Genomic DNA, 62,435 nt, shown 5'->3' on the forward strand with positions numbered 1-62,435 from the left:
CACACACCGAGCTTCCAAGGGTAGCGAAACTGCCAAAAGGGCCCCTCTGCTGATCTCAACACCTGAGAGGGTCCGTAGGGAAGGAGATGGTCTTTCAGAGATCTGGGGCCTAAGTCATTTAGGGCTTTAAACACTAACATGAGCATCTTGAACTGGGCCCGGAAATGAACTGGCAACCAATTAAGCAGCCCACCTCGTCTGGAAGTTACTCACACAGAGACTTTTAAGCTTGAAAACAAGAAAGCTACTGAATTTAAGGAAAGGCATCCTTGGAAAGGAGATTCTACCTATCTATCTCTAACTAAGTTGGAGGTCCATGGCACTGATCTGAGTGCATGCCCTGATGCCGGAGGAGATGGCAGCAGAGAAGTCTCCTTTCTCCCAACAGAAGAGAAGAAAGGGGGGGGGGACAGAATGGATATCATGGTCAGGGTGTTGTTATGCACCACCCCAATCTCCAAGCAGTGTGAGACTTCCAGGGGTCCCTGCGCTTGCTCAGGGTTGGAGTGTGGTGGCTGTTGCTGGCGATCTTTGCACACTTACTACCTGGCTGCTGGGTTTGATGCTCTTGTCGGGTTGGATGTGCTGTGGCTGTTTCCATTGCCGAAGACTATCACGGGTCGTGACTCCTCAGGACATTAACATCCCTATTGTGAACTAGCTGGTGGTCTGATAAGAACTAGGCATTACTGAAGAGCAAACTGAAGAAGATTCTACAGCTGGCGGTTCTTATTGTAGATTGTGGTTATGAATGGATTTTATGTATGATTGAATGAGTGAATGCAACTGAATGAATGGATACGTAGATTCAGATGGATGAGATATAGTTATACTATTATCATTATCATTTTTGTTATTATTTAAGGCTAGGAATTAGCTTGGACTGGATATCTGTATTGGATATCTATTGTTCATGGAAATAGGTATGGGCATTTAACATTTCAATTCCCATCCTATATTTTAGTAGTTATTATAGTCTTTATAGTGATTAGATGAGTAGATAAATTGACATTAACTAATCCTGTGATACAGCAATAGAGTACGAACTTATAGGGAACAGGTTCTGGATCCAGATCTGGATTCAATCTCAGAACTGATCCAACTCTCCGGCGTCTGGGCATGTGTAGATCGAGGGGGGATGTGACAAAAAGGGATGGGGGCCAAAGTATACAAACATTGGGCGGCAGACGATGGAGTGGTGCTGGAGACAGACCATGTCAGAGTAGAGGAACAAGGGATAGATGCATAATATCCATCCCTTGTTCCAGGTCTGCCCATAACCCGAAGATAACTGGGGGATGCAAGATTCCAACCAACCTTCGTTTGCTGCTGTGTAATGCCAGGTCTGTGGTACAGAAAACATCTTGCATCCATGATATGATCTTGGATGAATCCGCAGACCTGGCATGTATAACGGAGACCTGGTTGGATGAAGCCTCGGCACCTATTCTCGAGGCGATGTGCCCGCCAGGTTTCCGTTATGCACATCAGCCGAGGGAAGGAAGGCGGGGAGGGGGAGTGGCTGTCATCTATCGGGAGTCCTTGGTTTTTGCCAGGTCTCCTCTCCATGGGACCAAGTTTGTTGACTGCATGTACTGGAGGTTGGGCCCGAAGGGCAGTTTAGGGATCCTGCTTGTGTACCGCCCGCCTCGCTGCACAGCAGAATCCCTGGCCGAGGTGCTAGAGGTGGTCTCGGGTGTGCGCATGGTGTCCCAGAATTGTTGGTGGTGGGTGACTTCAATGTGCACGCCGAGGCCATTCTCAATGGAGCCCCTCGGGATTTCCTAGAAACCATGACTTCCTGGGAACTGCACCTTAGTAATGCTGAGCCCACCCATGTAGCCGGTCATGCTCTCGACCTTGTATTTGTCCTGGGAGAGGAGAAGAGTGCTCTGACGTTAGGGGCTATTACTTTTACCCCTGTGTCATGGTCAGACCACTATCTGGTAAACGTAGACTTCTCAATGCCGCACACCCTCTGCAAAGGCACTGGACCTATTAGAATGGTCCGCCCCAGGCGCCTGATGGATCCAGAAGGATTCCTGACTGCGCTGGGGGATTTGGAACTTGCTGAAGGTCATTCAGTCGATGCCCTGGTGATGGAGTGGAATACGGGGATCACCGGAGCATTAGACCGAGTGGCCCCGAAACGTCCTCTCCCCCTGAAAAGATCCCAGACAGCACCATGGTACACACCACGGTTGCGTGTTCTGAGGCAGGAGGTGAGACGACTAGAACGCCGGTGGCGTAAGTCCCGCTCCGAAGATGCTCGGACACAAGTTAGAGCAGCAGTAGCTGCCTATCATGTGGCAATAAAGGCAACAAAGAAAGATTACTTTGCTGCCTCTATTGCATCAGCAGAGTGCTGTCCCAGGAGGTTATTCCAAGTGGTCCGAAGCCTGGTTGGTCCAGTTGCTCAGGAACCCTTGGAACACTCAAAGGCCTCCTGTGACAATTTAGCAAAACACTTTGCTGATAAAACTGAACATCTGAGAAGCTCGATTTCGCATACCGTGATTGCAGATAGTGGACCAGAATTGACCGGTCATAATGTGATCCAATGGGATCAGTTTCGGCCTCTTCCTTCTGAGGATGTGGACAAGGTGCTGTCAACTGTGAAGCCTACCACTTGTCTCCTTGATCCATGCCCATCATGGCTCGTGATGAGCTGTAAAGAGAGATTGGGCGAAGGGATCAAGGCGGTGGTAAATGCATCCTTGAATGAGGGTGTATTGCCATTAGCCCTCAAGGAGGCAGTTATAAAGCCCATCTTGAAAAAGCCCTCCTTGGATCCCCAAGATCTAAACAACTTTCGCCCAATTTCAAATTTACCATTCTTAGGCAAGGTCATTGAACGAGTGGTGGCCAATCAGCTGTCAGCGCACTTGGATGAAACGGATTATTTAGATCCATACCAATCGGGTTTCAGGACTGGACATGGAACTGAAACGGCCTTGGTCGCTCTGGTGGATGATATGAGGATGGCACTAGATAGGGGAGAACTCACCTTTCTGGTCCTCCTTGATCTCTCAGCGGCTTTCGATACCGTCGACCACGATATCTTACTGGATCGTCTGGAGGGATTGGGAATAGGAGGCACAGTATTAAACTGGTTCCGTTCCTTTCTCTCCGATAGACACCAGCAGGTGGCATTGGGAGATGAGGTTTCAGACCCTTGGCCCCTCAACTGTGGTGTGCCACAGGGTTCTATCCTCTCTCCCATGCTATTTAACATTTATGTAAAGCCGCTGGGAGCTATCATCAGGAGGTTTGGGCTGCAGTGCCACCAATATGCGGATGACAGCTCTACCTCTCATTTAAGTCCTCGCCAGAGTTGGCTGTGGAGACCATGTCCAAGTGCCTGGACTCCGTGAGTGGATGGATGGGAAGGAACAGGCTAAAGCTGAATCCTGATAAAACGGAGGTACTGCTCGTGGGAGACAAAGGAAGGTTGGGAAATATTGACCTGGTGTTTAATGGGGTAAAACTGCCCCTGAAGGACCAGGTCCGCAGCCTCGGGGTGATTCTTGATTCCGGGCTGACCATGGAGGCTCAGGTTTCATCAGTATGCCGGGCAGCTTGGGGTCAACTACGTCTCATCCGGAGGCTGCAACCCTACCTTCCTGTCCACCAGCTCCCACTCGTAGTACATACGCTGGTCACCTCTCGTTTAGACTATTGCAATGCGCTCTACGTGGGGTTACCCTTGAAAACAGTCCGGAAATTACAACTGGTACAAAATACGGCGGCCCGTTTACTTACGAATAGCCGCCGTTATGATCATATTACCCCAGTGTTATTCAATCTTCACTGGCTTCCAGTTGTATTCCGGGCTCAATTCAAGGTGTTGCTATTAACCTTTAAAGCCCTATACGGTTCCGGCCCAGTATACCTGAAGGAGCACCTCCAACGTCATAAAGTGTGCCGCCCTACAAGATCTGCCACTCAGGGCCTTCTCTCGGTTCCGCCGACTAAAGTGGCTAGGTTGGTGAGGACTCGAGAGAGGGCTTTTTCTGTGGCGGCCCCCACGATTTGGAACTCCCTCCCAGTAGATCTTCGACATGCCCCTTCCCTAGACATATTTCGCCAGGGCCTGAAAACGTGGCTTTTTCATCAGGCCTTTACGATCCTTGAGACTTCCAAGATGAATTAGTTCTGGAACTGTAATACGAACAATCTACTAAATACTGTAATTCTTACTGTACTGTACTGGCTATATTGTTATTGTATTTTATTACGTTTTATTGTACGCCGCCTAGAGTGGCCATTGGCTAGATAGGCGGCCTATAAATTAAAGTTTATTATTATTATTATTATTATTATTATTTCCTTGAAAAGAAGGTCAGAGGAGTCTATTGTGTCTTTATGAAATATGGTTTATTTACACACACATTCACAGCCTGAGCATATGATGGAGGAGTTCAAAGCATAGATCTTGCTTTTCCATCCTGAAGCCATTGTGCAGGGAGCAGGCCTCTCCGTGTGTCTCCAGTTCCCAGCCTTTCTGTCAGACTCAGCTAAAAACACAAGCCTCTCTTTTGCCTCAGGAGATGGGGGGCTCTCCTGAAGAGTTTCCATAACAATAGCACCTCCTCTGCCCATTCACCAGTTAATGGGCACTTAACAGACCCATTAACCCACCTGGTCACTTAAAATGATTCCAGGCACACAGGCCCTGTGACACACATTTCCATAACATTTACATATGCCAACTGACATCTTTAGATCCCCCTGGGAAATTAAGACTATGGGCAATATGCCACCCAGCTGCCCTTTAAGCAAAGATTTTGAAGGAGTGTGTGTGTGTGTTTTCCGAGTGGGGGAAGAGGCAGGCCATTTGGGCCATCCCCTGAGCCTTGGCACCCCCCTCTTGCCTCACCAATGATGGCATCACAAAGAGATGCCAAGCCTCCTCCTTTGGAAGGCTAGGGTCTTCCGTGTTCCAGGACTGCCGCAGTCCACATCCTGGCTGAGAGGAAGTTTCCACGCAGGAAGGGAAGAAGACATGAAGACCTCTTCGCACTCCCCCATGGATTACCTCACGGTGCCCACCTTGCCCTCTGTGCCTCAGATGGAGAAACCGATAGTCAAGGAGGAGCCGATGCTAACCCAGTCCTCAAGCGCTGGAACCCCTATGGCTTCTGTGGCCAGCCAGGTGCCCGGGAGCATCCTCTCCCAGGCCACCCAAGAGCCTTCCACAATCATAGGTGCCACCTCCTTCATGAACAAGGCCAAAGAGCTGAAAAGATATAGCAAGAATAAGATGAAGCAAGGCAACAAAACCTTGTATCCCACACAGAGGGCCAAAGGTGAGGGGGATGAGGTCAATCCCAGGGCTACAGTTAGGTAATTTCAGGTGCCGGACTTAAAATTCTTTTACGGGGGATCCCTCTTTTTTAGACGGCCATGTGCCCTGGAAGCTGGTGGCTCTGACATCAGAGGGGCAGTGAATTTGCACCGGTTTTTAGTCCAAACGTTCAAGGGGCTGTCCAAAAGGCTGAAGCGGATTCACCTCCTCACTGACAACGGAGCCACCGGCCTCCACTGGCCATGCGTATTACTTCATTTCCTTCAAAATAGAATAAGCACTTCCTGCTTATTCTACGAACACAGGAAGCTGCCTTAGACCAAATGAGATCATGGGTCTATCTAGCGCAGTGTTGTTGACAACGACTGGCTGTCCAGGATTTCCGGCAGAGAGTGTCTCTCAGCCCTGCCTGGAGATAATGCCAGGGACTGAACCTGAGACCTTCCGCACGCAAGGCAGGTGCTCTACCATCGAGCTACACCTCTTCACTGAGTGTTGCCCCAGAGTTCTGGTTTGATGGCACCACTGGCTGATTCCTTCTTAGTGGCTCTTGAAAGCCAGTGGAACCAATGACCTAGGGAGGTGGTGGGCTCTCCAACGTTGGAGGCCTTCAAGAGGCAGCTGGACAGCCACCAATTGAGTATGCTTTAATTTGGATTCCTGCACTGAGCAGGGTGTTTATTTATTTATTTATTGCATTTATATACCGCCCCATAGCTGAAGCTCTCTGGGAGGTTTACAACAATTAAAAACAAATACACAAATTTAAAAACACATTTTTAAAAAGCAGTTTAAAAATACATGCTAAAATGCCTGGGAGAAGAGGAAAGTCTTGACCTGGCACCGAAAAGATAACAGTGTTGGCACCAGGCGCACCTCGTCAGAAAGATATTTCCATAATTTGGGGGCCACCACTGAGAAGGCCCTCTCCCTGGTTGCCAGCCTCCCAGCTTCCCTGGGACGAGGCACCTGGAGGAGGGCCTTTGATGTTGAGTGTAGTGTACGGGTGGGTTCGTGTCAGGAGAGGTATTCCATCAGGTATTTTGGTCCCAAGCTGTGTAAAGCTTTATAGGTTAAAACCAGCACCTTGAATTGAGCTCGGAAACATACAGGCAGCCAATGCAAGCGGGCCAGAATTGGTTTTACATATTCAAACCATCTGGTCCCTGTTACCAATCTGGCCGCTGCATTTTGCACAAGCTGCAGTTTCTGAACCGTCTTCAAAGGCAGCCCTACGTAGAGTGCATTGCAGTAATCTAACTTGGAGGTTACCAGAGCATGGACAACTGAACCCAGGTTATCATTACATTATCACACACCTTTTCAATGCTAAGGAATTGCAATGCATATTGGGAGGGGGAAAGTAATAAATTACATATTTTTATGTATAGTTTGTGGACTGAAAACAACAACAGAGAATACCAGTCCTATTCACTGGACTGATTTCCATTCCAAACATGGGATGAATAACTGAACATCGGCCATTTCCATTTCTGTTTCCGTTTCTCCCACATCCAGGCCTGGTGCCAGAAGGTGGCCAGGTCAGGCCCTGGCTGAGGACCCCTGGGCAGAGAAGGGCCTCTGAAGGGACTCTCCTTAGGCTGGGATGGTGGACTTTCCACTCCATGATCTGCTCCAGTGTCGGGTCATGGGACCCAGTGACCTGACGCTGCCATAGATTGCAAAGCAGGAGCTTCCAGGCAACACCCCCTGATACAGGCCTGCCTGTACCACCCACCTCCCATGCCAATGTCAACACATTGTGCTTGCTTCACATGCAACATATCATCAGCATATAAACTGATTAAGTGTTCTTCTTGAGGCACTCTAATTCCAACTATCTTGTTATTCTCCCTAAGTCTACTAGCCAGAAATCCTATCACAAGGGTAAAAAATAAAGGAGACAGTGGGCAACCTTGTTTTGTACCTGCTTGTAAGTCTATAGTTTTGTATTTTATATTTGTGGTGGACAAAGTATAGACGGCTTGCACTGCTGAGATGAATTTAGGGCCTAATTGAATTTTTTCCAGTGCTTTTAATAAGAACTTCCAATTCGCACTATCAGATGCTTTATAAATATCCAGTGCCACTATGGCGAAAGGAGCCCCCTTGAGTCTGCACACTTTTATTATTCTAAGTAGACGGCATGCTGGGTCTGCTATGTACCTACGAGGTATAAATACGGATTGATCTGCATGAATCAATTCGGTAATCACCACTTTCAGTCTATTTGCAAGGACTATTGCAAACATTTTGTAATCAGTGTTTAACAGAGATATTGGACGGTATGAATCTGGAAGAGTTAGGTTTTTACCTGGTTTCAGTAGCAGTACAGTATGCGATGCAGACCATGTTGGGGGACATCCTTGCCCCTGTCATCATTGTGTTATATAATCTAGTCATGTGAGGAATACGAATGGTACCATAGAGTTTATAAAAGCCTTTATTGCTGCCCCTACCTCTTCTTCTGAAATTAAATCTTCAAGCATTACTCTGTCTACCTCTGTTAATGTTGGACGTCTGACCCTGTCCAAGTAATCTTGTATATTCTGCTCCTCTGTGTTTTTGGTTTTTTTTGCTATATAGCTCCTCATAGAATTTAGCTAGTTCCTCTCCTCTTTGTGTATTCTTATTTGTTAGGGCGTTAGATTCCCTTAGTTTTAAAGAGCAGATACGGTTTTCCCTCCTCCTTTCTTTAACTCTCTTAGCTAAATGTTTTGTTCCTTTGCCTTCGTGTTCATCGTATTTTTGTTTGCAATACAGCATGTTTACCATTGTTTTATCTATTTCCGCTAAATTAATTTCTGATAGTTTCTTTTCCATCTCCTGTCTGATATTTTGCGAGACTGTTGCCTTATAACGAGCCACTAAGTCTTGTAGTTCCCTCTCTAATTTCTTTTTTTGCTCTTTATGTGTACATTGAATAAACCCCCACTCGCTTATATACTGCCCCCTGATCACTGCTTTCATTGCTTCTCATCTGGTTCCTTCCCTGATTCCTTCATCCATATTATCTTTAAAATAGTTCTCCAGCCCTTCTTGAATTTTAGTTCTACTTTGAAGAGAGGAGAGAAGTGTTGGGTGCAACTTCCATCTTGAACAGACTTGTTTTTCAGATTTGTCACTCATGATCTCCGCAATTACTGGAGCGTGGTCAGTGACTTGAATTGTTCCTATCTCGATTTGTTGTACTAGTGGAAGTACTTCTGAGACTATAATAGCATCCAACCTAGAAAAAGCTCTATGTGGTCTAGAGTAAAAAGAATAGCTAAAATCTTCTGGACGAGTCTCTGACCATACTTCCCTTAAGCCTGCTTTATGTATCACAGTATAGAAATTTACAGCCTGTTTTAAATTGGGGGTCATTTTTCCCCTTATCATTGAGTTTTTAAAAATCCGTAAAGCACCCTGTCCTTTTGTCAGTTTATTAGGGTTAAACCCCTTAGTCCCACTTCCCAGTTTATCCTCTAGTATTGACATCCAGCTAGCCATCAAATCTTGTTTAAGGGACTGAAAGTGCTTTGAAATTTCCTCCTTAATTGTTCCTTCAGTTATTTCAGGGGTGCCCACCTCTGCCTCTGTTAGCGCACCAATAGAGGTTTTACTCATGCTCATCGCCATTTTGGAGTTAATCGCGTGTCTGTCTTGAGCCGGTCTCACAATCAGTATCCTTCCCGTCGGTTTAAAATATCCTGTAAGGTCCAGGTTTTTATTTCTCTGCTCTCCCTAGAGCATGCCTCACAAGGGGAATTTGTTTGATAAACGAACAAACCATTTATTCTGTGATTAAAGGCATTAATGATATATCGGGCTGGGGAGCTCTCACCCTAGGCCGCCATCTTTCTTGGTGACCAAGCCCCACCCCCCTGGGTGGGCCTATTTAAGTCCCACATCACCTGCATCAGGAGGGAGTATTGAGAAGCATGACGCCACGGGCCCGGGACAGGCTGGTGCCCAAGGGCCCAGCCATGGCTGGTGCCCAAGGGCCCAGCCATGGCTGGTGCCAACCCTGCCCACATCCTTAGCTGTAGGGAACAATCTAATGTGGTCTGAGACATGGGCAAGGGAGATTACTGCCTCCTCCCCCTCCCTAAAATGGCTCTTCCTCTTCGTTCAGGTACAGCAAAGTCCACCCGGCACCGTCACAAGCGAAAGTACCGACACATAACTCTGAAAGAGTTGATGGCTCGCTCCTGGCAAAAGATCCACCCGCATCTTATCAAGTTGAGGAAGATCATCTATGACTTGACCCAGTCATTCTACTTCGACTTCTTCGTCTGCTCAGTGGTTGCCATCAACACCATCTTGCTGGTGGCGCAGACGTTCGCTGTGGTCGAAATCCGGGGAGGCAAGGCCACTGAAGCACCATTATTTCTAGGAAATGATCACCTGGCTGTGTAGATCTTTTCTGAATGCTGGGTAGCTACAAGAGCATGCTCCAGTTTGAGAGGGTCAGGGTTCCTCCCTGTCCAGACTCAGAACCTGGGGCCTTCTCAGAGGAGGAGCAGGGGTTGCAGGACTCCCACCCTTTGTACATCTAGGAGGGCTGCCCTCCAACCAGTATGCTGCCCCAGAGGATGGGAGCAAGCCCTCCTAGGTGCACAGAAAGGTAGGGGCCGTGGCTGGAGGCGCAGGGTTGGCAGCAGTGGGCAAACGGCGTGGACACAAGTGCAGTATTGCCAACAACCTAGTACATCCCCTGCCCTCGCCACCACCCCGCCACACCCCATCCTGGTCTTGGTGAGCAGCAGCACCAATGGAGCTGGGAGGGTGGTCCTGTGGCAGCACCGCACTCCACATGCTATGGTTATGCCTGTGAACTCAAGCCCAAACGGACAAAGCGGCAGTTCTGCATTCAGGACAGAGTGCTGCCTGTTACCATTTTATAGGACTGGGCATGTCGAGGTGTGTACGTGAGGGATGGGGGGGTACTTTTTTTGTTGCTGCCCTGAACCGGGATTCCTTGGGGACAGAGCCCTCTGGCAACTGCAGCTAGAGATGTAAAATTTCTGGAAATTTTGAACCCATGGGGGAAAATCAAATTTTCTATATGCAGTACTTTTTTTTTTAGTGCTCTTTACAGATTGAAAGTCACTTTTTTTTCTTTAGGAACATAAAATGTATCAAGTCTAGCAAGGTTTGCGCCATTACATTGTCATGTTTGGTATATTGAAAGTACAGTTTATGCAGAAAATTACAAATTGAGTTGAATTTGTTAAATGTTTGTTACAAATAGAGCTACATTTGAGTGATCGCTGTCAGTTTCTGCTTCTTTGTATTTGTCATAATATTTTCTCACGGACTTCGAAAAATTGAAGATTTGCCCAGATTGAAATAAGCTCCTATACCCTTTTGTATGTCATAGCACAAACATTTCCAGCTTTTCCAGTTTTTTGGAAAAACAAAACAAAAAAAGGCTTTGGAAAAACAATGGATTTTTTCTCTCTGGCTTTCCCCTGTTTTCCCCCTGGGCCTTCACATCTCTAACTGCAGTACTGAGGAGGAGATGGGTCCACTGTCTGGCCTTTCCCATGTAGACCTGCGGGCATCAGAGACTGCTTCTCTTCTCCTGAGCCCCGAGGAGACCCCTCTGCTGTCATACTCTGATGGCTGATCCACAGACTTCTCAAGGGTTCAAGAGAGCCTTGGGGAGAGATCCATACACCTGGAAACCCCATTATCTTGAAGCAGGTGTTGGCCCTCTTGATGGTTGTTTATAATAATAATAATAATATTCTGCCCTTTCTCCCAGTAGGAGCCCATTACCTACTGGTAATGCCCATGCTTGCTGGGGCTGATGGGAGTTGTAGTTCAGTAACATCTGGTTCCCCACACCTGCCTTGAAGGAACCAACGACTACAGAAGAAGGCACTGGCCAGGAGGCAGCACTCAGGGAGTTCCAGTCCTGCTATAAAGTCCTGCTATAAAAATAAACCAGGTGCTCCAGGACCTTGGTGAGACAGCTTGGATGTTAGGACTCAGCTCAGGAGTAGTATCCATGGTCCTGGACCCACCCTGTGATCTCCTGCCCAGCTGCTGACAGGGACTACTGACCTCCCCTTGTTTAGGCCATCACCGGTCTTCAGTGGCAGGCAGTCCCAGGATCTTGACAGCATTTCCTGTGGAGGAACATGGTTTTCTCACCATCAGTGGTGTGTTCTCTGTCTCTCTCATATTAGAGTGGTTCTTTTCCGCCATGGATCCTGCCTTCCTTTCTGTCTATGTGGTAGAGGCCATCCTCAAGATAACTGCGTTAGGATGCGACTACTTCCGTGATCCTTGGAATGACATTGGTGGGTCTGTTTTTTTGTCTTTTGTTTTGCAGCATGGGCCAGGGGACATGAACAATTGCCGAAACCATGGCATTCCAGGACCAGAGCAGATTGCCTGGTGCAGAACGTTTTAATTTTTTGACACATAAACTGCAAACAAAGTCAGTAACCATTGTTAGGGAAGTGTCATGGCCTGGTATGTTGGAAAAGGTGATTCCTATACCCCCAGGGTGAGACGAGGGGTGTTGCCTGGTATGAAAGTTCTGTTTAGAGTGTGTGTGTAGTGTTGCTTGTTTGTATGTGTTTAGATCTGGCTGATTCTCATGGTGTGTGAGCATCTGAAATGGTTGTTCATTGAAGACGTGAGATTGAATTATGTGAGTGCTTATGTGAGGATCTGAGGTGTGGCAGAATAGCAAGTTTAAGTACACTGGTTTAGAGTGTTTTATTAATGGGAGTGCGTGCTGATCTTGCAAGGTTGGGCTTGGGTGAATTGAATGACAGGTATTTCCAGCTGCAGTTAGACGAAGTTCAACTTAGTACTATAAAGGAGGCTGACATTTTAATTACTTTGCTCTGTTTAATGACATGATTGATGTATAGTGGTTGGGAAGTGAGTTGATTTTCTTTTGTTGAATCATCTATTACGCAATTTTAAAAGGTTAAATTTTTTAAACTTGTTTTTATCAGTAATTTTATTTTCTGATCTCTAGAGGATATTTTGTTCAGTTGTTTACTGTGTATTTTTGTTGTTGATTTTTATGTGTATTGTTTATTTTGATCCTAAAGAAGATGTTCTGTTGTGCTGTTTTCTTTAATAGAATGTAGAGATTTTTTTGGGTTTTTTAAAATTTGCTGTTTACTTAAAGATGTTTTCACTGATGCTGTAAACCGCTCAGCATTTTGTTTAAATATAAGCGGTATAGAAATTGTCCAGAATAAATAATCATAAAAATAGAAATTGACTAAATAAATAATAACCAACAGAACATGCCTTCAGTTTCATATTGTATAAAGAGATTTTCCGCCAGTCCAGTAACATATAGCAAATTAAGTATTGTTATACTAGTGAGAAGCTGTTCAGCCCAAAATATTTTTCCAAAGGTCTGGAGAAAGCGGACTCTAGTCATGTTCTTTCCGTGCTGCATACGAAATGAAGCAGAATCAGTGTTCATGGAAGTTGTCTTTATGTTTTTCCCTCTCTAACTTGCTGGCTTTATCCTCCATTATGGCCACTGGCACTGACCATATCTGTTCACACCAATCCTCCATTGTCATGATGTATAAGGCCACATCCACACCATACATTTATTATACCGCTCTAACAATCATGGCGTCCCCCCAGAGAATTCTGGGAAGTATAGTTTGTTCAGGGTGCTGACAGTTGTAAGGAGAAGCCCTTTATTCCCCTCACAGGGCTACAATTCCCAGAGTTCCCTGAGAAGAAGGTTTGACTGTTAATCCGCTCTGGGAATTGCAGTTCTTGGGGGGGATTTCACATTGTACAGTACTGTTGTGTTGCCTTCTAGGGTTTGCTGTGTTATCTAGTGCAGACAAGCCCCGCCATTCCATAAATCCCAACCAGCCTAGGGAGGGAGTTTGGATTGCTCTCTTAATTGGAAAATATATTACATGAATGCAACTTGCTTGCCTGCCATCCTTTCCTGGGAGGGAGGGAGTCCTAGTGAACTAGGTGTGTCTGAGTAGACATGCACAGGATTTTGCTGTTAATGTCACCATCAACAAATTATTCCCATGTGCAGGAAAGGAGGCAGTCATTTCATAAGCTTGTTTGAAACTGAGTAACATATTTTTCCCAATAATCAGCCTACACTCTTCAGATGTGAGTCATGCTTTTGACTTATTATATTGTTGCATGCACCCCAATCTCCAAGCGGTGAGAGGGTTGGTTTCCTTGGAATGAAGGTCACTGGAGACAGTGGTGTCTTCAGGATATAGGGTTTTATTTATGCATATATATACAACCTGAGCATAAGATGGAAGGGCTTCCCCATTAGGTTTCTAGGGAGACTCCCCAAAGCCAGGGCTTGGGGTTCAGCACACAGAGCAGTCAAACCTGTCTCTTTTCAGCTCCCCAGCTTCAGATAAGACTAAAAACACACAGGCTACCTCTTGGCTCTAGGATGAGAGGGGAAGCTACCCTCATCTTGGAAGAGCACCTTCAGTCCTTTGTTCTTATGGCAACACATCTGCTCTTGACCAAGCATTCAGACATGTCGATCGGGTGCTCAACAGACCCATTAACTTCACAAAGAAACTGGCTTGACCAATTCTGCCGGTTCCTTCTGCTACAGATCCCAACCTTTACAGCTACAGAATCACAAGCTTGGAGGGTACCCAAAGACATCATCCATACCAACCAGCCAAACCTATAACAATATGTTACGTATTGTGTATTCTGCATGTTTTTGTATTAACTGATATTAAATAAACATTCTATTTAAAAGGGGGGTGTTTAAGAAGAATATGTTCTTCGGTACTCTGCACGTGCTTAAGGGATGCTCTGTAGCCCCACCAGTTCAGTGAACAGGCTGCAGCCCTGTATCTTCTGGGTCTGCCTTCATTGCTGTGTTTACTCTTCTTCCCCTTGCCAGATTTCTTCATTATGATCATGACGGTGCTGGATTTTGTGCTCCCCCTGTTTATCTCCTCCAGGCAGGGCAACCGGGGCAATACGGTTACGCTCTTCCGGGTCCTCAAAATCTGCAAGGCCATCCGCGCCATCCGCGCCATCCGTTTTCTGCTCACCCTCCGGTTAGTGCCCAAATTCCAAACTGTGGTGACTTGGGGGTGGGGTAAGAAGAGAGGTGGGAATGAAAAAGTCATAGAGGGCCTCCAGAGTGTCAGTATTTTCCAGGAGAGCTTCAGCGCATACTAGGAACTTCCACACCAGATATTTAAAGCACTGTTCTACCAGTTTAACAGTCATGGCTTTCCCCAAAGGATCCTGGGAACTGTAGTTTGCTAAGGGTGCTTGGAACTGTAGGTCTATGAGGGGTCTCCTAACTAGGACTGGCACCAGGCATGATAGGGCCCTTGGGCAGCAGCCTGCCCCGGGCCCCAGCATCTGCCTGCATGTCCCACCTACCTTTCCCTTGAAGTGAATGCTGACTGCGCTGTGCGTGCATGCCTGCCATCAACCAAGATGGCGGCAGGGGCATCAGCCACTCAGGGAAGCCTCAGCTGCCATCTTGGTTGATGGCAGGCATGGGCCTGCAGCGCAGCCAGCCTTTACTTCAAGGGAAAGGTCGCTGGGGCATGCAGGTGGGCGTCATGGGCCTGTGCGGTAGTAGGGGGGTGCCTGGGAGCTCCCTCTCTGTGAACCAGGCAGGGTCAGGAGCTGACACTGCCAGAGACAGAGCTTGGAAAAGTTACTTTTTTTGAACTACAACTACAGCATGTGCTGGCTGGGGCTGATGGGAGTTGTAGTTCAAAAAAGTAACTTTTCCAAGCTCTGGCCAGAGATCATGGAAGGGAGTGCTACCCACTCACCCAAAGGAGGGGCCCTTCGGGGGCCTTTGGCCAGGGCCTGACCTGGCTGCCCTCTGGTGCTAGCCCTGGTCCTAACAACTCTCAGCACCCTTGACCAACTATGGTTCCAAGGATTCTCTGGTGGAAGCCAGGGCTGTGAAAATGATATAAGAGTGCTTTAAATGTATGGTGTGGATGTGACCTATGTTTGGGCAATTAAAGTGGATGCAAGGGGTCTGTTGCCCTAGCATGCTGTTCTTCAACGTTGGGTCCCCAGATGTTGCGGGACTATGACTCTCATCATCTCTGACCATTGGCTAAGCTGGCAGTGGAGTTGTGTTCCAACAATATCTGGGGACCCAACGTTGAAGAACAATGCCCTAGCACAACAAATCTACTTAAAAAAAAAAGAATCTGACATTTTATGGTTTGGAAAGTGATAGTGTGGGATGAAGGAATTATTAATGGAAAGACACATAAAGACCCCGCAAGCAAAATCAGGATCAATTCCGGATGAATGCTCGTCATCATAGAACCTCCTCACAAACACCTTGAAACAAATGCTCAGTTAAGATGGGATGCAGGGCACTTCCAGCCTGCTGCTCTTTTTGCGTGGGATTTTAATGACGTATTCTGGCAAATTCAGGTTGCACAATTATTGTTGACTGGGAGGCCTTGCACATCAAACCCACCTCCCCAAAAGACTGGATTTTTTGCCATAAGGAAAGTGACAAGGAAATGTACTGGATGGTGTGGGCTAACACTTGCTTGATGCAATCTCACCTCCCCACAAACAAGCCAAGGTAGGTGTTCATTAAACAGCCAACATAGTCTAATCTCCCTGCAAAGAAATCGGGACGAATGCTCAATAAACAGGTCATCTGGGAGCGCCCACTGCCTACATTCTGTGTAAGCTTCGTGCAAGCAAATCAGGATGCATGCTCGATTAATGGGTCATCTGGAGGAACCCATAGGAACTGCCCAGCTTCTGGAACGATGGAGGTGGAGGTAGCTAGTGGCTCCATGTAAGTGGCGCAGTGGAATCCGCTCTAGGTTTTAATCTGAACTTTCGATGAGCTGTCCAAGGTGCTGAAAGCTGGACCAGATTCCAATGCCGCACTGACACAGAGCCACCAACTGCCAATGGATGGGAGGAGAGTTGAGAGTAAGGATGGGGAGAGAAATTTGATTCAATTCACATTTAAAGCTGCATCCATCAAATCCGCACTTTCTGAAACATTAGGACACAGCCAATGCGCAATGCAGTTCTCCAACCAGTGTTTAGAAAAGTGCATGCATCAGGGGAAAGGGTGCCTGAAAATGAATATATTTTCTGAAAATACATTGTAAGAGGAGAAATGAATTGCATTGCTAGACTTGTAGGGCTGGAAGGGAGCCTAGAGGTCAGCTAGTCCAACCCCCCTGCTCAAGGCAGGATCTTGCAACTGTAGCACCAGCTTCCATCGTAGCATCCGGTCACACTAAGTTCCACAGGTTAATGTACATTAATGACATGCATACTAAAATGTGTTTGTTAGGAGGAATTTGCCCTTAAATGTTGAAGAATTTTCATGAGGATTTATTTTTTAAAAATTGCAAATTGCTGCAGAAATGTGGAGAAACTGAATTTAAGGTTGGAAAAAATGAGATAATGGAAACCAACAGACCTTTACATCCTTAGTTGATAAGGACTGACCTGAGACCCCCAACTGAACTCTCTGCTTTTGTTTCTCTGTTTTTCCATGCAGCGTGATGGAGAACCTTCAAGAAGTCACAAGCACTTTTATGCTTTCCTGCCAGTCCATTGGTGCCATCATTCTCCTCATGTTCTCTTTCCTCTGTATCCTCCCAGGAAAGGGTGCGATGAGGAGGGAAGCAGGGCTGACCAAAGCCATGTATTTATTTGCTGCATTGCTAGACTCGTAGGGCTGGAAGGGAACCTAGAGGTCAGCTAGTCCAACCCCCCTGCTCAAGGCAGGATCTTGCAACTGTAGCACCAGCTTCCATCGTAGCATCCGGCCACAATAAGTTCCACAGGTTAATATGCACCCTCAAGAGAGCTAAAGGGATTGTGCGCTCTCTCCCTCAAGACAGCTAAAGGGATTGTGCTCTGTCTCTCTTTCTCTCTCTCTCTCTCCCTCTCCCCCATCCCATCTCACATTTCCAAGACTGCCATTTTGTTCCTTAGCTCCACCTTCCACCTCTCAGTCATGTCTTCTGTGGTGTTGCGTGACATGTTCCACGATGCCGACGAGAAGCACTTTGGAGATCTCTTCAACACCATCTTCACCCTTTTCCAGCTTTTCACTTTGGATGACTGGTCCCTCATCTACCTGACTTGTTACGATGCAGGTGCCAGGAGAGGATGGCGGTAGTGGAAATATCCTACCCCGACCCTTTCTCCACCGGGGGGGGGGGAGACTTCAGGCTTGCAGGATCTATTAAAGTAGGGAAGGGTCACAGCTCAGTGACAGAGCACTTGCTTTGCATGTCAACAGACCCAGGTTCAACTTACAAACTTAAAGACACTGAGATTTTCAGAAAATCCCACTCCTAGACCAGAGGTTCCTACACTTCCCCCCACCCCCGGACCACTCAAAAATGGCTGAGGGTTTTGGTGGACCATGGAATGATTTTTCTGCCTGTTGCAATGCAAAGCGGCTAGCTGCATGCATGGTTTTTCATCACGTTCTTGCTTTTTTATGTCTTGTATTGTCTTTCATTGTATCACAATTGGCATTTTATCGAGTGCAATCAAACAAAACGTGAGAAATAAGAGAAGCTATGCAAAATACCATTAAAAATCAGTATGAATATTTAATGCAGACATGCCGTGGACCACCTGAGCGAACCACCGTTTGGGAACCTGGCCCTAGGCAGCATTATAACTGCAATCCACCCACCCACCCCACGTTCCCTTTTGCAGGTGCCTGGTACATCATCATCTTTCTTATCATCTACATCCTTGTGGAATACTTCTTGCTTCTCAAGTAAGCATGGGCCATGTGATCCAGCACATACGAACATAAGGAGAGCTTTGCTGCTGGGTCAGGCCAGTGGCCCATCTAGTCCAGCATCCCGTTCTCACAGTGGCCAACCAGGTGCCCATGGGAAGCAGGACCCGAGGGCAACAGCAACTCTCCCCTCCTGAGGTTTCCAGCAATTCAGAAGCACATCGCCTCTTGACAGCAGAGGCTGAGCATAGCTACCATGGCTAGTAGCTATTGATAGCCTAATCCTCCATGAATATATCTAATGGTGTTGTGGTTAGAATGTCAGACTATGGCCTGGGAGGCCAGGGTTCAAATCCCCGCTCAGCCGTGAAGCTCACTGGGTGGCCTTGGGACAGTCACAGACTCTCAACCCTCACAGGGTTGTTGTGACAATAATATAAACAGAGGGAAAGCCTTGTTTGTATGCCCAAATATAGAAGAGCTTTTACAGCTGCCAGCTTTAATGTACTTCCGTCCGCCCTCCTGGAGGGAAGATATAGAAGGGTACCTTATCGCGAGCGGGTCTGTCCATGTGGAATGGAGGAAGAGGAGACTGTAGGTCACGTTTTATTCTACTGTACCTTTTATAGGGATCTCCGCCACTCTTTTATTACCCCAATTTTACAAAGCACCCCAGACTTACCTAGTGAGCTTTACTTAACACACTTATTGGCAGACAGGAGCCCACAGGTTACAGTAAGAGCGGCTAGCTTCCGTGCTGCCGCTGTCGCATGTCGGAAAACAATTATAAATGATCTTACATAGGAAATTTGATACTGATTTTAATTTTGTACTTTTTACTCATTTATGGTTTTATGTATTCTATATCATCTTGTTTAACCATGCTTTTTTATGTACTGATCTTTGATCGAAATAAATTCTAACTAGCCTTCTTTGTATGCCACCTTGCGTTTCATGGAGGAAAGGTGGGACATAAATATAATAAATGAATAAATAATCCTCTTTTAAAGCCATCCAAGTTGCTGCGCATCACTGCCACCAGTGATTCTTCCTCAGATTTATTAGAGATGACCTTGGCTTTAATGGCATGTCAAGAGATGGTTTATTTATTCGTTACATTTGCATCATGCCTTTCCTCCAAGGAGCTCAAAGCAGCACCACACACTGTTCACCCCCAACCTGCATTTTATCTGTGCACAGCAACCCTGTGAGGTAGTTTAGGCTCAGAGAGAGAGGGAGGGAGAAACTGGCCCAAGGTTTTAATTTGTTTTTATAGATGCAATTGTTTTAACTCCTGTTATGTATGCAATTGTTTCTTATACATTTTTACTGTATTGGGAACTCGCTTTGAGATGCTTCATAGGAAATGATCAATTCATAAACGAAATAACAATAAATGTTGTTGCTTGCACCCCAATCTCCAAGTGGCAAGAGACTCCAGGGGTTCCATTGCTTAACCAGGGTTCAGTTCCCTTGAAATGAAGGTCACTGGAGGTGGTGATGTCTTTAGGATATATGGTTTTATTTACAGAAATATACAACCTCAGCATAAGATAGAATGGCTCACAACATGAACACACCCACAGATCTTGCTTCCCCATTAGGTTTCCAGGGGAGTCCTCAGAGCCATAGCTTTGTAATCAGCCCAGAGCAAGCCAAGCTCTGTCTCTTTCCAGCTCCCATGTCCAGCTCACAGCAGCCGAAGCTAGTTCCTGGGCGATTGTTCTCCTACCTATAGGATGATGTGGCCACCAGCCAGGTGAGGGGGAAAGACCTTACCCTCCCCTTCTGGAAGCATCAGCAGCTACATGTTTCTATGGCGACATGACCAACCCTTTGGGCATGTAGATGGATGCCTAACAGACTTGGTCAGGCCCAGTTAGTTAAAAAAGAGACTGTTTTGACCACGTCAGCAGTTCTTTCCACTACATACTCCCATTTTACAGATACAAAAACACAGGCTTGAAGGGGACCCACAGGCATCATCCAAACCAACCCCCCAATCCAACATCACCATTACTACTACTACTACTAATAATAATAAACAATGCTGCTGCATCCTCTGTCTTTTTGTCTTGCAGCTTGGTGATTGCGGTCCTGGTCGATAATTTCCAGATGGCTCTGCTTAAGCGCCAAGAGCTCAAGAGGCAGAAGGTCAGCAGGGGTTCTTTCCATGGGGGGAGGGAGCAGGCACTGGGAGTGTTGAAAAGTGGAGGCAGCAAGGGAGAGATGCTGCTTATGTTGCCAGAACCACTCCCGGGTGTGACTCCTTTAAGTGCTGATGAGCAGGAGGACTCAACGTCCAACACTTGCCCATCGCTGAACAACATCTTTGTGTTCCTCCCCTTCTCCAATTGACAGAAGTGGATCGAACTGAAGGACAGCGGTGTAGAAGAGGATGCCACTGGCAAGCTAACAGGTGATAGTAGCATTTGGGGAGGATGGCAGCAGATTTTAATTTGAGGCGCGACTCTGGCCTAGATCCTTTAATGCAGGGGAGAGACTTCAGGCCTGAATGTGGCCCTTCAAGCCTGTCTATCTGGCCCTTGGGACTCTCCCCAGACCACACCCCCTCTCCTCCTCAGCCACTCCCCTCACTGCCCCGTTCACATGCTCCTCGAGTGTTTTTGCCTGGCTGAGAGGTGTCCCCGAGGTCTGATTAGGTCTCTTGGTTGCCCGGATGGATAGATAGCAGGGCCGGTCCCAAAGGGTGGCCAGGTTGGGCCCTGGCCAAGGGCCCCTGAAGCCACAGGGCCTCTCAATAGGGTGGGGAAGGAGTAGCGCTCCTTTTCCACGATCCGTGGCAGAGTAGCTGCCGTGGATTGCAGGGAGAGAACTTTTTCTGCCTGCCCGTTCACTGGCTCCACCTACCCATCGCACCTGCCTTTTGCAGCTGTGTGGGCTGCGTGCGCAGGACTGCCATTAACCAAGATGGTGACTGAGGGTTCCCTAAGGGGCTGAAGCCTCCGCCACCATCTTGGCTGATGGCAGCGATGCAAGCACGTAGCAACCCGTGCAGCCACAAAAGACAGGAGAGATGGAGACAGTGAATGGGCGGGCAGAAGAAGCTCCCTCCCTGCGAGAGTCAGGTAGGCGCACGTGTGTGTGTGTGTGTGTGTGTGCATGTGTGCACTGAGGAAAGCTGGTGCCCAAGGGCCCGGCCTGTCTGGCGCCGGCCCTGAGGGGCATGTAAGGTGAGCCTACAGTACAGAGGTCACATTTGCATTCGTTGCTCTACCTCCTTTTGCTTGTGGCACTGCCCACCACTGGCAAGTGGCCCTCACAGGGTTGACGGGAAGGGATTGCGGCCCTTGGGCTGAAAAACTCCCCCTGCCCTTTCTTGAATCTGCCAGGGCTTGCCACTCTTGCAACAATAAAGGAGAAACTGCCTCTGTGGCTCAGCCTTTCTCTCACCACCGAGTAAATGAGCCTGTCCCCACAATCCTGGACCTAGGAACACTGGGCTTGCAGGCTAGAAAGTGCGGTTTCCTGGCTTACTAACTGTTCTTCTGACCAGTTTTGGCAGGGCCGAACTTTATGGGACAACCAACGCATCTCTGCATTGCAAAATGCAGTAACAGCCACTGCAGGGGGAACCCTGAAAATGATTGCCATTGCAGCAGCCAGGGGTGGGAGGGAGTTTCACTCTTTCCTCCCTGGCTGTGGTCTAGGCAAAAATGGCACCTTTGAAGCTGCTATTTGCATTGGGAGGAAGTCGCCCCTCCCATCCGCACCATCCGTCTAGGGTGACGTTTGCAACTGCAGGAATGGTTTCTTAAAAGGAATAAATGGCAAGTGTGAAACCTTCCTCGGTTTGGATCGGGACCCTGGCTTGGATGGGAGGGGGGCTCAAATCCTTTGCCCCTCACTCCGTTGTGGCCCTGATCCACACTGGAGGCCTTGCTGCACCGGCTGGTTGCCTTGCTGCACCTGCTGTTTGCCTTGCAAGAAAAACTTCCATTGGCATGAATGGGAGCTTTTATTCCCAGGCAAACTGCAGGTGCAACAAGGACCCCCAATGCTGATCAGGACTGCAACAAGGGGAGGGAAGAGTTAAAGTCCTCCTACCAACCACATTAGTAAATGCAAAGTCAGGAGGAGGGAGAAAGACTGAACCTTAACCGTGGATCCAAACGCTTCATGCTGGCAAGTCTCCTTCTGTGCTTCTCCTTACAACAGAAAAGCCCAATGTGAAAGACGAACAGGATGAGGAATTCTTCCGGCGGATGGTCATGGAAAAATATGGCAGCCTCGAGTTGATTGACAGGTGAGGAGGCGCAGCAGCCATCTGATGAAAACGTTGTAGCATTGTGCTTGTAGCATTGTTTTACCCCACTCTTCAGCTGGAAGGGAAAAAATAATAAGATAGGCTTACAATCTAAACGTCATGGCACAAAAGGAAAAGGGTCAGGAGGAGGAAAAGGGCAAACTCGCGCACTCGTTCTTTGTTACAAAGGTCTCAGAACAACCAGCTGGAATGGAAAGCAGTTCAAGGAAAGCAGGAGCCAAAAGTTGCTGGAATCTCCGTGGAGCCGATGGAGCTGCTCTGCTTTCCTTCTGTCCCTCTGCACTACAGCCTGACGGAATGGCTGCAGCTGGGTGACTGGTGAGAGGGAGCCACGGGCAGCGGATCCCTCAGCGGAGCTGACAGAGGGGCCCTGCTTTCCTCCTCTCCCTCTGCTCTGTTGCCTGCAAGCCCGACAGCTCCCAGAATCCTTTGCATGAAGCCATGATAATTGAAAGAGGCGTCATAGCGCTTTAAAGGTACGGTGTGGATTATTGAGGTTTAGCATATATAGCAGCAGAGTGCAGAAATAAATAGTCTGATAAGATGAGTGACTGAAAGAATAAAGAAAACAAGGTTTATTACTGCTGGGAAATAAAGTCATTCTGTGTATACAGGTATACATGCGGCCCTTATAGAATCGCAAGGCTAGCACTCACACACGCTATCGATCTAACTAACAAAATGAAGGAGGAAGGAAGTAAACCCTGAGAAAAGCAAGTTACATATCAACAAGTGGCTTACTAAAGAAGGAATCTGTGAGGAAATCTGTGCCTTTCTGTCTATTCTGTCCTTCTCCCACGCCCAGTTCATGTTATTATTTGTCACATGCATTGGTGCTTTACTCCCAACGTATGGCCCCTTGAGTTCCAAGCCGTTTAGCCCCCCACCCAAGCATTTTTCTTCTCTGTTCCAGAGAGTGGCAGCTTTTCTATTCCTACTTTCGACTGATGACAGCAATTGAGACAAACCAGCAGCAATTCCTGTCTCAGACGTCTACCACCGACAAGATCTTGGACACTTTCTTTGAGGTAGGAGAGCCCTCGGAGAGGAATCCCCTGCAAGGCCTTTTCTTGGTCAGGCCTGCCTAGTCCAGTGAAGAGAGGCTCCCTCCTTTCCTGAAAGGAGACCTCATCAGAGCTCAGCGAGGTCAGGCTGGAGAGAAAGATATCCTTTCCCAAAGGCAGGCCCTCCAGATGTCGCTGGACTTGAACTCCTACCAACCACAGCCAGCAGGACCAATGCATTGAGGATGATGGGAGTTAGCTTGACAACATCTAAAGGGCAACCACTTCCCAACTCCTGCCCTAGGAGCATCGACCAAGGGCTGCCAACCTTTTTGGGCCAGTGGGCACATTTGGAATTTTGAGAAAGTGCTGTGGGTGCCAGTCATAAAATGACTGCCACAGGGGCGTGGCATAACACAAACTGGCTGCCACATTTAAAAGAGCAGGAAAACAGACAGGATCACAATATGGTGGTAGATGGCCCCCATCAATGGGCAGGGGGGGGCAAGAGAAGGCATCTGCATCAGCCGCCACCACACTCGCTCACAGAGAGAAGCTCTTTGCACCTCTCAGTTCAGAACAGAAAGGAGGGTTGGTGTCCAATTTTAGCATCCAGTGAAATGCCAGCATTTGTAAGGGTGTGTGTGTGTGTGTGTGTGTGTGTGTGTGTGTGTGTGTGTGTGTGTGTGTGTGTGTTCAGTGTAGGAGAGGTCGAGGCAGTGCAGACAGGAACTGAGCAGGAAAAGCAAACAATTGCTTATGCATTGTAGTAGAGAATAGGAATAAATGGACAGTTCTCCCAATGGAGGGCTGTAGAATGCCTCAAGGATCAGCACTGTGTTTTTTCACCTGTTCATAAATGATCTGGGATTAGGGGTGAGCAGTGAGGTGGCCATCTTTGTTGAAGATACAAAATTGTTCAGTGTTGTTAAAAGAAAAAGGGATTGTGAAGAGCTCCAAAAAGGACCGCTCCAAATGAAGTGAGTGGGCAGTAAAAAGGCAAATGCACCTCAGTGTAAACAAGTTCAAGGTTCTAGTTTTGGTGTACAAAGCCCTATCTTACCCCTTATACACCCAGTCGATCACTGCACTCTGCAGGTGAGGGGCTCCTGCAGATACCATCTCATCAGGAGGTCCGTTCCGCACAACATAGGAAATGGACCTTTAGTGTTGTGGCACCTCCCCTGTGGAATTCCCTCCCCTTAAATATTAGACAGGCGCCATCTCTGTTATCTTTTTGGCGTCTATTGAAGACTTTCCTCTTTCAACATGCCTTTTAAGTTGAGACCTATCCCAGTCTGTGTCTGAATTGGAATAGCTTTTTAATATGTTTTTTTTTTAAACAATATGTTTTTTAACCCCTTTTTTAAAGATGTTTTAAAAGCTTTTAAAAATGTTTTTAAAGTTGTGTTGTTTTGGTGTATTTTAGGGGTCTTTTTTATGATGTTTTGATGTGTTTTTAGCGTTTCTGTTTGCCGCCCTGGGCTTCTGCTGGGAGGAAGGGTGGGATATAAATCAAATAATAAATAAATAAATAAACAAATAAGTGGTTATGCATATTGGAGCAAAAAACTTCATTTCACATATACACTCATGGGGTCTGAACTGGTGGTGACTGACCAGGAGCAAGACCTTGGGGTCGTGGTGGATAGCTTGACGAAAATGTCGACCCAGTGTGTGGCTGCTGTGAAAAGGGCAAATTCCATGCTAGGGATTATTAGGAAATTTATTGAAAATAAAACTGTGCCAATATCATAATGCCGTTATCTATGGTGTGGTTGCATTTGGTTGGAAGACGCCTGGTGCGTGAATTTGTTTTATGTGGGGAGATCAGCGCATGACACAATCTTGACAGAAAAAGGCTTTGATCCGATGGCATGGGATACCGTGATGATTGGAAGTCTTTTATCTGCTGCAGCCTTCATCCGCTTTCACCCGCCTTCACAGCCGTTGTCACACACATTGTTATCCTCTGCCTGTTCTGCTGTTGAGGACATTCTTGGGTCGTTCTTTGTCTGGTTCCTCTCCCTTGACCTTACCGCCATGGGTGACCCTGCTGGGAGCACATGACTCCCGACGGCATCGCTCACAGTGTTCATTGGAACACGCAAGCCCACTCACCACTGCAAGGTGACGATCCTCTGGTCACCTCACCTCAAAAAGGTTATTGTAGAGTTTGGAAAAGGTTCAGAAAATGGTAACCAAAATGTTCAAGGGAATGGAGCGACTCCTCTATGAGGAAACATTGCAGCATTGGGGGTTTTTAAGTTTAGAGAAAAAGCTAGTAAAAGGTGGAATGATAGAAGTGTGTAGAATTATAAATTTTATAATTTGGTATGGAAATTGTGGATTTTCACAGTTGGTATGGTATGTAGATAGTGGATAGCAGACAGAAAAGAGTTTTTCTCCCTCTCTCATAATACTAGAACTTGTGGACATCCAGCGAAGCTGAATGTTGGAAGATTCAGGACAGACAAAAGGAAGTCCTTCTTTACTCAGCGCATAGTTAAACTAATAAATTTGCTCCCACAAGAGGCAGTGATGGCCACAAAGTTGGACAGCTTTCAAAGAGGATTAGACAAATTCATGGAGGAGAAGGCTATTGATGGCTGCTAGCTGCAATAGCAATGCTGTGCCCACTTGCGATTCCCAGCAAGTGGTACTCTTGTTTGTGGGCTTCCCATGGCCATCTAGTTGGCCACTGTGAGAACAAGATGCTGGACTAGATGGGCCACTGGCCTCATCCATCAGGCTATTCTTATGTTCTTATTGTGGATTTTTGAGGGGATATTTTCTGAAACCTTTTATGAGCGCCACAGGAAGTTCTGGCAGACACATTGGTGCCTGTGGTGTCTATTCCTGAGATAGACATTGTCCTGTGAGGTCACACCAGAATTTCAGCTACCCCAGCATTGTCTCCAGCGATGGCTAGTGAGCTAGTGGGAAGTTCACTAGCAGGGTTGAGAGAACCTTAGAAGAGCCTTACTGGACCAAAGGTGGGTCTGTCTTGTCTATCTTCCTGTTGCAGCAGTGGCTAGCCCAATGCTTCAGAGAAGCTTCCAAGCAGACCATTTGTGTGTGATGTTCCTCCTATAGTGTCGGTCTCCCAGTAATTGGTATTCTTTTAAAACCATCCAAGTTGGTGACGCTTACTACATCTAACAGTGAATGACTCATTAGATGTAGGTTGTAGACCCAGGAGCCCCAAGTTCAAGTCCCTGCCCTGCTCTGGAGCTCCCTGGATGACTTTGAACCAGTCAATTTGTATTGACTTAACTTCCCAGTCAGGGCTGCTGTGAGAATAAAATGGTGGGGGAAGATGGCCACGTATGACAATAATTTTTGTGTGCATAGGGGGAGGGAAAGTAAAACACTGAAATGGGGTGGAGACAGGCTAGTTTCTGAGAAAACAATTGAGAAATATTAATGCCTGTATATTTTGCTTTACATCTCAGGTTCCACAAATGCTAGAAACATAGGTTTGTTTTTTTAATGAAAGCTAGGAATCTGTGGATTATGGTTCATCGTGGAGGGGGAACCTCCCTTCTTGCTCCTCCCTGTTGATGTCCATGTACATATGCTTCCTTGAGGATTTTTTTTTTTAAATTACATTTATATCTCGTTTTTCTACCAAGGAGCTCAGGGAGTACATGGTTCTTCCTACCCCATGTTTACTTTCACATCAATCCTGTGAGGTAGGCTAGGCTGAGAGACAGTCACTGGACCACGGTCACCCAGTGGGCCTCATGGCTGAGCAGAGATTTAGACTCTGGTCACCCAGGCCCTTGTCCACATGTGGGGAACCTTTGGCCCTCCAGATGCTACTGAACTACAACTCCCATCATCCCTGGCCACTGGCATGCTTGCTAGGGCTGATGGGAGTAGTAATCCAGCAACATCTGGAAGGCCAAAGGTTCCCTTCTGTTGCCCTAGTCCAACACTCTAACCACTGTACCACACTGGAGTGGGATAAAACTGTAACAGATAATCATAGGAGCTGATTCTCTGTTTTTTAAATCCCATCTTACAGACAGCTGAAGATGATTACCCTATCAAATGAAGAACAGAAAGATGTTTCGTAGTGCTTGCAGGCTGGACTTCATCTGCTCCCAGCGGCTGGTAGTTAGGGTCATTGTGTCTTGACATTGTTATTAATTGCCCACTTGTCTGTAAATATTATGTTGTCTGTAAATATTATGTTGTGTTTATTAAATGACTTTTCATCTCTGTGCGGAACAGAATTATCCTTGCTGGGTTGACATGAGTAAGCTCCGAATATTTTGAATGCTTAGGTTTGTCCCTTATAGGATCACATAGGAACTCCTAGTCAAGTGGGGAGGCCTCTCCAGCCCCTTTCTGATGAACTTTCACCAGCGGACAACACATTTTTATTCAGATAGGCTTTAGCTTCAAAAGCTGACTGTTATATCCACTGTTGTAATTTGGTTACAACTTGTCTTTACTAATATTTTACATACTCGTTTTTGTTGTTTTGTATTTTACTTTATTTTACTGTCAGCTCCCTTGAGCACTGTTTGATGAAAAAGGTGGGATATAAATTTAACATGCAAGTAAATGAATGAGCAAATGTTATGTTAGTAAATGTGCAATATCCAAGAGGCACGGCTTTACAACATTTGTATTGAAAATGGCTCATCACACGCAGGGATGGGATCTGTTGGCTGGGTTCCAGCTCAAGATCGTTCTGTCGACCTAACAGGCTGGCATCAACTCCAGTTCATTCTTTGTCCACTAGCTGCTACTTTTACCATTCCTGGGGGAAAATATATTAATATTGATATTAATATTGATATTTTAAAGGAAATATCAATACTTTGAAGGAAATGTTGATATTTTAAAGGAAATATTGATGAATTGTCATTTTTACAATCAATGTTTAGAGGAGGATTCCCCCCCCCACAAATAGCTGTGGAAATTTGCTACATTAAAATCTGATCCTCAATGATTGAGAATAAGTGAGTTAATAGAAAATTTGATACCAAATCAGAATTGGGTGGAGTTCTAGCATATTTCTATCACATAGCTAAATTTAATTGTGATTTCTTGATGTTCAAAGGAGGAATTGCCTCATGTTAATGTTGTTTTTTTTACACATGGGTGTGAGGGTGAAGCATGCACTGAACTTCAAATGGAGAATTGTGTCATGTTCATTGGCGATCACTCGTGGCCAAGTAAGATTGTTTTCCAAAATAAGGTCTTTAATAGTGGATCTGTAAGCAACTGTGGAGGCCAGTTCTGGAACCACACAGCCTCCCACAGTGAGGACAGAGGTTTCCAGATGGAAGATGGTCACGATGAGGATTTGTTTGACGTGCCTTCCGCTTAGCTTGTTTGTCCCGTATGTCCTGTATTCGTGCTTCTTCGAAGTCCACAGCACCTTTGGACAGCCGACCTCCATTTGGGACGTTCATGGGCCAAGACTTCCCAGTTCTCTATGTTCACATTACATTTTTTTTAGATTCTCTTTAAGAACATCTTTAAACCTCTTTTGCTGTCCACCGATTTCCATTTTCCATCCTTAAGTTGGGAGTAAAGTAGCTGCTTTGGAAGACAGCAATCAGGGATTCGAACAACATGGCCGGTCCAGCGAAGTTGATATTGAAGGATCATTGTTTCAACACTGGTAGTCTTTGCTTCTTCCAAAACGCTAACATTAGTCCGTCTGTCTTCCCAAGGAATTTGCAGAATTTTCCGGAGGCAGCATTGGTGGAATCTTTCAAGAAGTAAATGGTCCATGTTTCACAGGAGTACAGTAAGTTTGGTAGTACAATGGCTTTGTAAATAAAAATTTTGAACGTGCATAACCCACTTTCATTCGGATACCTCCATGTGTTCAAGTCAAGACAGTGTGGTGTACTGGTTAGGATGTCAGACTAGGATTTGGGAAGACCCATGTTCACAACTAGGGTGGCGAGGTGCAAGAGTTCAGGGCTCCTGCACCTTTCACAGCTGTGCAGAAGGGGGCATTTTAGCAAGTGTAGTTTGTATCACAAGTGACATCTGCTGAAAAAATTCCTTTTTGTTGTGAAGATAAAATGGGTGGGGGAGGTATCTACACAGCCTTTAGATCTTTGGAAGAAAGGCAGAAATTTGATGCATAAACAGGGCAAGCGAGCAAACAGAGAATATTATTAAACGCTCAAATGAAATCAAAGGCTGTGCATTGGGAGGGCAAAGGAGGAAAGATCAGCTAAACTACACATCCCAGAACCCAATGCGCCTTAAACGAAATCTCGCGCCTGAAGAGAACGCGAGCAGCCTCGTTCTTTGATTGGCCGCTTTTCACTCGCGCAGGTCGCTACGGTTTCTAAAGGCTTCCTCATTGGGCGCGCGGCGTGCTGTCGTAGGCTGGCGCTGATTGGGCGAGAGGCGCCGACGCGCTTACGGTGGCTACGCGATCGGAGGGGGAGCTCGCGTGAGCGCGGCGGGGACAGGCAAGATGGTGTCCGAGGCGCATCCGGAGCCCCCCAAGGCAGGGGAGATGCCGTTGCCAGGATACGCGGCCTGGTCCCCCAACGAGCTGCAGGCCAAACTGGCCGAGATCGGGGCGCCCACGCAAGGTGAGAGGGCGGCAGAGGGTGGGCTTCCCAGAGGCGTCTGGTAGGGGAAACAGGATGGGGGCGAGCTAGGCAGGCCTTTGGTCTGATCCAGCAGAAAGCGGGAGGCGTGACATTAGGAGTTAACGGAATCTGGGAAGTTATACTGGTCCATCTACCTTAGTATTGCTTACACTGACTGGCAGCAGCCCTCCAGGGTCTCAGGCAGGGGTGTCTCCCAGCCCAACCTGGAGATCTCGGGGATTGACGCTGAGCTTCCTGCATGCAGAGTGTGCATGTTCCTTACCCTAAAAGCAAAGGTAAAATTCCAGTTTTCATTATTCTTAATCGAGGGTTAATTAAGAGCATACGACACCGCTTTATGCCGAGTGAGACCATCAGTTCATCTAGCTTATTGTTGCATACACTGGCTGGCAGCAGCCCTCCAGGGTCTCAGGCAGGGGTCTCTCCCAGCCCAACTTGGAGATGTCATCAGGGGTTGAACCCAGGAATTTTTGCATGCAAAGCATGTTGCCCCACTACTAAGCTACCGCCCTTATACTAAAAACATGGCTGTGAACATCGGCTGGAGTTTGCAGATCCACCTGGGTCTTCCTCATGGACTATTGAGGAGTTCCTCCTGCTCATCACAGAGGAACAGACATGGAACGGAGGGCGAAGAGAATGGGAAGTTGGAAGAGGGTGTGAAGAGGGGGCAGTGAGGGGTGCTGCATGGGAAGAGTCCTGAGAGCGAGATAGAGAGGTCTGGAGGGCCCTATTTGGCCCTTAGGGGTGTTCTCCACCCCTGCTTTAGAAGGGGGAGCAGAGAGACCCTTTGGAAGGAGGTTGAGGTTGTCGTTTCTCCACAAATGTGGTGTGTGTGTGTGAGATCATGGAGCTTCCCAGGGTCTGCAGGTGAGGAGGACAGGTTACTTCCGAGGACCAGGTGGTGGGACATGAAACAAGAGGGTATGACCATCTCCTGGTATGGTGTCAAGAGCTAAGAGGATGCGTTGTGGGTGAAGGATGTTTAGGCGTCGTCTCTGCCATAGCGGTTTATGGTCTATATTGTCCAGTATTGTCTACTGAGATGGGTCTCTCCCAGTCCTGAGATCCTTTTTTGGGGGGGATTGCACCTGGGAACCTTTTGCATGCAAAGCAAATGCTCTCAACGGAGCGATGCTCTCAAACTCAGTAGGTGCCTTTAAGCAAGCCGCAGACATTCGCAGCCAAGATACCTACTGTGTTGTCACTGGCTTAACTTGCAGACCTTTATATAAGAATTATTAATATGATGTATTTGGTTTTGAGCGATTAACATACTAAGTACTGTTGTTATTAATGCCAATCCCAGATTGTGAGTGCCTTGTTCTTGACCTGTGGAAAGAAGGTGGTGTGTGACAGTCTGGGGCTTTGCCCTATTGGAGATGAGTGGGAAATGATGGGGGAGTTCTTTTGATGGCAGAATTTTGTAAGGATGCTGGGGATGGGGCTCGACATCAGCTTGAGGAGAGTTTGAGCAGGTGGCCCTACACTCCCATCCCAAGTCATTTTATCCAATGTGACATAGAGTAACCTGGAAGATCATCTTACCCCTTATATACCCAGTCGATCACTGCACTCTGCAGTTGAGGGCCTCTTGCAGATACCATCTTATCAGGAGGTCTGTTCTGTACAACACAGGAACCAGATCTTGAGTTTTGTGGCATCTACCCTTTGGAATTTTCTCCTCTTAAAATATTAGACAGGTGCCATCTCTGTTATCTTTTCGGCACCTACTGAAGACCTTCCTCTTTCAACAAGCCTTTTAAGTAGAGACCTTATCCCAGTCTGCTTCTGTGTTGGAATTACTTTTTTAGATATTTTTAAAGCTTTTTTGAAAAGATGTTGTTAAAGATGCTTTGTTTTAATATGTTTTTAAGGATGTTTTGTTCTAAAGTCTTTTGTTTTTACGTTGTTTTAGAGTGTTTTTAGTGTTTTTGTTTGCTGTCCTGGGCTCCTTCTAGGAAGAAGGGCAGGATATAAATTTAATAAATAAATAAACAAATAAAATTACTTCAACTTCTCTGTGTGCTTCCAGGTAGCCGAGAGGAGTTGGTGGAACGGTTGCAGACATACACACTTCAGGTGAGCCCTTCCTTCAAAGCTGATGTACTGTGGTCAGATGGCAGCCTCTGTGATCTGAACTCTTATTTTGACCACACAAAACACTTGACGATGAGGAAGTGTCAAGCTACCTTGGAATTGGTCACGGGAAGATGGAAGACAGTAACTGTGTTAAGAAAGCAGGCGGGATCTCTGAAGGGTCCGGTGTTGCAAATCTGTGATGAACAGAAGTTCATCTCGATCTATGAAATGGGCACAAGTGAACAGGGCTGGGCAAGTCCTGCTTGCTCACATTAGTGCTTAAAGCCTTAAACAACTTAGACCCCAAATATGTGAAAAGCCGTCCACTTCCGTAGAAACTTTTGGGTGTTAAGGTTGGCAGAGGGGGACGTCTTGGTAGTTGCACCATCCTCAGAAGTTCAGAGGGCCCCTAAGCTATCAATTTCCCTCCCTGCAGAAGTGTGTCTGGTGCCTTCATTGGACGGCTTCCGTCACATGCTGAAGATGTACCTCCTTATCCTGGCCTTTGACCAGGGTAATATTTTTCATACTCGCCCTGTTCTTTTGATTGTATTTGTTTCAAACAGATTTTAATACTGCATTTTTTAAATTGCTGTAACCCACCCTGGGAGCTTGTGATGAAGGGCAGGTGTGAAATGAAATAAATAATAACTGTTGCAGATTCTTTTTTACAGACTGGGATCGTGCTCAACCGGCCAGTTCTGCGAGGAGATGATGGAGACAAGTCGGGCCCGCCCCCAATGCAGGGACAGGTGAGTGATTTGTCTAGGAAGGCCCTCTTTGGCTGTTGTAAGACTTGGGTGGCTTTGGGGGAGACCGTAATCTCAGTGGCAGACCCCCCCCCGCTTTGCATTCAAAAGGTCCTGGGTTCAATCCCAGTTCATCTCCCATTTGTTTTTGTTAAAAAACAACAACAACACCTCAGGGAACAGGACTGTGATGGACTCAGACTCCTCGCCATTCTGGTCGCCCCCTTCTGGATGCACTCCAGTTTGTCAGAATCCCTCTTAAAATGTCACACACAGAATTGTACACATTAATAAAACCCTCTAGATCAGAAGTGGGGAACCTTTGGTCCTCCAGATGTTGCTGAACTACAACTCCCATCAGCCCCAGCAAGCATGGCCAGTGGCCAGGAATGATTGGAGTTGTACTTTGGCAATGTCTGGAGGGCTAAAAGTTCCGCACCCCTGCTCTAGATGCAGCCTGACCAGTGCCGAATAGAGGAGAATTACCACCTACCTTTCAATTAGTGCAGCCTCAGATTGCACTCGCTTTTTCATGAGCAGCATCCCATCGCTGGCTCGCATTCAGCTTGCGATCCATGAAGATATCTAGACCTTTCCATGTGTACTGCTCCCAATCCAGGTCTCCCCCATCTTATGCTTTTGTATCTTTTACTCCTCTGCCGTTAGGGGGTGGGGGTTGTGTCACACAGCAACACGTTAAAAACAACAGCCCTGCGCCAAGTGTGTTTCAAACACCTCTCACAGTCGCCACCTTTTCTCTCTGTCTTGCAGCACCCTGGGATGCCTCTGCCGCCCCCTCCAATGGGGATGCCGCCGATGCAGCCGCCACCCCCTCCGCCTCCACCTGGCATGGGCCTCAACTTCCCCATGGGGGTGGGACCCCCTCCGCCGCCCCCTGGCATGGGCCCGCCTCTCCGCATGCAGGTGGATCCATCTGTGCTGCCTGAGGAAGAGCGGCTGAAGCTAGCTCAGCAGCAAGCCGCCATGTTGATCCAGCAGGAGGAGAGGGTCAAGCAGGTAACAACTCGCTATTTTCTCAAGTACATGTTTTTGTGCTGGTAGTGCACAGTTCTGACCACTGTGGACTTTGCTGTGCTGCAGCTAATTTTTCTAGCAGCGGGTGCTCCCCTTCTAGCCAATGGTTCCCTTAGGTCCTTTTTTTTTTTTTTTTAGACCAGGGTAGGGGGAGCCTGTGGCCCTCCAGATGTTGTTGGACTCCACCTCCCATCAGCCCCAGCTGTTGCAGCCAGTGGTCAAGGATGATGGGAGTTGTAGTTCAACAACATCTGGAGGTTTCTCGTTCCTGTTTCAGACTCTGTCCTTAACGGTCTTACGCCACCGCGCCCTCTACATCAGGGGTTCCCAAAATGTGGGCTGTGAGTATCATTCAGAGATGGTCCATGGAAGTGATCGGGTGGGGGAAGAGGCTGAAGGCACCTGAAAGAATTGGAGAGTAACGAAGGAAGCCACAAGAAAGGGGAAAGAGCGAAGAGAGCAGGCATGCACAGCACATCACAATGACTAAACAAGGCCCTCATCCGTTTTCAAGTGGTCCAGGGAGGAAAAAGTGTGGGAGCCGCAGCTTTAGATGGCAATCTGTATTGCTTCACTCACTTCAAATTGTACGCCAACCCTGCTGTGTTCTCTGACACACCCATTCTGCTCCGTGGAGCCAGGGGACAGCGCCGCCTCTATCCTTAAGCAACAGATGATTCTAGTTGTTCGTGCTCAGAGTCCTATAATTCCCCTCTTGTCCAAAATTTCTAAGCTCTCATATCAGCTATGGGCCATACCTGACCACCTCCCTGATTTGGCTGTTGCTTCTTCATTGCTCTCTCCTCCTTCCCCGCTGACTCCTCATTTGTTTGAAGCGCCCTCATTTTTTAAAAAAAAAAGATTATTCCATTTATATCCCACTGTTCCTCCGAGGAGCTCAAGGTGGCGTACAAACATGGTTCTCTCCCTCCCAAATTTTATCCTCCCAACAACCCTGCAAGTAAGGTTAGCCTGAGAGACAGCGACTGGCTTGAGGCCACCCAGTGAACTTTGTGACCCAGTGGGGATTTGAACCCTGGCCTCCCAGGTTCCAGTCCAGTACTCTTCTACACCACGCTGACTCTCACGTTCGCTTTTGCCACAATGCTCTCTGCCAGCCAGGTTTGTGCCATGGTGCTGTTCACAGTCACTGCCTCTCTCCTGCACATGCATGCACACGCTCCCCATTGGGTGCCCCGTTTAGTCCTTTGGGGAGAAGATAAGAGAGCGAGAGGTGTCCTGTAGTTAGGGGGTGGGGTGGAGTGGGGAGTTGGCTCCAGGAAGGTTACTGAGCCAAATCCACTACCAGAAGGGTCTGAATCCACCCCATTCTTCATTTTCTTGGTGCCTGCCTTCCCTGGCCAGGTCTGAGTTGGAAGTCCAACCCTTTCCTCCATCTGGCAGCTGATGACTCCATGTCAGTGGGGCAGTGGAATCCACTTCGGGGTTTTGCCTGAACTGTGAAGGAGCTGTCCGAGGTGTGGACAAGCCTGAGCGAGATGGGCTGATGGGGTGGTTTGGTATAAAGTAGTTCCCCGCGTTCCCGTGCCAGAGCCTGTGTTTCTCCTCCCATCTCAGGCTGCTGTCCTCATGGAACAGGAGCGTCACCAAGAGATGTCCAAGCTCGCCCCCTCGGTGCCTAGGGCTGTTCCAGACATGGGGCCGAGACCTCAGGGGCTCCCAAGAGGTAAGTCCCTTTGGATCAGAGGAGAATCTCTGGACCATTTGCACAAGGAGGGCAAGTAACGTCAGGCAGGCTTGTAGAAGTCATTCATTGTCTATGCATGTGTGCCGCACCTCACTTCTTTGTCATTCATACCCTCTTTGGCCAGGGATCCATTCCGTCTGTGGAACATGCTCCCTATTGAGGTCCGCCTGGCGCCTTCCTTGACACCTTTTTGGCGCCAGGTAAAGACTTGTGCTTTTCCCCCAGGCATTTCATAGACTGAGATGACGTTGTCTGTCGTTGGTATGCTGCCAAAGCTTCTTGTGGCTGTAGGGGGCATTGTGGTTTTATTGTTTTCTGGTTTTATGGTATGACATTCTTGTTTTTTACAGTGTTGTAAGTCCCTTGGAGACCTTTGGGTAACAAGTGACTAATAAATCAAATAAATAATAATAATTCCTGCTTGTTCACGAAGCAGCATATTTCATGGCGTCATGGCAGGAGAGCCCAGAATTGTCCTCTGTTTAAGAAGGCGGTAGTTCTGTCCACTTCTGAGAGAGCTACCTTGGCAAGAGTTAGCCCTCTTTCAGTGAATGACCTACTCCAGGAGTAGTGTGGCACAGAAGTCTATACTCCCCTTGGCGAAAACCAGACCCAAAATTGCATGATGCGTTTGCAAATCGTTGAGGTCATTTGCTGAAAATGCCAGGGAGGGATATGCATTTAATAAATAAATAAAATATGTTTTCTGTCCCTTGTGATCGCCAGTGACACCTGCCATTTAGCTTTCTTTGTGAGGCCCCCAAAGTGCATTTTGGCCGGATCTGCTGAAACCCAGAGTTTTTCTGACTACGTTCAGACTAGGATAACCCTTCCCAAACCCCCGACTTGTTAGGCTTGCAGACAGAAGATGAAAGCAGGCAGGGGAGTGGCCAAGGGGCTGTTGCTGTTTTGCTTTTCCTTTTGGGGGAATTCATTTGCCGCCCTCTTCCTAGGGAACCCTCCTGTGGGCTTGTCCATCGGACCACCAGGCCCAAGACCCCGTGGCCCCCCGCCGCCTCCTGGGGAGGACAGTCGCGAGGTAAGACTGATTGCTGCCGAATGGGGAGGGGGGTGGACTCGGCAACAGGGCTGTGGAGTCGTGGAGTCGGAGTTGGGAGCAATTTTGGGTGGAGTTGGAGTTGGTAGAAATGTACCGACTCCGAGTCCGACTCCTTCATAAATGGCAAATGTATATTAAGTAGTAATAACAAATTTACTGTAGTGAAATGGTAGCACAAGGCATTTCATCACCAGTACGTGAATCCAGAGCTTGGAAAAGTTACTTTTTTGAACTACAACTCCCACGAGCCCAATCCCTGGGGCTGATGGGAGTTGCAGTTTAAAAAAGTAACTTTTCCAAGCTCGGGATTCACGTGGTGGTGATGAAATGCCTTGTGCTACCATTTCACTACAGTAAATGTGTTATTTACTAGTTAATATACATTTGCCATTTATGAAGGAGTCGGAGTCGGACAGTAGAAAAATAAAGGAGTCGGAGTCGAAGGTCTGGCGTACCGACTCCACAGCCCTGCTCGGCAAGGTGACGGGGAAATGTCTTTGGGGAAAGGGAGAGATTAAGTGTGTTGCGTATGTAAGAGAGGGAGAATGCAGGAATGCTTGCGCTCCTGGCCTAGCCTAGCTGTGGATAGCAAAACGCCAGAAATTGGAAGCATCCTATGATTGATGAGCCGAACGGAGAAATAATTCTGAAAGATGACTCACTAGGGGAAGCGGAATGAGGCCTGTTTAGGAAACGTTGCCTTGTCTTATAGGTGGATGAGTCTGGCGTGGGCCCCAAAATTCCCCAAGCTCTGGAGAAGATCCTTCAGCTCAAAGAGATCCGTCAGGAAGAGCTTACGGCTGTGCCTAGCGCTACAGGTACTTAGTCCCCTGGCCAGGCGGTTGATACACGGTAAAGCTGAAATGAAGTCTCTCTCTAGGTCAGGGCTGGGAAACCGTTTTAAGCCGAAGGGCTGTATTATCTTCTGGGTAACCTTCAAAGGGCCACATCCTCATGGTGGGTGAGGCCAGAGGCAAAATTTGGTGAAGCAAATGAATGTAAATTTTACCTTTTATACAGTCGGCTAGTTTCTGCACACGCTCATACAGTCCTCTCTGTCCTCCATCCAGGCAAGCAAGAAGCCTGGCCAGCGTTCAAGGACGCGTCACAATCGGGCAAAAGTACAAGGAGGGTGCAGGCTGTGGAGAGTCCTAAGGGCCAAACAGTGAGGCCTGGAGGGCTGCATTTGGCCCCCAGGCCTGAGTTCCCCATTCCTGGTTCTGCGTGTTCCATGTGGTCACATGACCACTGAGATTTGGAATCTTCGTTCTAACACTTAACAGATGCACGCAGGGTTTCTAGCCCTCATGGCAGTTCTGAAGTCAGAGGGAAGGAGAATCATAGAATAGTAGAGGTGGAAGGGGCCTCTAAGGCCATCCAGTCCAACCCCTTGCTCAGTGCAGGGATCCAAATCAGAGCATTCCCGACAGATGGCTGTCCAGCTGCCTCTTGGAGGCCTCCAGCGTCGGAGAGCCCACAAGAGAAGGTCTTGTCACTGCTGTACATAGCTTCTTAGTTTTCCTCCCACCATTAACCAAATGCACTTACGCAGAAAAGGCAAATCGCTTGATGTAGGGCGCGGGTGTTTCTGGGGCTGGAGTTAGGATTACCTCAGCACACGTCCCCCTTGCTGCAGTGGTTGCTCAGGGCCCTTTCCAAAAAGAGCAGAAGGGGAACTGCCAGCTCTTCCAGGTGGGGTTTTTCAGGGTGTAGATCTGGAGATAGGTACAGCTGTAGAAATTATGTACCAAGGTGTAACCCTAAATTTAATAATATTAACAGTGAATTCCGCACTTTCTGTACATTGTGCCAGCAGGTGCATCAATTCAAGCATATAGGACACTGCCTTACACCTAGTCAGGCCCATTGGTCTGTCCAGCTCAGTATTGACTGCACTGACTGGCAGCAGCTCACCAGGGTTTCAGGCAGGGATATTCCTTTTCCTGCTTGGAGATGCCATTGGGGGTTAAAACTCAGACCTTCCGCGTGCAAGGCAGGTGCTCTACCACTCCGCCACGGTTGAGATTTCTCTTTTTTTGCCTCATGATTCTGCAGGTGGTTGTTTCCATTTTCATTTTGTATAACATGCGCCGTCCCTCCTGGTGTCAAGAGTGCAGAACAAAGCGCTGCAGAGTGCTGAAGCCCTGTCCCTGACAGCTGGAAATCTTGTTCGCCTACAGCTCTGGCCTCTTGGGTTTTTCCGCACATAGGCGAGCACCTCTTTGCCCCCATAGGGGCTAGTAACTTGCTGTTCCTTTGAATGAAAGCAGCTGTGGTTAGGAAGCTGGGCTCTTCCTGCTCCGGCGATAAAGAGCGGCAGAAGAGCTTCGTGGGAGATCATATGCTTGTTGGGGTGGGGGAGGCTTGTCAGCGTACAAGCGGCCCACAGAGGTTGTCTGGAAAGGCATGCCTGTGCCTCCTATCCTGTTCATCCCTCCGTGCTTGTGCTTTTCCCACAGATGATGACATGGAGACCGACTTAAGGGCCTTGGCCAGCATCTCCGCTTCAGATGCAGAAGAGGACGCTTTGGCCCTGTCTAAGAAAGAGGTGAGAGCTTTAGACTGATGGGGAATCTGTGGCCCTCTAGATACTGCTGAACCTCCCCTCCCATCAGTATTACCAGTGGTGGGGGGTGATGGGAGTTGCGCTCCAAGGGGACCGCAGGCTGGCCTCCCCTGAAGTACCTCCTGTCAGCCCCAGCCAGCGTGGCCATTTGTTAGGAATGTTGGGAGTTTGTAGTCCAACGACATCTAGAGCAATAGCCTTCACCTTCTTCAGAACCAGGATCCTCCTCAAACATGTCTTTGAGGACCCATTTCTTTTTTTTTTTTTTATCATATATTTGTACGGTGGTAACAATGCTGTTGCGACCGGCTTTGGATCAGACCGTGACCTAGTAGTGGCTTCTGATTCACCAGCTGAAGATCTAGAGGGAGGCTGCTGTTTTCCACCCCTGAAGAACTGCCCCCAGCCAGCATGGCCAATGGTCAGGGACGATCATCAGTTGCGCTCCAACGACATTTGGTGGCCTGCAGGGTTGGCAGCCAGCAGCGGTCTCTCCTTCTGCAAAATTGACCTGCCACGCCCTATTAAACTTGAAGCTTCCTGACAGATCGTGTGTTGAGTCAGAAGGATAAGAAGCCGGGAGAGGGGAGAGTTCATTTGAGAGACTTTGAGCGTGAGCCATGGTCATTTTTCCCCAGCCCAGCAGAAAGAGCCTGTTCCAAAGAACTGGGTTGCATTGGGGGCAGTGAGGTTGCCCTGTTGAGGACCTGCTTTCCTAGGTTGGCCCACATCTCTGGGATGTCTTCACCAGAGGAAATGCCTGCAGCACCTTCCTGTTTGACCATTAGGAGAGTCCTAAAGTCCTTTTTTTGGATTTAGATATTTGGTATTTGGATTTTACGGTGCTGCGTGTTAATCTTGGGAATGTAGGAAGCTGCTCTGTACAGAGTCAGACCACTGGTCTATGTGGCTCGGTGTTGTCTGTCCCTGACAACCAGTGTTGTCAGTTGCCAACAGGCAGGAGCTCTCCAGGATTGCAGACGGGTCTCTCCCAGCTCTGCCTGAAGATGTCAGGGCTTGGACCAGAGACCTTCCGCATGCAAAGCAGGTGCTGGTTCTTTTATCTGCTGCCGCCATTGCAGCGTTGTGTTTTTGTTTAGTTTTTCAAAATAATTTGTGATCTTGTTGTTTTGTTGACTCATTATAATGGCCTCCAGAGGATAATTGATCCTGAAAGGTGGCTTTCGCTAAATAAATCCATTAAATTAAAATTTGTGGCAGTGTGCCAATTTAGTATGCCAGCACTCTGGAACTCTGTACCAATTTGACATTAGGCAGGTGCCTTTGTTGTAGTCTTCGATGCCTGCTACGACAAAATGTGTTTAGCCAGGCCTGCCCAGGCATGTCAGTTTATTATGCATATTTGTTCTGGTTTGGCGTACAAAACCCTATGCAGCTTGGGATCAGGATACTGGAAAGATCGTCTCTCCCCCCCCCCCCGTTTTTTTTAAATTTATTTTTATTAACATTTTGTTGTTATACAAAAATTTAATATAATCAATACAGCAACATAAGTGTAACCCTAATCCCCTCCCCCCATTGTCTTACCTCTTATATAGCCAGCAGATCACTACACTCTGCAGGTGAGGGCCTCCTGCAGATACCATCTTATCAGGAGGTCCATTCCACACAACATAGGAAGAGGACCTTTAGCGTTGAGGCACCAACCCTTTGGACTTCCCTCCCCCTAAATATTACAGCCGCCATCTCTGTTGCATTTTGGGCCCCTACTGAAGACCTTCCTCTTTCAACAAGCATTTTAAGAAGAAACCTTATCCCTGTCTGTGCTGGAACTGCTTTTTAAGATGTTTTTAAAGATGTTTTGTTTTAATGTGTTTTAGAGTGTTTTTAGTGTTTTTTTAGTTTGCTGCCCTGGATGCCTTCTGGGAGGAAAGGCGGGATATCAGTTCAATAAATAAATAAATAGATTTGTTTTAAAAACTGTTGATTTTTATCTGTTTGCTTATGTCTTTCTTTTCACTGATTAGGTCTGATTATTAGGTCTAAAAAAGCCTTCTAAGCACTTTACATAAAACATAAAATCAAAGGGTCATAGTGGCCCCTGCTTGAAATTTGCAAGGTAGACAGCAGTTGTGGCTTTCCAGGCTACTCACAGTAGTGTCCAACTGTGTCTCTAATACATTATATAAGAACTTTGCCATTCGTCCTGGGATGTTGCCCCCATATTTAGCCTTCATATGCCCTTAAGAGGCTTTTAAATAGATGTAGGCTACAATTGATGGAGATTAAAGGGCGCTGCAAAGGCCACCTTAATATGAACAGATCTTGCCCTGCTGGTTGTGGGAAGACAGAGGGTTTGATTCATTTCCCCCCCTAGAGTGCTCATTATACTTAGATTTAAGATGTCACTCTCTCGACCCCCTTCTTGTTAATACCTTTGATGAATATAAATACAAGAAGAAAATACTAATTAAATAATTAGGCAATTGGTATTTTCTTATTAATATTTTATTTTTTATGTAAAGCGCGTAGTCTTTTTTTTTAATTTTAATTTTGTGAAATATAAATAATCCCCTTTTGACCACTTGGCAGAAAAACCGCAAGCGGCGAAACCGGAAGAAGAGGAAGAAGCAGCGGCAAGAAAGTGTGTCCCCAAGAGAGGCCCGGCCTAGCCAGGATGCCAAGGGGCGTGGGGAAGATTCAGGGGGCGATGGCCCAGTGGAAATAGAGTACGTCACGGAGGAGCCAGAGATCTATGACCCCAACTTCATTTTCTTCAAGAGGATATTTGAGGCGTTCAAGGTATTGCTGGGCCGGGCTGGGTTTTCCCGATCTCCGTCCATCTCTTTACCACCTCTGCAAAAGCTGTTGCTGTTTGATGAGAAGACAAGAACTGGGGGTCCAACTGGGGTCCCAGGTTCTTCCTGTGGTTTAAGGAATGAGGCAAACATATTTCCTTCTGGGGCAGATTTTCTCTTCAGTTTTGGAAAGGTGTTTGGTATAACAGTTAGAGTACCAGACTCTTGATTGGGGAGACTCAGGGTTAGATCCCCCTGGATCAGCCGTGACGCTCACCGGGTGAGGTAGCTTAGTCCCTCTGAGCCTAGCCTACCTTATAGGGGTGTTGTGAAGTTGAAAGTGACGGGGGGCCATGTATGGCATCCTTTGCTCTTGGGGTGGGGCGGTGGCAGAAGAAGGAATGTTAATGTAGTAAATTTAAATGACTTTTGAAGAGGTAGAACCTCGTATTGTTACAAATTCCTCCGAAACGCCTGCATGCAAACTTTTGGTGAAAACGTTCTGGATGACTTTCCCTGAGGATGGGGTTGGGGGCTTGCAGTCCCAGTTCTTTGAAAACCCAGAACTTTTCCTGAGGCTCATAGTCACTGACTGATAACCCCTCGCCTCCATTCGCACCCCAGACGTGAAAACCAGCTGTCTTCCAAAACTGGGAGAGAACATTCCTTCTCCGCCCCCACCCCATGAAACTTGAGGGTTTTCTTATTTCTCCCTCCGGAACAGGAATGGGGTCTTCCACATGTGTTGCTGGCTTCATCAGGGACTCCCATTATCCCTGACCATTGACTTCAGCTGGGGCTGATGGGAGTTGTAGTCCAGCAACATCCGGAGGGCTTCATCGCTCCTCTGAAAGGATCTGACAAATATGACAAGATCTGTCTACCTTTCTATGGAAGCCGTTAGACCGGGGGTGGGGAGCCTTTTTGGATCCAGGGGCCAGATCCTTATCAGGACTGGCCTTGCAGGCCAAATTTGGGAGGTGGGTGTGGCCGCCCACTTGTCAATCCCCTGACATCATTATGGCGATCAGCAAGGCACCTGCTAAAACGAAGGAAAGAAAATAGTGATTTGAAGTGTTGAAACCCCTGCTGAAATAAAGGTTTGTTCCTTTTTAGCAGCAGTTTCAATGCAGAAAGGGGTTTGGACCGAATCTTGCCATCAGCTGATGAGCAGGAGTTAAATCATGCTGTGTTGGCTGCCTGCACCATTACCCCACGGGGAACTGGCCTGCACAGTTTGAATAGTTTGAATGTTTATTTCGGTCCATGACCAGCAAGTCTACACAGTCAATGCAGAATTGAACACTGCCCTCCTGCCTGTCAGCTGATTGAGTGACGTCAGCTGATTGACAGGTGGGTGTGGCTTGGGAGAAATGCTCTCGCGGGCCAAGCCGGACCCCCTGATGGGCCAAGATTGGCCGCTGGCTGGAGGTTCCCCGCCCCTGGATTAGTTCTCAGTTATATTCTTTTGTATCAGATCAAAGGGAGGGCAGGTGCTGTTTAACCGTGTGTGCTTTCGTTCCGAGAAGGCAGGCAGAGGGGGAAGCCCCTTCCTGAATGTTTGCTCTTTCCCTCCCCCACAGCTGACCGACGATGTTAAGAAGGAGAAGGAGAAGGAACCGGAAAAGACGGACAAGGTGGCCAGTTCAGCCATCCCCAAGAAGAAGGGCTTTGAAGAAGAGCGGAAAGACAGTGACGACAGCTCGGATGACGAGCTGGTGAGTGCGTGTTGGGGGTGGGTGGGAGGGACTTCTCTTCCTCCCCGCCCTCCCTGGGACACTCTTCCCAAGAGTGTCTGCTTGCGTGACCCTGAGATGCAAATGAGCAGACCTCTCTGTACTTATTGGCCATAGTATTGTAACAGCCCGCTTGCATTGGCTGCCTGTATGTTTCCGAGCTCAATTCAAAGTGCTGGTTTTAACCTATAAAGCCTTACACGGCTTGGGACCACAATGCCTGATGGAACGCCTCTCCTGTCATGAACCCACCCGTATACTGCACTCAACATCCAAGGCCCTCCTCCGGGTGCCTCCTCCGAGGGAAGCTGGGAGGCTGGCAACCAGGGAGAGGGCCTTCTCAGTGGTGGCCCCCAAATTATGGAATGATCCCTGCGACAAGGTGCGCCTGGTGCCAACACTGTTATCTTTTTGGCGCCGGGTCAAGACTTTCCTCTTCTCCCAGGCATTTTAGCATGTGTTTTTAAATTGCTTTTAAAAATGTGTTTTTAAATTTGTATATTTGTTTTTAGTGTTTTTAATTGTTGTAAACCTCCCAGAGAGCTTTGGCTATGGGACAGTATACAAATGCAATCAATCAATCAAGAAGAATGCAGCCTCCAGGTTCAGAGGCAGTCTACCTTGGAGTTTGAGATTCACAGGAGTTGGGGACCTTCCTGCAGCCTGCCCCTCTTCCTTGTGAGCTTTCAGGGGGCTGCAAGGCAGAGATTGCTGGGGTGGAGGAGCACTGTGGAAACCTGTTTGCATTATGTTGCACAGAACTTGAAATAAAATATTTTTAAGTACCAATAAGAGGAACTGATGGCGTGCCCTTCCTAAATATGCTCAGGAGAAGAAGCCAGAGGCCCCCAAACTGTCCAAGAAGAAGCTTCGGCGGATGAACCGCTTTACCGTGGCTGAGCTTAAACAGGTATGATCAGCTTGGGGTGTCTGGAGGGGATGGAGGAAAGGGACAGCGAGGCAGTCGATTCCCTTGGGGAAAAGGGATTGAAAGTCCTGCCCGCCCATCACAGAAGGCTGTCCCCTCATTGGTTCTTTCACACACCGCTCCTGCTTCCAATTTCTACCCATTCCTGATCGGTTTTAAGAGTCCTTCAGCAGCGGAGAGATTTTGCTCTCCTCTAAGCCCATCTGCTACGCTGGTCTATGGAGTAGGACGCATGAAAGGCCTTTTGCCGGCTGCGATATGTGGGGCTGAATCCAGGCAGGTTGCCCACGGCTCAAGTTGCGGCCTCTTACCTGGCCTAAACTGTCTGATGAGGCTACGTCCTTGTGTGGGGACAAAGGGCCCCGTGTATGTGTCCAGAGCCGTTCTTTTGAGCCCTGGGACTGAACGCAGGGGATGAGGCCTTAACACGCCTCAGAAGCTGGGAGCACGGTTGCGGTCCTGGTTTGGGAGCTGCCTTCTAAAGCGCAGGCAATTGAGAGCAGGAAGAGCAACCTCTGGGGCCGGGGGGTTGGCTTCGTCCCGGAGGGCAGGAGAAGCCCCACCCCTGGTTTCAGCCCCCTGTTCTCCACAGCTCGTGGCCCGTCCTGATGTGGTGGAGATGCACGACGTGACGGCCCAGGATCCCAAGCTGCTCGTCCACCTGAAGGCCACCCGCAACTCGGTCCCAGTCCCCCGCCACTGGTGCTTCAAGCGCAAATACCTGCAAGGGAAGAGGGGCATCGAGAAGCCGCCCTTCGAGCTGCCCGAGTTCATCAAGCGGACGGGCATCCAGGAGATGAGGGAGGCCCTGCAGGAAAAGGTGAGGCGACGCCATGTCCCCCCTCCCCGCACTCAACAGGGCCTCTGAAACTCACAAACATTAAGGGCTTGGTGCGCGTTGCTGGTCCTGAGACCGTTCTTTACTTCTGTGCCATCCGCCACATCTGCGCAGGGCCGGCCCGCCCATTAGGCGGAGGGAGGCTGCCGTGTCGGGCAAGGTGTTGGAGGAAGAGAGCTGCGTGTGCCCCACATGGGCTGCCTTCGGGTGCGGCAGAGGATGCTGCCCTGTTGACGGTCTGCTCTGCTATTGTACATAGGATTGGCGGAGGGGGAGAAGCAGTGCAGGCAGTGGAATCCAATCTGTGCGTTGGTCCGAACGTCCAAGGACACATCCGAGGTGCTTCCTTGAGAGTTTGGACTAAAACCTGGAGCGGATTCCAGTGCCCCGCTGACATGGAGCCGTCGGCTGCCACTGGGGAGAAGGGACCCCTTTTTGACCGTGGGCAGCAAAACGAGTGGGGCAACCCAGGATGCACATTCTGAAGGACAACTCGCCCTGTATACTAGGGGTGGGGAACTACCTCTGGCTGACAGATCGGGTCCTCCTCTCTCGCTCATATTCCTCCACCTCATGCCAGATTTAACAGCTGTCAGTTACCTGGCATTGGGTCAGAATGTAGGGTTGTATCCAGCTACGTTCTGCTTGGAGTAGACTCCTCTTAGTCATTTTCATTTCAGTGTGTTTGCTGTGATTAGGACTAGCATTGGATACAGCTCTGAGATTCTCTGGAAGTGTGAAGCCTGTGCTTGTCTGGGACGGTGCCATGTGCACGGCCCTGTCCCGGAGCCCCCTGCAGATTAGGCAGACTTTGGCATTAAGGAGGTTTCTTGGCAGTTGCAGAGAGACTCTGGTTGAACTCCAGCATAACCGTGTAACCTTAGGGAAGGGGGGGACGATCTTGTGACCCTTAGCCTAATTTCATACATCCTGCCAAGATGGGGTACATGGGGGGAGTCACTCCCATTTGGTAACCACCTTCTTTCCTCTGGCACCCCCTCTCAGGAGGAGCAGAAGACCATGAAGTCCAAGATGAGGGAGAAAGTTCGCCCCAAGATGGGCAAAATCGATATCGATTACCAGAAGCTGCACGACGCCTTCTTCAAGTGGCAGACCAAGCCTAAGCTGACCATCCATGGGGATCTGTATTATGAGGTAGCCAAGGAGCTGGATCACCTGGCCCAGCCTTCCTGTCACGGGAGGGGGCGGTGGCGGTGGTAGGTGAGGGGCATCCCCTTACCGATTTCCTCTCCCACTTCCTTCCCCGCCAGGGCAAGGAGTTTGAGACGCGGCTGAAGGAGAAGAAGCCCGGGGACCTGTCGGACGAGCTGCGCATTGCACTGGGGATGCCCGTCGGGCCGGTGAGTTGCAAAAGGCAAATGCCAGCTGCCTGGAGGCTGGTTTTTGGCTCTTTCAGGAATGCCAGAAGGACAGACCCGTTGACAGTGTTGGAAGGGAGACTTCTATGGAGGAAGCCAGGATGCAGGCACAGCCGTTCACTTGGCTTGCCAAAACACCCGGTTCCTCCATTTTAGCTGTTGGGTTTTAAAAGCCCAAGAGTGCAATAGTTTTCAGGGAGCCTGAACGAAATGGGTTGCAACCAGCTCACTTATACTCAGAGCAGACCCTTTAAATGAATGGGCCTCATAAGTTAGTAATCTCCATTAATTTCTATTGGTCAGCTCATTGATGTTGGCGTCAACTGAGTGTGTTTAATGTGGTCCTTGCTATTTACTTCTCTGTTAAATATCCGATGTGCTTTTCAACCCCTCCCACCATGGAAGTGTTATCTCCTGATCTTTTTATTTTTTGGGGGGGGGTGTAATAAAATGCTGGCCGGTTTATGCAGAGAGATCATGGGATGCAGCCCTAAGAGTAGACCCGCTGAAATTAATGAAGTTAGGCATGTCCATTAACTTCAGTGGATCTACTTTGAGTAGTACTAACAAATGCAACCCCATGGTATGGTGGGGGCCTGTGGGAACAGGAGGGAGCTGAGTGGTGCATGTCTAGCGCATGAGAGTGTGGGGAAAGGACCAGTGGAACTGGGGTGCTGTGAAGGGGAGAGGCTTTTGTGGCTAAGTCCGTCTTCTTTCTCTCCCACCGCCACCAAGAACGCGCATAAAGTCCCTCCCCCCTGGTTGATCGCCATGCAGCGCTACGGTCCGCCACCCTCCTATCCCAATCTGAAGATTCCGGGCTTGAATTCCCCTATCCCAGAGGTGAGCAGAGTTATTTCCTCCGTTGACACCTTGGCTTTCCTTGTTGTCCCACATGCTGAGGGGAGACTGCCAATAGACAGTCTGGAGTATGGCTTGTTTGTCGCCCACGGCCAGTTATTAAGTAGGGATTTTAGCGGGAGAAATGAGGTGCAGGGCATGCCTAAGGCCCCAAGTTTGATCCCCAGGATCTTCAGCTAGAGCTGGGAGATCTCATCCGAAACCCTGGGCAGCTGTTGCCAGGTCAGTGTAGACAGTACTGAGTTTAGATGGGCCAGCAGTCTAACCTGGCGTCAGACAGCTTCCTATATCCCAGTTTAAGTCAGTCCTTTGTTCAGAATCATGAAGACTAGAATCTTTTCTTTTTAGTGGAAGGGCTTTAGCTTAGCAGTGGAGCACACACTTTATGTGCCAAAGATCCCAAGTTTGAACCCCATGTCCTATCTGAAGCCTTGGAGAGTTGCTGCCGAGTCAGTGTAGACCAGCGGTTCCCCAGCTTTTTAATATGGTGACCCACAAGTCCAAATGTACTTGGTACGGTGGCCCATCATTTCATTGTCACATGAATTTTCGACCTTGGGTCTTCAGCGGCCATCCGTTTAGTGCATTTTAACTGCACGTTTGCCTATTTTATAACCATTACTTGAGGCTTCCAAGCAAAAATTTCCGTTATGCTCCTGTTGGTGTGGAATTTGCTGGAATATTTATAGTACCTGCAAAATTATTCACTCGCACAGGCTTTGAGGCCCACACGTTGGTGAACATTGGTTTAGGCAGTACGGAGCTTAGAGGGACCGGTGGTTGGATTTGGTATAAGCTTCCAAGCAAGAGTTGGAGCCTGTGGCCTGCAGAAATCACCATAGATTTCCTTGCTTGAGTCTGCTAGGAAGTAATTACACAGGGCGCTGAAACTTCAGCCACCTGCTGGAAGCCCTGCAGAGACCCCATTGTCAAAGACTTGTCCCCCTGGGGTCCCTTGTCCTTAGTTCTCCAAGGGGGGGTGTCTTTGCTTCTGAGAACAGTCCCACCCCTCCGCGCTGCTGCTGCTTCCCAGGCAAACTCTCCCTCTTTCAGGAGTAATTACTTCCGTAGTAACTGCCACCACCCTTCTGGCTAGGTTTCCTTCTCTGAGGGAAGGGACCTCAGAGCCCAGTGTGAATTCCAAGGGATTAACCCTCGTCAATTAACAGTAACAGTAGCGTTCAGCATTCAGAGGACTAGATTTAGAATCCTGTTTCAAGCCAACACACAACACTTATAAAAGAGAATTTATTTAAACGTAAATGAGTTGGGATTTACAAAAGAGAGCAGGGTTTGTTTCCTTGAAGATAATCCCCCACAGATGGGTTACACGAGGCACATTGGCATGACAAAAGGGGAGAGGTTCAATTCAGACAAAGGAATACAACAAAAGTCTTTCTAAGCTAAGATCCTATACTTACAATAGAGTAGATCCTATTCCTCCAGTGGAACAGCCAGGTTCCCCAACGGCTTTCTCTGTCATATGTCAGCGAGTCAAGGTAGATGGAAAAAGGGAACTCCTTTTGGAAGTTTATCCTTCCCTTTTTATGGAGTTTAATGGTCACCAAAGAGGGGGAAAGCAAACAGTTATCTCCCACCTCTGCAGGGGTCTACTCCTTTGAAGCCTTTGAAGATAAGGGAACCAGCCGGCCTCACCCAGGGGTTCTGATCTACACACCCCTTCTTCCTGACTTCTAATCCCAGGAAGCTGATAAGGAATAATAGCTAGGGATCAGTTACATCCCCCTGCCCAGGTTGCAAATTGCCTGCCTGACCCCGAGCTGCGGATCTCCCCCCATGGGGAGTCCTAGGTAATCATGGGCTCCCAGAATCCTCTCTGGTGGCCCATTTCAGCTGTGGTCAGCCCACTTACGGGGCCCTCTCCTACAGCCTTGAGGGCTAGAAACTTAAGCGGAGAATCTCGGGGTGCTGAATTCTCTGCCTCGTACCAGTTTTGGTACTTGTGTACAGTGCAGTTGTGGGTCCCGTATTGAAGAGGGTGTCTGATTGGCGGTTAGAAGTGCTCCACGCCCACAAAAGAACAATTATCTCGAGAGCTGGGGGGTGCCAGTAGGAGTCCAGGGTACCCTTCCTAGCCACTCCTCTCCTCTGCTGAATGACTTGACTCCCCTCTTCCTCCTTTTCCCCAGGGATGCTCATTTGGGTACCATGCTGGGGGCTGGGGCAAGCCCCCTGTGGACGAGACGGGGAAGCCCCTCTACGGAGACGTCTTTGGGACCAACGCGGCTGAATTTCAGGTATGTGCCGGGAGCCTTGCTGCTTTGGCAGTGAAGGATGCGCTCCCTGGGCTGCGCGTGGACCTGCCAGCTTGGGGGACGACAGGACAGTGTCTGTGCTTCCTCCCCTTATTAGACCAAGACGGAGGAGGAGGAGATTGACCGCACACCATGGGGGGAGCTGGAGCCCTCGGACGAGGAATCCTCAGAGGAGGAGGAGGACGAGGAGAGCGACGAAGAGAAGCCAGATGAGACGGGTTTCATCACCCCGGCGGACAGGTAGGCACCTGCCTCTCTCTCTGGGCCCGTCTTGGCAGAACCCGGGAAGGGCTGTAGTTCACTGGCCGAGTGGCCGCCTGGCATGCAGAAGGCCCCGGGTTCAACCCCCAGTGGCATCTCCACTTAAGGCTTGGAGAGAGTCCCTGCCTGAAACCCTGGGCAGATGCTATTAAGCTAGATGGGCCGTTGGTCTGACTGATGTAAGGCAAGCTTCCTGTGTTCCTGCGGCAGGGCCAGTATTGGGAATTGGCATTGTTGGGTACCTGCATGACACCCTAGATCCCTGCAATGGGGGGGGAGTCCATTGCCGCATGCACGCACACACAGACACACCTTGAACCTTTGCTGTCACTGGTGGTGAGAATGGGGAAACGGAGCAACGTCCCTCCCCTTGGCTTGGGTTTTCTTTCTCCCCCGCCCTCTCTGTGCCAGCCTTCCCTAACCCTGGTGCCCGCCAGATGCTTTGGACTTTGGCTTCTGTCAGCTCTGCCAGCATGGCCCGATGGGAGCCGTCGTCCAAAGCATCAGGAGGGCACATGGGCTGGAGAAGGCCGCTCTGGGCTGAGGCAAAGACAAGGAGATTGGGGTTAGATTTTTTTTAAAAAAGGTGACCCCACTAGGGCTGTCTTGCCCAGGGCACTTGTGTGCAAACATCCCTCCCAAGCTGGATTTGACCTCTGGGGGTGCAGTCTCTGTTGCGGGTGGGGAGGACTGATGGTGTAGCGGTTAGAGCATCAGGATGGGGGATGGATGGCCAGACATCAAATCCCATGAAACTTACTGAGTGACCTTGGGCCAGTCACTGCCTCTCAGTCTGACCTACCTCACAGGATTGTTGTGAGGATAAAACGGAGGGGAAGCTACGCCTGCTACCTTGAGCTCTTTGGAGGAAAGGTGGGGTATAAATGTAAATAATAATAACAATGGCCTGACCTTTGATCCCTCCTTCTGCTCTCTTGCCAGTGGTCTGATTACACCGGGGGGCTTCTCATCGGTGCCTGCTGGCATGGAAACGCCGGAACTCATTGAGCTGCGTAAGAAGAAGATTGAGGAGGCCATGGATGGGTGAGTGCTGGCCTCTCTCCCCCTGCCCCACTTCCTCCTGTGGGGAACTTGGAAGTACGGCTTTCTGGCAGCCGTAAGTGGGATTTGGCTGGGGTCTGTCTGTCTGCTCCAGAGATGAGCGTAGGAGAGGGCAGAGAGTATTATGGGAAAGCTCTTGCTCCTTATGTTTTACTGGGTTTTATAGTGCCACGTGTTTGTGCTTGTTTTTATTAGCATTGTGAATTGCTTGGAGATCTAACAAGCAGCTAATAAATCAAATAAATAATATTTAGAATACTTGTATCCCACTTTATAGCCCGAGAGGCTGCCAAAGTGTCTTACGAGAGAGTTGTGTGTCACAGCTGCAGTAAGGGTGGTAGTATTGGGGGTGCAAGCAGCACAGTGTCCCCATAGGATGCCACGATGATTCAGGTGGCGTCGTGCCCTCTTCAGCTGCGGTCTTCTCTGGCCACCACTTACTGGGCTGCAAGTCGTCCCGTGAGGCGGGTTCTCTGACACGGGGGAGTTAAGCCGGACAGCTGGACTTGCTGGAAGCCGTGTTGGGATCCCCAAGGAGGCGCCGTGGGGCCACACAGTCCCCACGGCAGAGAGCGCAGCATTGCATTGAAGAGGCTTTGGGTCCCGTGCCCGGCCTCTCCAGTTTGAAAGCAGTTGTCTCAGGTTAGCCGAAGGTGGGACAGGCTCCTGCCCCTCAGACCTTTGTCTGCAGCATTTACATTTCCCGCTGTAGCAGAACAGGCTCTTGAGCGGCTGACAAAAATCAGTTCTGAGATGGTCCTTACCCTCGGACTTGCAGTCTGCAAAAGACATGGCACGCAAGGAAAAAGGATCAAGAGGGAGGAGGGGAAAGCCAAGCTCAAGCACAAATTCTTCAAGTTACTGTTGGAGTTATAGCTGATCTTGGTGGCAGTGCAGGCTCTCTTGGCACTCATCCCTCCTCCTCCTCCCCACAGATCAGATCCACAGGCAGATTTTGGTCCAGGCCAGAAGGACAAGGCAGCTCCTGCCACACAAGTCTTCCCTCAGGCAGCCGGCTTGAGGGCAGTTAGAAAAACCCTCACAGGAGGGGCCTTGGTGGGGTCCTCCTCCTCCCTCGTCAATGTCAACAACCTTGAAAGGCGGTTTTCTGTAGACCAGAAGACCAGGGGCCTAGACTGGGTGTGCTACGCCCGGCGTGGATCATCGGTGGCCCTCTAGATGTAGGACTAGGTTGGCTACAGCCCATCCTCCTTACGGCTGTGAACCATGTTTGGTGAAAAACCACAAGCGGGAGCTGGGCGAAGCCGGATTTCCAGCAGGCAGGCCTCAGTCGCTATACCCAGCAGCATCTCCCCATCGCTCATAGAAGCAAAATGCAGGATGCCACATAAGCAGATGTGTTCAAACAGGGCTAATTAGCATCATCTGTCCAGCTCTGGTTCCATGCGGCCCTGCAGGGCCACAGGGGGAGGCTTGTAGGGGAACCTGTTGGCACTGGCCCAGCGCTCTGTCTCCGCTGTGGGCTGAGAGATTCTGGGTTGGTAGTCTGCACCCTGTCACTTCCTTTATGCTAAGCATTTTTTCCTTCCGCCGCTTGTCCCTCTCCATAGCAGTGAGACGCCCCAGTTGTTCACGGTTCTGCCAGAGAAGAGGACCGCAACGGTTGGCGGCGCCATGATGGGCTCCACTCACATCTATGACATGGCAACGGTAAGGAGAGGCTGGGCGTCGTTCTGCCTTCCGTTTGGGGGTCCTTGGGCCCAAATAGCTGAAGGAGCACCACCTTCCGTATCAACCTGCCTGCGATTTATGAACTTAAAACCAGCCTGGCTGCTGGATCAAGCCATAGGCCCATCTAGTCCAGCACTCTGTCCTCACACTGGCCAACCAGCAATGGCGGCTGGTTGCTCTGTGTCAGTGGGGCAATGTAATCCACTCCAGGTTTTAGTCCGGACTGTCAAGGAAGCATATTTTTTATTATTATTTATTATTTGATTGATGCCCCACCCTTCCTCCCAGCAGGAGCCCAGAGCGGCAAACAGAAATGCTAAAAACACTTTAAAACATCATTAAAAGACCTTAGAATACATTAAAACAAAACAACGTTAAAAACATTTTAATAAAAGCTTTAAAAACATCTTTTTTTTAAAAAAAGGGTTAAAAACATATTAAAGAAAACATATTAAAAGCAATTCTAACACAGACGCAGGCTGGGATATTGGATAGCTCCTTGCAAGGTTGGACTGAAACCCGGAGCAGATTCTACTGCCCCACTGACACGGAGCCACCGCTGCCAACCAGATGCCACTGGGTAGCCCACAGGCAGGACCACAGCACAACAGCAACTCTACACAATTGGTGTTCAAACGCATGCTGCCTCCTCTAGCGGAGGTAGATCCACTGTTAAAGGAGGCTGTTCTGCGTGTCTCACTTATAGGAGAAGTACACTCTGGATGTGCAGAAGAGTGCGCCTGCTTTGTGGTGGCACCCTAACTGGAATGCCCTCCCAGGGGAGGGACACCTGGAGCCTAAAACCATATTCTTTGGGGCACCAGGTTAAACCCTTATTTATTTGCCCAGGCATTTGATTGCTGTATTTTTAAAATCACTCCTATTCATCTCAATTTTGAACTATTTTATTATTTTCAAGTATTGTCTTGTGGGTTTTACATTTTTATGTACACTACCTTAAAATCCATTTTTGGATCAAGGGTGCAATGTACCAATTCTTAAAAGGCATAGGTGATCAGAGCAGGCTTGGAAGGGAAGCCCTCTGACTCCTGTTTCAGAGGTACCTGACTGGGGGGGGGAGGGAAGATGCCATGGTCCCAGGGTGACGTTCTGTGTGACTCTGCAGGACCAAGCATGTTTAGACATGATAGAAGTGTATAAAATTATGCATGGCATTGAGAAAGTGGATAGAGAAAAGTTCTTCTCCTTCTCTCATAATACTAGAACTCGTGGACATTCAAAGAAGCTGAATGTTGGAAGATTCAGGACAGACAAAAGGAAGTACTTCTTTACTCAGCGCATAGTCAAACTATGGAATTTGCTCCCACAAGATGCAGTAATGGCCACCAGCTTGGATGGCTTTAAAAGAAGATTAGACAAATTCATGGAGGACAGGGCTATCAATGGCTACTAGCCATGATGGCTGTGCTCTGCCACCCTAGTCAGAGGCAGCATGCTTCTGAAAACCAGTTGCCGGAAGCCTCAGGAGGAGAGAGTGTTCTTGCACTCGGGTCCTGCTTGCGGGCTTCCCCCAGGCACCTGGTTGGCCACTGTGGGAACAGGATGCTGGACTAGATGGGCCACTGGCCTGATCCAGCAGGCTCTCCTTATGTTCTTACGTTCTTAAGCAGACAAAAAAAATCACTGTAGCACATATGCATATCTACCATTTCCATCTTAACGTGCCCTTACTTTAGATTTTTAATTCCTGCTTCTTTCTTGCCAAGAGGAAAGTTGAATTAAGGGAGGTGCTGCAAGAACAGACCAGCTTCCTTGAGAATGGTTCATACGAACACCTTTTCCAGCGATGGGCCGGGTTCGCTGACCCACCTCTTGGGTATAAGTTTGCCCTACACAAATTCAGAGAATGGGGCACAGAATTTGGCATGTGGAGAAGTTGGGGTGTGCGTACGCACACACAAGTATACTTACTCTTGTGTTAGGCTTGAATCCAACAGTAATGCTTTGATTTGGATTCCTGCATTGCGCAGGGGTTGGACTTGATGGCCTTATATGCCCCTTCCAACTCTACTATTTTATGATTCTGCAATCATCCTCAGAGTAGAGCCACTGAAATAACTTATGTCCATTCATTGTGGTCTACTCTTAAGTATGAATGAATCATTTTGTTACTCTGTCGCAGACCAGATATTAAAAGAGAGACATAAAAAAGCAAACATACAGCATGGAGGATTTAAATATTTAGGATACAAAGGTACCATAGTTCCAAAAGCCCATAGACAATTCTTTAAAGAGCGGATTGAGAACATTTTTTCCTAATTTGCATTGAGATGAGAAGAAACTTTGCGACATTAGCGGTGACATAAGATGACACATCACTTAGACAGATCCACACCAGGTTGACGGGATTGCCCTTAGGCAAAGCAGTTACCAAAGGGGAAATTAACCTCCTTCTGTATTCTTTATATAACTGGCAAGATAGAGGAACATGTTCTACAGACTCCACCACACCAGCTCCGCAGAGGCGTATCTGTTCACTAACTGGGATCTTTTGACTCTTAAGTAGATGGTCCTTGGAGATCTCACTCACTCACCACAGGCCTAGGTGAAATAGGAGGACTTCAGTGAGATTCTCTCTCTCTCTCTCTGTGCATATATATATATATATATATATATACCTGCAAATGAAGCCCCTCTGAGCATTCCATCCTCAAAGCTCTATAACTGCCACCTTGGTAACAGCATTTGTCTGTTAGCAGCTGATGAAGGCGGAAGCTGAAACGTTTTGTTAATACAATAAAAACCTCTGTTTGGTTAATCACAATTACGTTCATATATATATATTAGGTGATTAACGGAATCCTTATAGGGATCCAGAGCAAGCTTGAGTGAAGTTCTGTTTGTTGCTTTCTAAACTGTCTTTATCTATCTATCTATCATCTATCTATCTATCTATCTATCTATCTATCTATCTATCTATCTATCTATCTATCTATCTATCTATCTATCTATCTATCTATCTATCTATCTATCTATCTATCTATCTATCAACTATCATCTATCCATCATCTATCCATCATCTATCCATCATCTATCTATCATCCATCATCTATCTATCATCTATCTATCATCTATCATCTATCTATCTGTCATCTATCTGTCATCTATCTATCATCTATCTATCATCTATCTATCTATACACACACACATATATGGTGTGTGGGATGTGTGCTTGTACATAAAGGATGAGTGAACAGCCATTGGGCAGTTGCTTCTGAAAAATAACCCCAGCTGGAAGTCCCCCATGCTGGTGGGCTTCTTCCAGTGCAAGGCTCTTGCAGGCCACGCTCTGCTTGCCCAGTTGGGAGGAGCAGGACTGCCTGTGACCACGCCCATGTGTGTGGGGGGAGGGGTTAGGGGGAGGGTGGCCAGGCCCTCCTTCCACCAGCATCCGCCGCTGTGGGCCACCTCCTCTGTCTGCACTTGTAGGTGATGAGTCGCAAAGGGCCCGGGCCAGAGATCCAGGGCGTGGAGGTGGCCTTGGCCCCCGAGGAGTTGGAGCTGGACCCCATGGCCATGACCCAGAAGTACGAGGAGCACGTGCGGGAGCAGCAGGCCCAAGTGGAGAAGGAGGACTTCAGCGACATGGTGGCCGAGCACGCCGCCAAGCAGAAGGTGAGCCCGCAAGAGCTGCCTTAGACTTGGATCAGACCTCTTCTCTGGGTCACCTAGACCTGCGTGCTTTGATCGGCGGCAGCAGCTCTGCGGGGTCTCCGGCCATGAAGGGTCTTCCCCATCGCCTGCTGGAGATGCCAGGGATTGAGCCGGGGCCCTTCTGTGTGCCAAACAGGTCCTCTTGCTGAACCTCTGTCCTACGGGATGTCACGGAACGTTGCCCAAGTGCAGCTGCTGTGAGGGAAGTGAAAGGGGTGTGGGTGGCTTTGGGGAATGGCAGGGCGGGGGGGGGTTTCAAATGGGATTCAGTGATAGGAGACGCTCAGGATTGCTGACCGGAAGACGGGAGGCAGGACTGGCTGAGAGAGCGGAGTGTCCATGTGTTAGGTGTTGCTGAAGGGAGGGAGGTGGAGCCAGCTCCAGCAGAAACATGCAGGCAGAGGAAAATGAGGGGCCTGGTCCCTGTGGAGTGCTTGGGGTGAAGACGGGGACTCACACAACTGTTTGTGATGCTGTTGCATGGCAGGGAGGGAGGGAGGGGTGAGTTGAAGGGCTGTGTGTGCATAATGCGAATTTTTGCATTTGGGGGGAGGGGATCAGAGTCTTTGGTGCTGTCAGCTTGTTGTGACTGCCCTCTTTGCCCCTCCAGCAAAAGAAGCGGAAAGCACAGCCCCAGGATACCAGGGCAGGAGCCAAGAAGTACAAGGAATTCAAGTTCTAGCCCATGCCTGAAACGTATCGTCAGTTCCTGTTTGTCCTTCATTTTTAATCCTCTACAAACACCCCCCCCCATTTTCCATCCTCCCACCCACCTTGCCAGGGACCCCCTGGCCCTTGTGCTGTTGTTGTGTCTTCGGTTTGGGTTAAGATGTGAATTATTTTGTAAATAAAGTCGGAGTTGCTCTCTGGAGGTCTTGTTTCCTGAGAGGGAGAGCAATATGATCCATGGTGATTTAGGCACCTCTCTTTGCAGGGGCTGTGGATGGGAGAGTAAAGACCTTATCTTGGAAGACAATCTTACTCGGCCACGAGTGATCGCCAATGAATGAATGAATGAATGAATGAATGAATGAATGAATGAATGAATGAATGAATGAATGAATGAATGAATGAATGAATGAATGAATGAATGAATGAATGAATGAATGGATGGGAGAGTAAACTTGGGCATGAAAGTTGCAAGGGAGGGGTATGCTCCATATCTGGGTCCACCCTCTCCACCCCTGATCGCCTTGAAACGGGAGATCAGTTGTTCCTTTTGCAAATTCCTGCCTCCGGAGAGATCATCCCTCACCCAAACGCCTGCATCCCTGACCCCACTATTCAGCTGAGGCATACTGAGTTGCCAGCTTCCTGATTCCCAAAATGAAATTCTCAACCACAGGGTTGCTCCCTACCTCCTCCTTTCCCCCCCCCCTCCACCCTTAAAGCATGGAAGGTAAAATCTGTGTTTTCTGGTGAGTACGGATGGGGTCTCCGATAGGTGAGAGAGAGTGCACCAGTTCTCTTTATTCTAATGATGTGCTGACCTGGTTCCGCACGTTAAACTGGATCTCTACATTCCTACTTGCAGCCTCTTTCTCCTGCTTTGAAATACTAGATGGAGTTTGTGTGTGTGTATTTATACTCTCTTTCACATACACACACACTTTAATATATGTAAATTAAATTTATATCCTGCCCTTCCTTCCAAAGGAGCCCAGGGTGGCGAAGAACAAAGCTTCTAAAATCTCTACTTCAAAGGCTAGTAGGAAGAGGAAGGTCTTCAGTAGACACCAAAACGGTAACAGACACGGCGCCTGTCATGTTTACATGCGTACACACTCATGTCCACATGCACACACACTGCTCTGCCTGGATGAAGGGATAGTCACAAGAGTGGCTCTTGTGAGCGTCTGCTCGATTTCAGGGTGTCCCATTTGGAAATCTTAAAAGCTGCATTGGGCACAAAATGTCCATTTAGCTGCTGATGCGCAGACTCTTACCCCACCCCCGCAAAAAAACAGGAAAATGCTTATGTGTCCCCAAACAAAGCCGACTAAAAAAGCAGGCAACCCATTAACTCCAAAACATTACAAACAAAAAGTCATTTTCTTAAAAAAAAGGGGTGGGGCAGGGGCCCCTGGCGCATGCTGAGGGTGGTGGTGGGGCAGGCCCTGCACTGCTCACAGGTACCCCGTTGGGGCAGCCCAGGGTTAATACCTTTTCTCAAGATCCTTGCTGTGTGTGCTGGCCCTCACCTTCCCAACCTTGCACATGTTCAAATAATATAAGGAAGATCTCTCTGTGTTTGCACATTAGGAGGTTTGAGATGTTAATTCTCAAAGCCAGGAACACACATTTCTTCCTTATTGCAGAAGGAGCAGAGCGGAGCTTAGCTCAATACTGTCCCTGAAAACGGCAAGTGCAACAGTGCCATCCTATCTCCTGTCCATCAGTCTGTTGTCCAAGTTTTGCATGGGCAATGTGTTGGGCAACAAATAAGCGTGTGTGTACGGGGGCTCTGTTCAAAATCTACTTTTGCCACAGGGCAGATGAGCAAAAGTGCAATAGAAATTGTCCGTTTACTGACTGGACCTTAATGAAGGCAGCATAGATGGGGAAAACCAGAAAGCAATACATTCACATCACTCTATTTTTATATATTTATTTTACTATTTGATTTATATCCCGCCCTTCCTCCCAGCAGGGACTCTAAAGCTGTCAATTTTGTTTTTAATTACAGGAAACCTCTCTTGGGAATGGGGTGGGGGAAAGACGCAACGGGGTCCCTCTCCCCTTAGTGAGTGGGTGTAGCTTTTGGAAGTACACAGGAAGCCGCCTTATACCAAGTCGGACGATTGGTCCGTCTCGTTCAATACGGGTTGATATGAACGGGTAGCAGCCCTCCAGGGCTCAGACATTTCCAAGCTGTAGCTGGCTAGGCTAGGGACCGAGCCTGGGACTTTTTGCACGCAAATCAAACCATTTACCACTGTGCTGTGGCCCTTAACGAAACCTGTGCCCCATTTCCTGGCTCCTTACCATAGCGGCTACTTACAAAGAGGTGCATTGTGGAGCTCTGTTTCCCCTCCATATGAAGCTTCTTGCACCTCTCTGGATCAAGTATATATCTGTTGTGCTTTTACAATCTGGTGCCCTCCTGATACTTTATTATTTATTTGTTACATTTATATCCTGCCTTTCCTCCCAGCCTAGGACGACAAATCAGTAAAAACACTCTAAAACATCATAAAAACAGACTTTAAAATAGGAAAATGGACTGCCTTCAAGTCAATCCTGACTTATGGCGACCCTATGAATAGGGTTTTCATGGTAAGCGGTATTCAGAGAGGTTTCCCATTGCCTCCCTCTGAGGCTCGTCCTCCCCAGCTGGCTAGGGCCTGCTCAGCCTGCCACAACTGCACAAGCCTGCCCCTTCCTTGTCTGCAACTGCCAGCTGGGGGCAACTGTCCTCCTTCGGACTATGCAGCTTGCCCAACGCTGCCGAGCCACTCACTGGTGTGTGGGGGTGTGATCTTTAGCTGGTCCTTGGCACCCAAGAGACATGAGCAGGGATTTGAACTCACAGACTCTGGACTCCCTATCTGACTCCTGACAAATGTGGAATGATGAACATCACATGGCACTTGCAAAAGTGTCGTTCTGCAGACTGAAGCAGTCACATAGGCATGTAGGGACAAGGTGATCAAATAAACTGGTCCCATGCTGATGAAAGTTAAAGAGGAAAGCACAAAAGCAGGACTACAGCTGAACGTCAAAAAGACAAAAGTAATGACAACAGAAGATTTATGTAACTTTACAGTTGACAATGAGGACACTGAACTTGTCAAGGATTATCAATACCTTGGCCCAGTCAACCAAAATGGAGACCATAGTCAAGAAATCAGAAGAAGGCTAGGACTGGGGAGGGCAGCTGTGAGAGAACTAGAAAAGGTCCTCAAATGCAAAGATGCATCACTGAACACTAAAGTCAGGATCATTCAGACCATGGTATTCCTGATCTCTGTGTATGGATGTGAAAGTTGGACAGTGAAAAAAGCAGATAAGAGAAAAATCAACTCATTTGAAATGTGGTGTTGGAGGAGAGCTTTGCGCATACCATGGACTGAGAAAAAGACAAATAATTGGGTGTTAGAACAAATTAAACCAGAACTGTCACTAGAAGCTAAAATGATGAAACTGAAGTTATCATACTTTGGACACATCATGAGAAGACATGATTCACTAGAAAAGACAATAATGCTGGGGAAAACAAAAGGGAGTAGAAAAAGAGGAAGGCCAAACAAGAGATGGATTGATTCCATAAAGACAACCACAGACCTGAACTTTACAAGATCTGAACTGGGTGGTTCATGACAGATGCTCTTGGAGGTCGCTGATTCATGGGGTTGCCATAAGTCATAGTCTACTTGGAGGCACATAACAACAACAACAACAAGCTAGGTGTAAGGGCTTCATACAATAGTATAGCCATGAACCTGGCCTGGTAACAAGTCAGACCTTTGAATACAGGTGTAATATGCTGACAGGCTCTCATTCCTGACAGCAATCATGCTGCAGCATTCTGCACTAATTGCAGTTTTTGGACCACGCGCAAGGGAAATCCCACAATAGAGTGCATTGCAGTTACCCAACCGTGAAGTTACTCATGCCTGGACTACTGTGGTCAAGCTATCCCTGTCCAGAAATGGCTGCAACAACTGTACCAGCTAAAGCTGGTAAAAGGTGCTCCTAGCCACTAAGGTTGCTTGGACCTCCAGGAACAAAGCTGGATCCAGAAGTGTCCCCAGCCTGTGAACCTGCTCCTTCAGAGGGTGCATGACCCCATCCAGGGCAGGCAACTGGCCAGTTTTTCAGATGATGGAACCACTCACCCACAGAGCCTCTGTCTTGCCAGGATTCAAGCTCAATTTATTTTCCCCTCATCCAGCCCACCATTGCATCCAAGGGCCTACACTACCTGTCCTGAGTCAGATCTTAAGGAGAAATAGGCTGCTTTCGCAACAGACATTTATTACACTTAAAACAGTCGTGGCATCCCACAAGAATCATAGGAAGTATAGTTTGTGAAGGGTGCAGAGAGTTGTTGGGCAGCCCCTATTCTACTCACAGAGCTATTAGTTTGTCAGAGTGGTTTATTTACTCTTCCCAGAAAACTCTGGAGAATTGCAGCTCTGTGAGGGGAAGAGGATTCTCCTAAGAACTTTCAGAACCCTTCACAAATTACCTTTCCCAGGATTCTTTGGGGGAAGCCATGAGTGTTTAACGTGGAATCACAGTAGAATAAATGAATGAGTGTCATCAACGTATGGATGTCCCCTTGCCCCAAATCTGCCAGTGACTGCACCCAGCAGCTTTACATTGATTTCAATAACATTGGAAATAAAATGTTGGCTGTCGGGGGATCTCCCAATGCTGCTGTCTGGACTCAGCCCTACAGCAGAGCCAGAACCATTGTAAAGTACTGCCCCAAATGTCCATCTCATGGTGTCTGTTCAGGAGGATACCACAGTCAATGGTATCAAAAGATGCAGAGAGATTAGGAAGGAGCAACATCATAAGAACATAAGAAGAGCCTGCTGGATCAGGCCAGTGGCCCATCTAGTCCAGCATCCTGTTCCCACAGTGGCCAACCAGGTGCCTGGGGGAAGCCCGCAAGCAGGACCCGAGTGCAAGAACACTCTCTCCTCCTGAGGCTTCCGGCAACTGGTTTTCAGAAGCATGCTGCCTCTGACTAGGGTGGCAGAGCACAGCCATCATGGCTAGTAGCCATTGATAGCCCTGTCCTCCATGAATTTGTCTAATCTTCTTTTAAAGCCATCCAAGCTGGTGGCCATTACTGCATCTTGTGGGAGCAAATTCCATAGTTTGACTATGCGCTGAG

General features: G+C 48.2%; 2 protein-coding genes across 2 annotated transcripts; both read left to right on the plus strand.

Moving 5' to 3' along the window:
* Positions 1–5,005: 5,005 nt before the first annotated feature.
* Positions 5,006–27,458, plus strand: CATSPER1 (cation channel sperm associated 1). The gene is made up of 12 exons (XM_061606717.1): positions 5,006–5,309; positions 9,426–9,656; positions 11,488–11,601; positions 14,196–14,355; positions 16,821–16,912; positions 17,281–17,424; positions 17,999–18,062; positions 20,108–20,180; positions 20,391–20,445; positions 22,206–22,293; positions 23,228–23,342; positions 27,349–27,458. Exons 1-12 carry the CDS (start codon positions 5,006–5,008, stop codon positions 27,376–27,378), a joined length of 1,470 nt encoding a protein of 489 aa, XP_061462701.1. The 3' UTR covers positions 27,379–27,458.
* A 2,214-nt stretch (positions 27,459–29,672) lies between these two features.
* On the plus strand, positions 29,673–57,454 carry SF3B2 (splicing factor 3b subunit 2). The gene is made up of 21 exons (XM_061606775.1): positions 29,673–29,899; positions 31,956–32,002; positions 32,677–32,754; positions 33,523–33,768; positions 35,365–35,473; positions 36,448–36,533; positions 37,267–37,372; positions 39,014–39,102; positions 41,674–41,883; positions 43,463–43,597; positions 44,445–44,525; positions 45,136–45,363; positions 46,387–46,536; positions 46,653–46,742; positions 47,496–47,603; positions 49,772–49,879; positions 49,995–50,137; positions 51,101–51,202; positions 52,792–52,891; positions 56,363–56,548; positions 57,198–57,454. The coding sequence occupies exons 1-21, from the start codon at positions 29,779–29,781 to the stop codon at positions 57,267–57,269; spliced, it is 2,595 nt and encodes an 864-aa protein (XP_061462759.1). The 5' UTR covers positions 29,673–29,778; the 3' UTR covers positions 57,270–57,454.
* The last annotated feature ends 4,981 nt before the right edge of the window (positions 57,455–62,435 follow it).

The sequence above is a fragment of the Rhineura floridana genome, chromosome 22, assembly GCF_030035675.1.
Source record: "Rhineura floridana isolate rRhiFlo1 chromosome 22, rRhiFlo1.hap2, whole genome shotgun sequence".
NCBI lineage: Eukaryota > Metazoa > Chordata > Lepidosauria > Squamata > Rhineuridae > Rhineura > Rhineura floridana.

Excerpts from the sequence above, each read along its gene's own strand:
- CATSPER1 (XM_061606717.1), top strand. The coding sequence starts at position 5,006 with ATGAAGACCTCTTCGCACTCCCCCATGGATTACCTCACGGTGCCCACC. Across the intron at positions 17,425-17,998 it reads CCTGACTTGTTACGATGCAG|GTGCCTGGTACATCATCATC; the intron begins GTGCCAGGAGAG and ends TCCCTTTTGCAG. Across the intron at positions 22,294-23,227 it reads AGCCTCGAGTTGATTGACAG|AGAGTGGCAGCTTTTCTATT; the intron begins GTGAGGAGGCGC and ends TCTCTGTTCCAG.
- SF3B2 (XM_061606775.1), top strand. The coding sequence starts at position 29,779 with ATGGTGTCCGAGGCGCATCCGGAGCCCCCCAAGGCAGGGGAGATGCCG. Across the intron at positions 35,474-36,447 it reads ACCTCAGGGGCTCCCAAGAG|GGAACCCTCCTGTGGGCTTG; the intron begins GTAAGTCCCTTT and ends CCCTCTTCCTAG. Across the intron at positions 46,743-47,495 it reads TGGGGATGCCCGTCGGGCCG|AACGCGCATAAAGTCCCTCC; the intron begins GTGAGTTGCAAA and ends ACCGCCACCAAG.